This window comes from Alexandromys fortis, unplaced genomic scaffold (assembly GCF_014885135.2).
Source record: "Alexandromys fortis isolate MF-2015 unplaced genomic scaffold, M_Fortis_MF-2015_v1.1 scaffold_353, whole genome shotgun sequence".
In the NCBI taxonomy this organism is placed as follows: Eukaryota; Metazoa; Chordata; class Mammalia; order Rodentia; family Cricetidae; genus Alexandromys; species Alexandromys fortis.
The window spans coordinates 508337-580425 of record NW_026068254.1 but is presented as its reverse complement, the minus strand read 5'-3'; the positions used below and the strand labels follow the sequence as shown (position 1 = coordinate 580425).

The 72089-nt window shown below is 34.9% G+C and overlaps 5 protein-coding genes and 1 pseudogene across 5 annotated transcripts; all 6 read left to right on the top strand.

The window, feature by feature from the left end:
* Positions 1-12977: 12977 nt before the first annotated feature.
* LOC126494222 (taste receptor type 2 member 113-like) lies at positions 12978-13898 on the top strand. The gene has a single exon (XM_050131481.1). It carries the CDS (start codon positions 12978-12980, stop codon positions 13896-13898), a length of 921 nt encoding a protein of 306 aa, XP_049987438.1.
* A 9984-nt stretch (positions 13899-23882) lies between these two features.
* On the top strand, positions 23883-24803 carry LOC126494221 (taste receptor type 2 member 113-like). Its single transcript, XM_050131480.1, has one exon. The coding sequence runs from the start codon at positions 23883-23885 to the stop codon at positions 24801-24803; it is 921 nt and encodes a 306-aa protein (XP_049987437.1).
* A 15616-nt stretch (positions 24804-40419) lies between these two features.
* LOC126494220 (taste receptor type 2 member 125-like) lies at positions 40420-41337 on the top strand. The gene has a single exon (XM_050131479.1). The coding sequence runs from the start codon at positions 40420-40422 to the stop codon at positions 41335-41337; it is 918 nt and encodes a 305-aa protein (XP_049987436.1).
* Positions 41338-55575: 14238 nt separating this feature from the next.
* On the top strand, positions 55576-56514 carry LOC126494219 (taste receptor type 2 member 125-like). The gene has a single exon (XM_050131478.1). It carries the CDS (start codon positions 55576-55578, stop codon positions 56512-56514), a length of 939 nt encoding a protein of 312 aa, XP_049987435.1.
* Positions 56515-62917: 6403 nt separating this feature from the next.
* Positions 62918-63854, top strand: LOC126494218 (taste receptor type 2 member 125-like; annotated as a pseudogene).
* Positions 63855-68687: 4833 nt separating this feature from the next.
* LOC126494217 (taste receptor type 2 member 125-like) lies at positions 68688-69626 on the top strand. The gene has a single exon (XM_050131476.1). The coding sequence runs from the start codon at positions 68688-68690 to the stop codon at positions 69624-69626; it is 939 nt and encodes a 312-aa protein (XP_049987433.1).
* Positions 69627-72089: the final 2463 nt, after the last annotated feature.

Below are 72089 nucleotides of genomic sequence, written 5' to 3'. Positions count from 1 at the left end.
TATGTTTTTGGGGCTGTGGGAATGTTAACCTGGGTATTCCATTGCTATATAGGTAATGACTACACAAATTTATTGCATTTTTAGCTATATATGGCCTTAGTTTTCCTATTTGCCCTTCTGGAACTATGCATTCTACCTATCTTGTGCTTTGTTTTACCTGAGACAGGGTCCCAATTCCCAGAAACTGAACATCTACCTCTTGAAGAGGCCAATTCGGATGCCAAGATTCTGGAGTAATAATACATCTGCACCTGTGTCTAATAAGCCTTCAACAAAAATGCCATTTATATAAACTCTTAGCTTTGGTTTTCGATGATTTATAGAAGTCTGCCAAAATATACGTTTCCTTTGTCCTTCTGGTGTTTTTGACTCATCCTCCACATTTAACCCATCATTCAGACCAGTATTGCTTTTTACAGCAGGCATTGGACTTTTTAGTTTTCTTGGCAAGACATGTTCTCCACAGTAACTGGGAATGATTGGATTACATTTGTCATGGGGGCCTGCAAGAGACCCCCCACAGTGTTTCCCGATGATATCAGGTTTCCTTGTCTATCTGTCATTGACCTACATTCATTGGTCCAATGTTGACTTTTGTCACACCTCCTACAGAAACCTGAAGGCTGAGTCCTCATATTTTCTGCCATTTCCAGAGGAGGCATTCCTAGACATTTATATATATATATATATATATATATATATATATATATATATGACTATAGAGGAGATATTCCTAGAAATATCTAGGAATCAGTTGTCTACAATCCCTTTTCAGATGTCCCATTCTACTACAATGCTACAATGAAAACATTTGGTATTTTGATGTCTTCTCTTACCATTGGAAATTTCTTCTCCAACCTATGCTTCAGTACCATATACAAGTGTCTCAGTGCTCATTGTATGCAAAACTCATTCATCCATGGGTGCTGATCTGTTCTTTAACAGCCCAAGGATCTGTTTGCACTCAATGTTGGCATTTTCATAAGCCAAAGATTCAATTATCATACATCTAGCTTCTGGGTCAGTTACCCCTATTTGTACAGCCCTAGTTAGTCTTTCCAAATGTCACTAAAAGGTTCTCTCTGACTTTGTTTAACCCTAAGATATGATTGAACTTCTTTCTAGGTTCCTGAATCCTGTCCTAAACCTTTAAAGCTTCTGTGGTACATAGGGATAAGGTGTGGTCAACACAAAAAGCTTGATCTTCAGGATCAGAGTCTGTCCCTCACCTAGAATTTGATCCAGGGGAAACTCAAGTCCTTTTGCTTTTTCTTGTTGCTTTAAATTTCTTGCTTCCTTTTTTGAAAAGCACTTCCAAAGCATATGTGGTCCACTTTATAAGACTGCTGAGATTAACTGAGTGTAATATTTAGGCATGGCTTTGCTACTCAAAGACCACATTTTGACCATTTCCCTAACAAAGGACAAATGCAGTCCATAAGTTATAATTGTTTGTTTAATTTCTTTTTGATCAGTCATATGTATGGGCTCCCATGTACATTCCTTGACAACAATAGAATATTTGGAGTCAGAAACCTTTTCTGATTTTATTACTGCAAAGGCAGTCAGAACTCTGGGGAAGCTATCCCAGTTTTACATACCTATGAGGTTAAAATTTTGCCTTTTTACCTTTTTTTCCTGGTCATCAATATCAATAATTTCCTCAATCTTTTCAAATCTGTTTACCACAGCATTTTGTGTCATCTGGAACTCCTGTCCAGTGTTCTGCTCTAATCCCCTCATTGAGGACTCCAAGGCATGATGTCTGTCCAGTAGAAATAATGTGTCATCCTTGGACATAATCTTTATGTCAGGCATATTACCTTTCTGGAGAGATATTCTATTAATCAATCCATTTGTCATACCTCTTTGACAGAGTCTGATTAAGACATTCAACAATGCAAATTATCTCAAATAATATTTCAGCACCTACTGTCATTGATTAGGTTTCATGTGCCAAATCAGCTGTTTCCTTCTCTAGAGTGCTGACTCTTCCTTTAAATAAATTACTTTCAGTCTGCACCATTTTCAAAAGTATCTCAGTTGACTGAATTTTGTTAGTTGAATTGGTCATATCCTTCTTCAGGTTTTCAACTTCTTTCCCGAGAAGTGTGGTTTTAGGCTGAAAAGACTATACCAATTCTAAAAATGTCTAATTCCTACCCCTATTTTCAAACCATATTTTTATGAAATTGAGTACAAGACTACTCCCCAGAAACAAAAATAGTGATATAGAAGAAACATCATATAAATTTTGTTAAAGCTCACACATGGTTTAAGTAAAGAGGCTATTGAAACCTTGGATGGTTAAATTCTTTGACATACTGCCTCTTTAAATTAGCAACCTACAAAACTAACCCAGTGGGGCATAGCAGTGCATGTGAATTCATGTGGCTGATCTAAATTCTGAGGTTAGAACAAAATGCTGAAAGAAAAATTACAGACTGTATGCTCTGGAGCTGTCTAGAACAATGGAATAGGCAAATGCAAACAAATTGTTAGAATGCTGCACAACAGCTGACTCAGATGGGGGAAGCTCACAAATGTCTGTGGTGTACCCTGGTGGGAGGCAAATGGTAGGTTCCATGGATACGTGAAGCCAATCCAAGGCTTGTAAAGAGAAACGAAGTGAGACTGATCCGTAGAAAAGCCTCTGCACAAGATTCTATATGAACTACTGGCTCCACACACATGCTCACATGCTGTGGCTAGCTTGAGAGAATGGTCGTGCCAAGTTGGGCACACACTGATCTAGCAGTAGGCAGTAGAGCCGGGGATTGTAAAACCAACTTTGGATGACAGATGATACCATAAAACAACCCCATACCAGTTCAGAATTGTTGATTATAAAAAGGGTTATTTATTTAAGGGGAAAAACTTAAAGATCACCATCGTAAACAGCAGTCCTCTGAGTGCAAGCAGAAAACAGAGTCTAGCAGCCAAAATGGGAGCCAGAAGCAAGAGAGCAGGGTCACAGTTCCTGCTTATTTTTAAACTATAAAAGACCACACCTAAGTGGGCTGGTATCTTAAAGGCTATTGGCCGAAGGAGCAGAATGTGCTCCCACAGCAAATATGTATTACTCTCATTGGCTAATAAAGAGCTGGCTGGCCTATAACTGGGCAGAAAAAGACCGAGCTGGAGAGCCAGACTAGGAGGAAAATGGGAGGAAGAAGGACAGAATCTCAGTAGTCACAAGCCAAACACAAAGGAAGCAGGATGTGTATGAATTGAGTTACCAAGCCATGAGCCACACTGTAGAACGTAGATAACAAATATGGGTTGAGTTGCAAGAGCTAGTTAGTAATATGTTTGAGCTATCTACTGAGGATTTATAATTAATATTGAGTCTCCATGCTGGTTACTTGGGAAGTGGCAGAAGGGAAAGAAAAGTCCATCAATACAAACTCTCTCTCTCTCTCTCTCTCTCTCTCTCTCTCTCTCTCTCTCTCTCTCTCTCTCTCTCTCTCTCTCCCCTCTCTCTTTAACATACACACATATTTAGAGAGAGAGAGTGGGGGGAGCAAATAATTAAGTAAATATAATAAAGAAAAAAGAAAGAATACTGGGAAAGCTTGTGTTGTAATATCATTGTAAGAAAGTACAAATTCTGATGTGGGAGTGTCATATCAATCTGTTGATTTCATTGGCTGAGCAATAAAGAAACTGCTTGGCTGGCCCTGATAGCTTAGAACATAGGTGGGTGGAATAAACAGAATAGGATGCTGGGCGGAAGAGGAAGTGAGGTCAGACTCTGCTCTGCTCCCGGAGAGACCCGACAGCTCTGCTGGAGCAGAGACGCCATGCTCAGCTCTCCCAGGCAGCTGCAACCCACGATGGACTTAGGCTAGAATCTTCCTGATAAGCGCACCTTGGGGTGCTTACACACATCATTAGAAATGGGCTAGTCCAGATGCGAGAATTGGCCTGTAAGGGCTAGAGTTCATGGGCCAAGCAGTTCTTAAATGAATACAGTTTGTGTGTTGTTATTTCGGGCATGAGCTAGCCAAGCGGCTGGGGTGTTGGGGGACGCAGCCCTGCTGCTCATATTTCAACAAAATTCCATTTCTTATAATTTTTACATCTAGCAAATACTGTAATAAATATTATAATAGTGTACAAATTTACCAAAACCTTAAAAATGGGACTGCACATTGAATTAATTTTTAAGTAAAAACAAAATAACTGTTTTTCACAAAGCAGGATAATGTCTACTCCATAGTCAGAAAGCCCTGAACAAAATCATAAACTTGTCTTTTTTTGTATAGTTTTCAAATTGGTACAAATAATTTATGATTTCTTTTCAGTAAGGGTGTAGGGCTCTAATGAGAATATAATTCCTTTCTGTGAGCATACAGGAGACCATACACGACTCCAATGACTCTATAGCTATGTTACAGCTTCCCAAAGACTAAAATCTTAGTATGTTGATGTACAACAGTCAGAATAGATTTAGATTTAAGATCAGGTGATGGTCAAACACAGTTCTTTCTTTCATAGTAACTGTTTTTATCCAGTTTCTTTACTTTCTCCAATTACCTTGTCACTAGAAGTTTAGCTGTCAATATCACAAATAAATTTTTAAATATAGATATAAATATACAGATACTTGGTTAATAGATATGTATATACTTGCAAAGATGTTATATAGTTCAATCAATCAGAAATGTTTGTATCTATATTTTTACATTGCAAAGATTTTAATTGCTTTTTACTTTTGAGATAACACTATAATCTCTTTTCTACTTTAAATCTTTCTTATGTGTCTATCCTTGTTCTTCCTCAAATTCAGATAATCTAACCTAAATTTCTTTAGTCATTGTTACATACATGATATATGTATACATTCCTAACTTATAGAAATATAGTTTTATCAATCAGTATAATAAAACTATTATATATATAATCAATATGAAGTGTGTATATGATTTTAGGGCACACTAATTACTATTAGGAAGACTGTTTTTACTCACTCAGAGAATTCTTTAGTTGCCTATAATTCTTTTTCTTTATTTTTATTGAGCTCTACATTTTCGCTGCGGTCCCCATGCTCCAAGTTTACTCAGGAATCTTGTCTTTTTCTACTTCCCATGTGAAATAGATGTATGTTTGTCTCTTGTAAGGTCCTCATTGTTGTCTAGGTTCTCTGAGATTGTGATTTGTGGACTGGTTTTCTTTGCTTTATGTTTAAAAACCACTTGTGTGTGAGTACATATGATAATTGTCTTTCTGTGTCTGAATTACCTCACTCAAAATGATGTTTTCTAGCTCCAACCATTTGCCTACAAAATTCAAGATGTGTTTTTTTCTACTATATAGTACTCCATTATGTAAATGTACCACATTTGCCTATAATTCTTTATCTAAACTTAGGTCTCTGTGAAATTTTCTCCTTCTGTCTTAGGGTATCTATTGTTGTTGTCTTTATTCAGGTTTGTTTTATGAGACATGTCATTGATACTTTATGGTGTAACTTCAGTGACTGAGGAACAAATCACTATTTTGCTTTTGATGCAAATTTTAGAAATTATTCTTGGAGGCTCTCTTACTTATATGGAAAAGATTTTTGCTCTTAGCAGCTGTTCTTTGGGTGGAACTGAAAGTAAGCGTTTAGAAACTTACAAATGGTAAGTATAGTGGCAAGCTCAGGGAATGCCTTGTGCCAAAGGATGCACAATCATACCACAAGGGTGCTTGCTTAACTATGTTCATAGCATCATTATTCATAGTAGCTAGAAACTGGAAACAACCTAGATGCCTCTCAACTAAAAAATGGATAAATAAAATGTGATATATTTACACAGTGAAATATTACTCAGCTGTAAAAACAATGACATGATAAAATTTCTAGGCAGATGGATGTAATGAGAAAAGTCATCCTGAGTGAGGTAACCCAGACCCAGAAAGACAAACGTGGTATGTACTCACTCATAAGTGGATTCGAGAGGTAAAGCAAAGTATAACGAGATCACAATTCAGAGCTCCAGAGAAGATATCTATATTTAACTTCCATTTGCTTGATACACAAATGCCTACCATTTCACTTAAAGTTTCTATGTGTCTTTATCAATGAGGTGCATTTCTTATAGACAATAGTCAGGTATAACAGCGAAGGCATGGGTTGCTAATATGCCTGTCAATGGGGGAATGTTGGAAAAATTTTGCAATTATATATCAGGCCTATGGATAAAATGATGCTCTTTGTAGGGAAATCAATAGAACTTGAAAACATCATGTTAAGAAAAATAAACCGGACTCCAAAAAATAAAATCAAATTTATTCTTTCATATTCATAATTTAGATTTAAAAGTAAAGGACATAGAAGTAGAAGGGAGGCTATGTAGGTGGTAAGATAGGATCAGTTTCATAAAGGAGAGGTTTAAGAGGAGGTGATGAGTGATGAAACCATGCAAGAAAAGTAATATGCATGTATAAAGTTGCTATAACGAAATCCAGTAATATACAAAGCTAAACTGTAAAACAATGAAAGAGATTATTTGCATGTTTTTGAGGCACGTCTTTATTTGTATGGTTCAACTGAGATTTGAGCTTTCTTTTCATAACATCATGTAAAATTGCAAACAAGTGAAGGGCCCATTTACAAAACTGAATTGATATGAAACATTTTGTGGTACATGTTATTTTTCCTGGGAGAATATGAATCTTTTCACTCAAGATAGTTTAGCTATAACATATCAAACAAAAAGTTCAACCCAAGGTAGTACTGTTGAACCAACAACTTCAATCAAGTTTATTTATGGGGATACAGATAACTGATCAAAAAAGAGATCTCTCTCCACAGCAATAGTTAACCACATATGTAAATGCATGTTTAGAGAGGCTATCTTATATGCCATCTTATATTCTGCTTTATACACAAGTTCATGAGTAGTCTCATATGCTACCATGTGATGCTCCAGGGAGTTCTACCTTTCTAAGAGGGAATGTTAGTGTGTCCAGTCTTCTCAGATCTTGTGTGGGTAATCACAGATGGCCATGGCCCTTTTATACCTATAACACAACCTTCCATTATACCCTACCCTTCTTCTGGCTCTTATATTCCTCCTCATATCTGCATACCCTCATCTACAATGTTCTGTGAGCTGTGAAGGTCACATAAATGTTAAATTATGTTCTCATATGTAGTGTTTATCATTAAGTACTATGCAATAACAATGATAACATACTAGCATTTTAACTGTTTATGTGTCTTCATACAGTAGACAACAATAATGTATTATAAAACATATGTTTTGGAAAACAGTTTGTGAGATACAACATACACAGTTAGCAAAATAATATAAGTAGCTTCACCACAGATACTTATGTCCTTTCCAGTAACAGGGTTTCTATTTTGTCCTGGTGCACCAGATAATTTTCTTTTTGGTGTGATAAATTGCCTGGACAAAAGGAACTTAAGGAAGAAACCTTTATTTTAACGCTCAGACTATCATGAAGGAAAAGTTCTGGGTGAAGGCACTTGAAGTCATTTTTTTTTATTGCATCTATCATAACAAAGGAAACAGTGATGAATATTTTTGCTCATTTTAATTTCTCCTGTATAAATATAATCAGGGATCATTTCACTGAATGGTGTCACCCACAATGAGCAGGTTTTCCTACCTCAATGACTCTAATGAAGATGATTCTCTACAAGCATGCCCAGAAGTCCTTGAATGTGATTAGATTAATCACCACAGTAGGTATTTATCTTTTTTATCTTTATATGATAAAAAACCCTCACATTTTAAATCTATTTAGCTATTTCTTTGAACCTATGCTTATTACATGGCTTACTTATTATAACTGGTACTGAAATAATTATATACATATATACATAATATATTATATGTATTATATAATATATGCAGAATAAAAGATGGATACATGATTGATTATATGGAAATACAATTTAAAATTTTGCTGAGAAATTTTGTATTGATAGACATACCCTTTAGTCAAGATTAAACAGAATCCCTTAAGCACAGGAAGAGAATGACAAGTGACATTAGGCTGGTCTTTTTGTTTTTGTTGTTTCTTTTCTTCTTTTTATTTTCAGACATAATGAATTTACTAGAAAGCACTGTGTCCATCACAATAATGATAGCATTTCTTTTAAGAAACTCTGTTTAATGCAGTGGAGAAAGGAGTACAATAACTATGACTTCAGTGTTTTATATGTTTCTACAGAGGCAAGGGATTGATTACCCATACTTCTTTTCTGTTTAGAACATGATGTTCCATTTATTTATTTTAGGTTATTGTGGTTTTAAACCACATCAAGACCTCTGATTTGTCAACCATATCCTTCATTATAAATTTTTAAAAGTGTTTCAAACTAAACACATGAAAAACTCTCTATTCTTTATTTCAAATATAAAATAATGACAAATAGCAGAAATTTTTACATATAATTCATGAATCAATATGTAAACAATGTAATATAATGAATGAACTCTATATGATAATTACTGGGATTTTCTAACGATCTGGTGTCTTAAAATCTCATGCAAAATGTAACAATGAGAAGACTATCATAGCAGAATCATCACAAGCAACTGATAGTCTATGAGGCAAATTACAAACAAACCAAATTCACTTATGAACATAGATGCAAAAATTCTCAATAAAATACCTGTAACCTGAATCCAAAAACACATCAAAAAGATCACCCACTATCATCAAGTAGGCTTCACCCAGGAGATATAGAGATGATGCAATACATGTAAATGGATAAATATAATCCACCTTGTGAACAGACTGAAAAAACACATGATAATTTCATTAGAAACAGAATAATCCTTTGACTAAACATAACACCCTCCATGATAAGAGTCCTGGAGAGACTAAGACTAAGGATATAAGGGATAAACATCAACATAATAAAGGTAATTTTTTAGCAATCCCACTCTGACATCATCAACCTAAACAGGGAGTAATTAAAAGCACCAAAATCAGACAAAAGACGAGTATAGTATATCATCCATTCTTTCTATACATATTCCATATAATACTTAAGGTCTTAGGAAAATAAGACAACTGCAAAAAAAATGTTGCAAATAGAAAAGAGATAAATTAAAGCATCCTTATGTGCACATGATACATACAGGACTCTAAAATATCTACCAGGATGCTTCTACAATTGATAAACACATTCAGAAGAAGTAGCATGGTATAAAATAAACACACAATGATCAGCAGTCTTCCTCTATGCAAACAACAAGCAGACTGAAAAAGAAACCAGGGAAATAATACCTTTCCCAATGTTCTTAAAATTAAAACATCTTGGAGGTAGTTCTAACTGAACTTTGGATATTGAAGATGTATCATAATAAAGGGGCCATCATACTAAAAACAATCTTCTCATCATAATCCTTAACAAAATGTCAACACAATTTTTTTTACAGAAATTGAAAAGAAATTTCACATCTTCATATGGAAACACAAAACAATCAAGAGTAGTAAAAAAACCTGGATAATCAAAAAGATTCTGTAGGAATATCTATCCCCTATCACAAATTGTACTACAAAGCTATAGTAATAAAAACAGCATGGTATTGGCATAAAAACAAACATATTGATGATCAATGGTGTCAAAATGAAGTTCTACTCCTAAGTTACCACACATATAAATGTCTGATCTTTTATAAAGATACCACAAAAATACACTTGAAAAAAGGCAGCATTTTCAACAAATTGTGCTGGTCACACTGAATAGCAGTACATAGAAGAATACAGATAGATCCACATCTATCACCCTGCAGAAAATTCATCTATTGGATTAAAGACTTCAATATAAAACAAGAAATATTGAATCTGACATAAATAAAGTGGGAGAATAGTCTTGAATTCACAAGCAAAGAAAAAGACTTTCTGAACAGAACAGCATTAGTACAGACATTAAGATCAATATTAATAAATAGACCTTGTAAAACTGAAAAGCTTCTGTGTGGCAAAGGACACCTCATTTGTAAAAAGCACCAGGCTACAGAATGGGAAAAGGTTTTGTCAACTACACATTGTTAGAAGCCTAATATATAAACTGTATGAAGAACTGATAAAACTGAACGTCAAGAAAACAAATAATCAAACTTAAATCTGCAGATTTAAACATAGTTCTTAACAAAGGAAACACAAATGGATGAGAAATACTTACAGAAATAGTCAACATCCTTAGTCAGTAGGGAAATTTAAACCAAAATCACTTCGAGATTTTATCTGACTTGCACCAATCACAACGACAAAGATCAATAAAACAAATGACAACTCACACTGATAAGGATGTCATATAAGGCAAGCATTGATCCATTGCTGGTGGGAAAGCAAACTCGAATAACCACTGTGGAATTCATTGTGGCAGTTCCAGAGGAAGTTGGGAATAAATCAATGCCAAGATCAAGCTATAATATTCTTAGGTATATACCCAAAGGGTTCTATATAGTGCAACAGAAACACTTGCTCATTTATGTTCATTGCTGCTCTATTCATAAAAGACAGAAATTGAAAATAGCTTAGTTGTCTGCCAACAGATAAATAGATTATAAAAATATGGTACATTTATACAATCAATAGGACATTAGTAAATTGCTAAGAAAAATTAAACCATGAAATTCACAGGTAAATAGATTGAGTTATAAAATCATCCAATGTAACCAAGAACCAAAAAGAAAAATATGGTATGAATTCTCTTACACGTGGATGTTAACTTGTAATACTTCAATAAGCATGCCATTAATTGAATAACCATAAAAGTTATTCAGTTATATCTATGAATAACTATAGGTATAAAGTAAGGAACTGGGGATGAATGAAGAATTTTTGAGGAAGAAGAAATAGACTATAGTTAAGGAGATACCAGGAGTCAGGAGGGTGGAATGGGAAGATTAAATGGGGAGGAGGAGAAAGGAGGGAATTTAGGGAGCATCAGCTAAAACTAAGGGACATTTGAAGGGGCATATAGAATCCTACTAGAGTAGATTTTTAACATATACACATGCTATTTAATACATACATTAAATATTATGTATATTTGATAAATATACCATATATTGTGTAGAGTCACCAAATAACTAGGATACAAAGCCCTTGCCACCAAATGAAACCTCCAGTTTCAGTGATGGGTTATGTTTAGTTGAGTTTTGCTTTTGGTCCAGTGGAAATCTGTAAATAACACAGTCGTCATTGCTTTTGAATTCAATGTAATGCTCCTAATTCAGGAACTGACTTTTTAACTTGTTTCCTCGCTGTAATTTTGGTAATTATCCCCACTGGTATTCTTCTCATAATATAGAAGCTTCTTTGCCTAGAAGATGTTGTTAAAGTAGAAGTGTTTGGAGGGCAGAGTGACAGTAGTTGTGGTGGCATGCCTCAGCATGTGTAGCTATTGATGAGTTCCTAAGTCCTGAGTCTTCCCAAGATTCTGTGAGGCTCCCTATGCCAGCTCTTTCCACAGAACCTCACCCCAGTGTAGTTTGCATGTCTCTTGAGCTTTCCTGAGTTCATCATTCTTATTTGACAGGAGTCATATCATACAGAACTGCCTTCCTTTTGGTAAGTTTTAATTTTTATGTGTGTAATAGTTCTTATTTTTGGTATTCCTGAAAGATTTCCAAAGTTTTTCTACTTTACCTTAGTTAAGTATTTGTGGGAATTTTAAAAATAGATTGGATTCATTTACTTTGCACAATATAGTTGCAGGAGGCAAAGGATAGTCAGCCTCACACTCCATGCAGTAGGGCTACCTTATGTCTTAATCAATCAGCTTTGATATTTACAATACATTTTTTCCCTGGTATCTCTGGAAGTAGTGCTGAGTTTGCTTCTTTTTTTTTTCTCAAGTTACCCTTTTCCTATTGAGAAGGAAAAATCCTATGATATTGCTCATTGTCAATTTGTCCTAGAAAGAAAATCATTCTTATCTACTTTGGTTCTTGTAATGATGGTCACAAAATAGATGTTGAGCGTGACGGGTGGTGGATTAATTATGAAAGCCATTCATGTTAATAAAATAATTTGTCTTACTGGTAAAGAGAAAAGAAGGCTAAAAGAGATCCCTTGTAGATGTACTTCTTTGACTTCTTCAAGAGAGGACAAAGACACTTTCCTCATTATCACATGGATAGAGTATACAACTCAAAGTTAAGGAATATTTACATTTAATATTCCATAATTTATATCTGAGGGCCCTGGCTAATCAATATTTAATATAGAGATACTAAGTGTGAGACAGTTATATGTAATGAGCAAAATATCAATCTGAATTTTTACAATAGAGTAACAGAAATTTAACACCAACTAATATGTATTTATGTGGTTTTGTGAGTATACATTCCTTTGTATAAAGTAAAGTGATCAATAAGTATTATTCTCAGTATTAAGCACTTAAGCAGTTTTGGTTTCAGCCAGATTCTTAGATAGCGGTTAATAATTAATATTGGAACAACACACAAATATATGTCATATATCACACACACACAGACACACACACACACACACACACACACATATATATATATTCTTGCGCTGATTCCCTTTTGAAGAGTCTAATGAATCCTTTTGCTTAATTTCCACATACTAGTGCAGATCTTTATTGCTTTCTATATTAATTAGAACATTACTATGATGAGTACTCAATTATTCAGATAATAAAATATTTTTGATAGCAAGCAAAAAGAGTAACTAAATATTGTTATCTGGATGTATGCAGTACAAAAACACAGTGTTTCCTTCAATATCAACAACTAAATCAGATTCCAGAGTCCTACAAGCTAGTTAGTGTTTGGATGAAGTTTCTGTCTGGTTTATTAGTCCAAAATTTTCATGGGGAAACAAGTCGACTGGGTCATTAAGAAATCTAATGGCTTGTTTGTGTATTATTATATCTGTAAGTTTTAAAAGGAATATAATACATATTATGAAGAAACATTGGATGAATATATTAACAAATCCTCATAAATTTGGACATTATTTTGCAGACAATGGTTGCTGTCCTAGAGAGAATATTCGCAATCTTTTTAAGTGTGGAATTCCTTATGGGAATCTTAGGAAATGGATTCATTGCTCTGGTGAACTGCATAGACTGGGTCAAAAGAAGGAAGATTTCTTCAGTGGATCAAATCCTCACTGCTCTGGCAATTTCCAGGATCACTATGACTTTGTTTGTGTTCCTAGATGGGTGGCTATTTGTGCATTCCCCTGCATTACACTTGACTTTAAAAATGTTTCGAACATATTTTATCACTTGGGCAGTCATCAATCATTGTAACTTTTGGCTTACTACAAGCCTAAGCATATTTTATTTTCTCAAGATAGCCAACTTTTCTAACACTATTTTTCTTTACCTAAAGTTTAGAGTTAAAAATGCCGTCTTGGTGACCTTGTTAGTGTCTCTATTTTTCTTGTTCTTAAACATTGTTGTTATGAAAATATACTGTGATATGTGTATTGACGATGTCCAAAGGAATGTATCTCATATTTCCGGATTCTATAACTATGCACAAATTTGCAGATTTCTTTTATTTACCAATCCTATGTTTTCATTTGCACCATTTGTTATGTCCCTGGTAAACTTCCTCCTGCTCATCTTCTCGCTGTGGAGACACCTGAAGAACATGCAGCACAACACTAAAGAATACAGAGATGTCAGCACTGTGGCTCACATCAGAGCCTTGCAGACCATCATTATTTCTGTACTGTTATATACTATTTTCTTTCTCTCATACATAGTGATGGCTTGGAGTTCTGATTCAAAGGGAAAATACCTAATCTTTTTGTCTTTCTGGACTCTGGGAAAAGGTGCTCTTTCTGTTCACCCATTTGTTCTGATTTGGGCAAACAGAAGGTTGAGGTGCGCTTCTCTTTTAGTGCTATTGTGGCTCAGATATAGGTTAAAAACATAGAAGCATAGGGTCCAGACTATCTAGGGAATGCTTTTGCATATTTTAAAGGAAAATCAGGAGACAAGAGATTCTCACTTGAAGAAATTTATATATTATAAATATTTTGCTCTAAGTATTTATGAATTAAACAAATGAACAGAACACAAAGTAACGTTTGCTATAAACCTGTATTGACAAGGATATCAATACATACCACTTAAACACACAAACTCTACTACCATAAAATGGCCAGAGTTAACAGCCAGTGGTCATTAATATCACTTAATATCATTGGACTCAACTCAATCTAGAAAGAGGCACAGGCTAAGAGATTGGATATGAAAACAGGATCCAACATTCTGCTGTTTACAAGAAACACACCTCAAACACAAAGATAGAAATTTACTCAGAATAAAGTTTTATCAAGCAAATGGACCTAAGAAACAAGCAGTTGTGACCATACTAATTTCTAACAAAGTTGACTTCAAACTAAAATCAATCAGAAGAGAAGGAGCGGTAGGGCTGCTGATACCTCTAAAGGTTTGCTATTTGCTGTATGTTCTTGTACAGACTGAATGGCTGGTAACCTTTTCCCATAATACTTCATCATATCCTTCCCACAATTATGAGTTCCTGGAACTACAGGAATGTTAATCTGGGTATTCCCATTGCTGTAGCATGTCACAGCCCCTTAAATTTATTGCAATATTTACTATATATGGCCTTAGTCTTCCTATCTGCCCTTCAGGTCCTATTTATTCAACCCATCTTTTGCTTTGTTTTACATGAGATAGGGTTCCAGTTTCCAGGAATTGAACATCTACCTCTTGAAGAGGCCAATTCGGATGCCAAGATTCTGGAGTAATGATATTTACACCTGCACCTGTGTCTAATAAACCTTCAATAAAAATGTCCTTTATACAGACTTTTAGCTTTGGTCTTTGATCGTTAATAGAAGTCTGCCAAAATATACGTTTACTCTGTCCTACTGGATTTTTTTGACTCCTCTACATGTAATTCATCATTTAGATCAGTATTACTTTTTACAGCAGAAATTGGAGCTTTTAATTTTCTTGGTGAGGCATGTTCTCCACTGTGACTGGGAATGACTGGGCCACTTTTGGCTTGGGGGCCTGCAAGAGGCCCCTCAAGGGGTTTCCTGATGGTATTGGGTTGCCTTGTCTGTCTGTTGTTGACCTGCATTCGTTGGACAAGTGTCAGCCTTTACCACAATTCCTACATATACCTGAAGGCTGAGGTCTCCTATTTTTGTTGTTCCCAGAGGAGATATTATTCCTAGAAATTCTTTGCCTGCAATCCCTTTTCAGATGTTCTAATATACCCACAATTAAAACACCTGGCAGTTTGATGTCTCCTTATTGCTTTGGAAATTGCTTCTCCTACCCAAGATTCCACATTATAGCTAAATGTCTCAACATTCATCGTATGCTGAATCCATTCACCCATAGGTGCTGATCTAGACCTTAAAGGTCCAATTATCTTTTTGCAATCTATATTTGCATTTTCAAAAGCTAGAGATTCAAGAAGTGTTCACCTAGCTTCTGGGTCTGTTACCCTATGTCAAGAGCCTTAATTAATCTTTGCAAAAAGTCAATAAAGGGTTCTCTCTATCCCTGCCTAATCCTGGTATATGATTTGACCCTTTTCCCTGGATCTTGTATCATATTCCAAGCATTTAAAGCTGTTTGGTGACATAGACACAGTATTTCATCGTCATAAAGAGCTTGGACCTGTGGATCAGCATATTCTCCTGCACCAAGAATTTGATCTTGGGAAACCTCTACACCTTTTGCTCTTCCTTGCTGTTCCATATGTTTGGATTCTTCTCTGAAATAAATTCCAAACATCAAGGAAGGTCCATCATCTAAAACTGCAGATACTAACTGAAAGAAATCATGGGGGTGGGGGTAGCTCTGACATTAGAAGCCCAAGTCCTTATCATTTCCTTAACAAATATAGAGTGCAAGCCATAATTAACAACAGCTTGCTTAATTTCTTTTAAATCATTCATTCCTTTTGGCATCCATATAGCTTCTTTGACTCCCTTTGAGGTTCATGCTTTGTCAGAATAAATCACAGGGTATGTCGCTAAAACTCTGGGTAAACCAGTTCTAATAGATGGTGGTGGCATTGTATCCTGTCCTTGTGCCTTCTTACTCTGTTCACCAGCTCCAATAATTTCTTCAATCATTTCAAATTTTTTATCATTGTCTCTCTTAAATCCTGAATCTCCGGACCTGCATAAGTTTCTAGTAAAGATAGTATGGTTCTTAGGAATGTCATATTCTTCCTTAATGATAGAATATTGAAAAGAAAACTGAAACCTAGTAACCAGTAAATTAAGGTATCCCCATAGTCATATAAACCTTGCATGATATAATTCATTGTATTATTAAACAAAGCAGTAGATCCAGAGAAGATAGTCTATTTTTAACTTCCATATGCTTGATACACAAATGTCTACCATTTCACTTATAGTTTCTATGTGTCTTTATCAATGAGGTACATTTCTTATAGACAATAGTCAGTGATAACAGCGACAGTATGGATTGCTAATATCCTGTCAATGGGTGAATGTTGGAAAAATATTGCAATTGTATATCAAGCATAAGAAGAGAGAATATGATGCTTTTTGTAGGGAAATCCATAGATGATGTGGGAGTGTCATATCAATCTGTTATTTCATTGGCTGAGCAATAAAGAAACTGCTTGGCTGGCCCTGATAGGTTAAAGCATAGATGGGAGGAGTAAACAGAATAGAATTCTGGGCGGAAGAGGAAGTGAGGTCAGACTCTGCGCTGCTTCCAGAGGGACCGGACAGCCGCCATGCTCTGCTCTCCCAGGCAGCTGCTACCCACGATGGACTTAGGCTAGAATCTTCCCGGTAAGCGCACCTTGGGGTGCTTACACACATCATTAGAAATGGTCTAGTCCAGGTGCGAGAATTAGTCTGTAAGGGCTAGAGTTCATGGGCCAAGCAGTTCTTAAATAATACAGTTTGTGTGTTGTTATTTCGGGCATAAGCTAGCCAAGCGGCCAGGGTGTTGGGGACGTAGCCCCGCCGCCGCACCTATTTCAACACATAGAACTTGAGAACATCATGTTAAGAAAAATAAAACAGACTCCAAAAATAAAATCAAATGTATTCTTTCATATTCACAATTTAGATTTAAAAATAAAGGGCATAGAAGTAGAAGGGAGGCTATGTAGGTGGTAAGAGAGGATCAGTTTCATGAATGAGGTTTCAGAGGAGGTGATGAGTGATGAACCCAGGCAAGTAAAGTAATATGCATGTATAAACGTGCCATAATGAAATCCAGTATTTTGTATGCTACCATAGTTACCACCTTGATATGATATAAAGAAACTTGATATGATATAAACAAACTTAAATTATTCATTCACAACGACTTTAGTATATTTAGTTAAAATATTTTACTAGCATATATCTATGAAAGATTAGTCCAAATTATGTAAATATACAAAGCTGAATTCCGAAACAATGAAAGAGAATATTTGCATGTTTTCGAGAACATGTCTTTATTTGCATGGTTCAACTGAGATTTGAGCTTTCATTTCATAACATTATGTAAAATTGCTACCAAGTGAAGGGCCCATTTACAAAATCTGAATTGATATGAAAAATTTTGTGGTACATGTTATTTTTCCTGGGAGAATATGAATCTTTTCACTCAAGATAGCTTAGCTATAACATATCAAACAAAAAATTCAACGCAAGGTAGTACTGTTGAGCCAAGAACTTCAATCAAGTTTATTTATGGGGATACAGATAACTGGTCAAAGAAATATATCTCTATAACAATATTTAACCACATATATAAATTCATGTTTAGAGAGGGTATCTTATAAGCCTCATATTCTGCCTTATACATGGGTTCATGAGTAGTCTCATATGCCACCACGTGATGCTCAAGGGCCTTCTACCAATCTAAGAGGGAATGTTAGTGTGTCCAGTCTTCTCAGATCTTGTGTGGGTAATCACAGATGGCCATGGCCCTTTTATACCTATAACACAACCTTCCATTATACCCTACCCTTCTTCTGGCTCTTATATTCCTCCTCATATCTGCATACCCTCATCTACAATGTTCTGTGAGCTGTGAAGGTCACATAAATGTTAAATTATGTTCTCATATGTAGTGTTTATCATTAAGTACTATGCAATAACAATGATAACATACTAGCATTTTAACTGTTTATGTGTCTTCATACAGTAGACAACAATAATGTATTATAAAACATATGTTTTGGAAAACAGTTTGTGAGATACAACATACACAGTTAGCAAAATAATATAAGTAGCTTCACCACAGATACTTATGTCCTTTCCAGTAACAGGGTTTCTATTTTGTCCTGGTGCACCAGATAATTTTCTTTTTGGTGTGATAAATTGCCTGGACAAAAGGAACTTAAGGAAGAAACCTTTATTTTAACGCTCAGACTATCATGAAGGAAAAGTTCTGGGTGAAGGCACTTGAAGTCATTTTTTTTTATTGCATCTATCATAACAAAGGAAACAGTGATGAATATTTTTGCTCATTTTAATTTCTCCTGTATAAATATAATCAGGGATCATTTCACTGAATGGTGTCACCCACAATGAGCAGGTTTTCCTACCTCAATGACTCTAATGAAGATGATTCTCTACAAGCATGCCCAGAAGTCCTTGAATGTGATTAGATTAATCACCACAGTAGGTATTTATCTTTTTTATCTTTATATGATAAAAAACCCTCACATTTTAAATCTATTTAGCTATTTCTTTGAACCTATGCTTATTACATGGCTTACTTATTATAACTGGTACTGAAATAATTATATACATATATACATAATATATTATATGTATTATATAATATATGCAGAATAAAAGATGGATACATGATTGATTATATGGAAATACAATTTAAAATTTTGCTGAGAAATTTTGTATTGATAGACATACCCTTTAGTCAAGATTAAACAGAATCCCTTAAGCACAGGAAGAGAATGACAAGTGACATTAGGCTGGTCTTTTTGTTTTTGTTGTTTCTTTTCTTCTTTTTATTTTCAGACATAATGAATTTACTAGAAAGCACTGTGTCCATCACAATAATGATAGCATTTCTTTTAAGAAACTCTGTTTAATGCAGTGGAGAAAGGAGTACAATAACTATGACTTCAGTGTTTTATATGTTTCTACAGAGGCAAGGGATTGATTACCCATACTTCTTTTCTGTTTAGAACATGATGTTCCATTTATTTATTTTAGGTTATTGTGGTTTTAAACCACATCAAGACCTCTGATTTGTCAACCATATCCTTCATTATAAATTTTTAAAAGTGTTTCAAACTAAACACATGAAAAACTCTCTATTCTTTATTTCAAATATAAAATAATGACAAATAGCAGAAATTTTTACATATAATTCATGAATCAATATGTAAACAATGTAATATAATGAATGAACTCTATATGATAATTACTGGGATTTTCTAACGATCTGGTGTCTTAAAATCTCATGCAAAATGTAACAATGAGAAGACTATCATAGCAGAATCATCACAAGCAACTGATAGTCTATGAGGCAAATTACAAACAAACCAAATTCACTTATGAACATAGATGCAAAAATTCTCAATAAAATACCTGTAACCTGAATCCAAAAACACATCAAAAAGATCACCCACTATCATCAAGTAGGCTTCACCCAGGAGATATAGAGATGATGCAATACATGTAAATGGATAAATATAATCCACCTTGTGAACAGACTGAAAAAACACATGATAATTTCATTAGAAACAGAATAATCCTTTGACTAAACATAACACCCTCCATGATAAGAGTCCTGGAGAGACTAAGACTAAGGATATAAGGGATAAACATCAACATAATAAAGGTAATTTTTTAGCAATCCCACTCTGACATCATCAACCTAAACAGGGAGTAATTAAAAGCACCAAAATCAGACAAAAGACGAGTATAGTATATCATCCATTCTTTCTATACATATTCCATATAATACTTAAGGTCTTAGGAAAATAAGACAACTGCAAAAAAAATGTTGCAAATAGAAAAGAGATAAATTAAAGCATCCTTATGTGCACATGATACATACAGGACTCTAAAATATCTACCAGGATGCTTCTACAATTGATAAACACATTCAGAAGAAGTAGCATGGTATAAAATAAACACACAATGATCAGCAGTCTTCCTCTATGCAAACAACAAGCAGACTGAAAAAGAAACCAGGGAAATAATACCTTTCCCAATGTTCTTAAAATTAAAACATCTTGGAGGTAGTTCTAACTGAACTTTGGATATTGAAGATGTATCATAATAAAGGGGCCATCATACTAAAAACAATCTTCTCATCATAATCCTTAACAAAATGTCAACACAATTTTTTTTACAGAAATTGAAAAGAAATTTCACATCTTCATATGGAAACACAAAACAATCAAGAGTAGTAAAAAAACCTGGATAATCAAAAAGATTCTGTAGGAATATCTATCCCCTATCACAAATTGTACTACAAAGCTATAGTAATAAAAACAGCATGGTATTGGCATAAAAACAAACATATTGATGATCAATGGTGTCAAAATGAAGTTCTACTCCTAAGTTACCACACATATAAATGTCTGATCTTTTATAAAGATACCACAAAAATACACTTGAAAAAAGGCAGCATTTTCAACAAATTGTGCTGGTCACACTGAATAGCAGTACATAGAAGAATACAGATAGATCCACATCTATCACCCTGCAGAAAATTCATCTATTGGATTAAAGACTTCAATATAAAACAAGAAATATTGAATCTGACATAAATAAAGTGGGAGAATAGTCTTGAATTCACAAGCAAAGAAAAAGACTTTCTGAACAGAACAGCATTAGTACAGACATTAAGATCAATATTAATAAATAGACCTTGTAAAACTGAAAAGCTTCTGTGTGGCAAAGGACACCTCATTTGTAAAAAGCACCAGGCTACAGAATGGGAAAAGGTTTTGTCAACTACACATTGTTAGAAGCCTAATATATAAACTGTATGAAGAACTGATAAAACTGAACGTCAAGAAAACAAATAATCAAACTTAAATCTGCAGATTTAAACATAGTTCTTAACAAAGGAAACACAAATGGATGAGAAATACTTACAGAAATAGTCAACATCCTTAGTCAGTAGGGAAATTTAAACCAAAATCACTTCGAGATTTTATCTGACTTGCACCAATCACAACGACAAAGATCAATAAAACAAATGACAACTCACACTGATAAGGATGTCATATAAGGCAAGCATTGATCCATTGCTGGTGGGAAAGCAAACTCGAATAACCACTGTGGAATTCATTGTGGCAGTTCCAGAGGAAGTTGGGAATAAATCAATGCCAAGATCAAGCTATAATATTCTTAGGTATATACCCAAAGGGTTCTATATAGTGCAACAGAAACACTTGCTCATTTATGTTCATTGCTGCTCTATTCATAAAAGACAGAAATTGAAAATAGCTTAGTTGTCTGCCAACAGATAAATAGATTATAAAAATATGGTACATTTATACAATCAATAGGACATTAGTAAATTGCTAAGAAAAATTAAACCATGAAATTCACAGGTAAATAGATTGAGTTATAAAATCATCCAATGTAACCAAGAACCAAAAAGAAAAATATGGTATGAATTCTCTTACACGTGGATGTTAACTTGTAATACTTCAATAAGCATGCCATTAATTGAATAACCATAAAAGTTATTCAGTTATATCTATGAATAACTATAGGTATAAAGTAAGGAACTGGGGATGAATGAAGAATTTTTGAGGAAGAAGAAATAGACTATAGTTAAGGAGATACCAGGAGTCAGGAGGGTGGAATGGGAAGATTAAATGGGGAGGAGGAGAAAGGAGGGAATTTAGGGAGCATCAGCTAAAACTAAGGGACATTTGAAGGGGCATATAGAATCCTACTAGAGTAGATTTTTAACATATACACATGCTATTTAATACATACATTAAATATTATGTATATTTGATAAATATACCATATATTGTGTAGAGTCACCAAATAACTAGGATACAAAGCCCTTGCCACCAAATGAAACCTCCAGTTTCAGTGATGGGTTATGTTTAGTTGAGTTTTGCTTTTGGTCCAGTGGAAATCTGTAAATAACACAGTCGTCATTGCTTTTGAATTCAATGTAATGCTCCTAATTCAGGAACTGACTTTTTAACTTGTTTCCTCGCTGTAATTTTGGTAATTATCCCCACTGGTATTCTTCTCATAATATAGAAGCTTCTTTGCCTAGAAGATGTTGTTAAAGTAGAAGTGTTTGGAGGGCAGAGTGACAGAAGCTGTGGGGGCATGCCTCAGCATGTGTAGCTATTGATGAGTTCCCAAGTCCTGAGTCTTCCCAAGAGTCTGTGAGGCTCCCTATGCCAGCTCTTTCCACAGAACCTCACCCCAGGGTAGTTTGCATGTCTCTTGAGCTTTCCTGAGTTCATCATTCTTATATGACAGGAGTCATATCATACAGAACTGCCTTCCTTTTGGTAAGTTTTAATTTTTATGTGTGTAATAGTTCTTATTTTTGGTATTCCTGAAAGATTTCCAAAGTTTTTCTACTTTACCTTAGTTAAGTATTTGTGGGAATTTAAAAAGTAGATTGGATTTATTTACTTTGCTCAATATTGTTGCAGGAGGCAAAGGATAGTCAGCCTACACTAGGGCTGCCCTATTTCTTTAGCAGTCATCTTTGATATTTACAATACATTTTTTCCCTGGTATCTCTGGAAGTAGTGCTGAGTTTGCTTCTTTTTTTTTTCTCAAGTTACCCTTTTCCTATTGAGAAGGAAAAATCCTATGATATTGCTCATTGTCAATTTGTCCTAGAAAGAAAATCATTCTTATCTACTTTGGTTCTTGTAATGATGGTCACAAAATAGATGTTGAGCGTGACGGGTGGTGGATTAATTATGAAAGCCATTCATGTTAATAAAATAATTTGTCTTACTGGTAAAGAGAAAAGAAGGCTAAAAGAGATCCCTTGTAGATGTACTTCTTTGACTTCTTCAAGAGAGGACAAAGACACTTTCCTCATTATCACATGGATAGAGTATACAACTCAAAGTTAAGGAATATTTACATTTAATATTCCATAATTTATATCTGAGGGCCCTGGCTAATCAATATTTAATATAGAGATACTAAGTGTGAGACAGTTATATGTAATGAGCAAAATATCAATCTGAATTTTTACAATAGAGTAACAGAAATTTAACACCAACTAATATGTATTTATGTGGTTTTGTGAGTATACATTCCTTTGTATAAAGTAAAGTGATCAATAAGTATTATTCTCAGTATTAAGCACTTAAGCAGTTTTGGTTTCAGCCAGATTCTTAGATAGCGGTTAATAATTAATATTGGAACAACACACAAATATATGTCATATATCACACACACACAGACACACACACACACACACACACACACATATATATATATTCTTGCGCTGATTCCCTTTTGAAGAGTCTAATGAATCCTTTTGCTTAATTTCCACATACTAGTGCAGATCTTTATTGCTTTCTATATTAATTAGAACATTACTATGATGAGTACTCAATTATTCAGATAATAAAATATGTTAGAAAGCAAACAAAAAGAGCAACTAAATATTGTTATCTGTATGCTGGCATGCAGTACAAAAACACACTGTTTCCTTCAGTATCAACAACTAAAAAAGATTCCAGAATCCAAGCTAGTTAGTGTTTGGATGAAGTTTCTCTCTGGTCTGTCAGTCCAAGAAATACATGGTAAAACAAGTAGACTGAGTCATTAAGAAATCTTATGTCTTGTTTGTGTGATATTATATCTTTAATTTTTTAAAAAGAATACAATACATATTATGAAGAAACATTGGATGAATATATTAACAAATCCTCAGAAATTTGGACATTATTTTGCAGACAATGGTTGCTGTCCTAGAGAGAATATTCGCAATCTTTTTAAGTGTGGAATTCCTAATGGGAATCTTAGGAAATGGATTCATTGCTCTGGTGAACTGCATAGACTGGGTCAAAAGAAGGAAGATTTCTTCAGTGGATCAAATCCTCACTGCTCTGGCAATTTCCAGGATCACTATGACTTGGCTTGTGTTTTTAGATGGGTGTATATCTGTGCTTTACCCTGCATTATACTTTACTGGAAAAATGCTAAGATTATATTTGATTACTTGGGCAGTAATCAATCATTGTAACCTTTGGCTTACTACAATACTAAGCATATTTTATTTCCTCAAGATAGCCAACTTTTCTAACATTATTTTTCTTTACCTAAAGTTTAGAGTTAAAAATGCCGTCTCGGTGACCTTGTTAGTGTCTCTATTTTTCTTGTTCTTAAACATTGTTGTTATGAAAATAAACTATGATATGTGTATTGATGATGTCCAAAGGAATGTATCTCATAGTTCCAGATTGTATAACTATACACAAATTTGCAGATTTCTTTTTTTTACAAATCCTGTGTTTTCATTCACACCATTTGTTATGTCCCTGGCAACCTTCCTCCTGCTCATCTTCTCCCTGTGGAGACATCTGAAGAACGTGCAGCGTAATGCCAAAGAATACAGAGATGTCAGCACTGTGGCCCACATCAGAGCCTTGCAGACCATCATTATTTCTGTACTGTTATACACTGTTTACTTTCTCTCATATTTAGTGATGGTTTGGAGTTCTGATTCACAGGAAAAATACCTGATCTTTTTGTCTGTCTGGACTTTGGGAAATGGTGCTCTTTCTGCTCACCCATTTGTTCTGATTTGGGCAAACAGAAGGTTGAGGTGGGTTTTTCTTTTTGTGCTATTGCGGCCCAGATATGGATTAAAAACATAGAAGCATAGGAGCCCAGACCATCTAGGCAATGCTTTTTCATATACTTAAGGAAAATCAGGAGACAAGAGATTCTCACATGAAGAAATTTATATATAATAAATGTTTTTCTCTAAGTTTTTGTGAATTAGCAGTTGAACACTTTGGGAACCATGTAACCTTTGTTATAAACCTACATAGACAACGATATCAGTCCACATCACTTAAAAGCTATGTCTGTGGTCAGTTTATATGCTCCAATGTTTCAGAGCTATGATCCACAAACAAAAGAAAACATGAGGCATTTGTCTTTCAGGGTCTAGTTTAACTCATTTAGTATACTATTTCCAGTTCCACCCAATTACTTGTAAGTTTCATGATATAACCTGAAATAACTATGGAAGCTAGGAAAATAGAAAAGGAAAATGGGGGAGGAGCAGTGAAAGAACTCTAGAGAGAGGCTAAGACACAAGAGTTCTGGAGTGAAAATGAAGAACAACGTTGGAGGGACTTTTATTGGTAGGAGGAAAGAGGAATGAGAGATAAATTACACTAAGGATGTTTGAAAACCCATAGAGTAATATCATTAAGTTCTCACAGATAAAAATGTAATGGAGTGTGGAGTTGTATAACATGGGTTGATAATACTGGAATATCCCGATGGCCAGGATAATTCATGCTAGATACTGTCTTCTCAATATGATAGGAAAGCTGAACCTATTAAATCTTGACAATATGGTTGCCTAAACAATACTTGCATAATGACAACAGCACTTGATGTCAATGTAAATGAGGGACATTTCACAAGGCACAACTCCTTGATGAAGAACTTCAGGCAATTGACGCGGCTAAGAGAGGGCAATTAGCTTTTCCAGGAATGAATCTCCTAATTGACTATCTGATCCCAAGTGTTCAAGGTGTGAACACACATGTGTAAGAACACACACACACAAACATGTACACATACATACACATACAGACTTATGAATTAATGAAGTGGTTATATATTTGAGAGTACTGGGTGATAATATGGCAAACTGAAGGAGAAGGATTACTTTTAGTACTCATATAAAATTCTCCAAAAAGTCTTAAAAATTACAATAAATGTCTGTAGTCATAAATATTAGTAATTTTATTTAAGTATTCTTTCAAAAATGATAAAATAAGATACTTGCAATATGTAAACCATGTTGGTATTTATAAAGCAATGTAAAACATCATTATTTAAAAATAAAGCTTATTAAAATATATAAAGTCATTGCATGGATAAAAAAGAGATTAATAAAGTTCCACCCCCATTCAAGGAGTTATTTGCAATTGATTGCTCCTCTGAGGTAGAGTCAATTTCCATAAAATATGTGGACCTTGAGATTCATGCTCCAGTAGATGGTTTTATACAGAAGCATATACAACAGCACAGATTTTATTTAAAACTACATAAATTTTGGAGGGAAAGTGATGAGGGGTAAAGAGACATCAGAAGAGAGGGATGACAGAGTAAATTTGATCAAAACATGTTATATGCGTATATGAAATGCTCAAACAAGAAAAAAAACGAGTGTATAAATTTTAAATATGCAATATGTAGAAAAGTCAAACAAGAAATGAATTACAGGATTAGAAACAAGTTGAAGCCAATATTAGACATCCTTCATGATGAGAACAGAATAAGTTGGAAAAGTCCTATGTAATATTTTTGTAAATTTGTATGTATTTTCTAATTTGAGTGATATATAAATGTTATGAAATTTTCTAGCTGCCTACTTTATACATAAAATTTGAATTTAGCTGAAAAAGACTTAAATCAGTTTATGATTTTTGTTATTTCCATTTTTGTCTCTTTCCTTTCTACCTTCCTCTCCCCCTCTTTCTTTCATGGTGCTGATCATTGATCTCAGAGGCTCACATAAATCTGAAGTAACTGGCATTCTCTCTCTGAACTAACCCTAGGCCAGAACAATATCTATTCCAAAATGATGATTTAATGCTTTTTCTTCAGCAACCTTGATTAATTAGTGACTTTTTAAATTTTATGGTAGCTCATAGTCATATTTTAGTAGGCTAGAAAGTTTTCCATATAGGGTTGGGGTGTGGACCTACTACATCATTTAGCTAAATTGGCATTTTGCCAAACTGTCTTCTAAATATCAATATTTATACCCATAGATTAGTCCCACTGCCAGTCTCTGCCAGAGAAGCTTTTCTTTGCTGTAGGCATTTGTTAATTCAGAGACTCATCTCTGGTCAATGTTCTGAGAACAGGTCATGTCATCCCTTCTAAGGCTTAGGAAACATATGACCAGAACGAGTAGAAGCAATGTAAGAGCTGGATAGTGGGAAAGCATGTTATACACTGTCTTCTGTACATGAACATGGCCTGACTGATGCATCCATTAACTCACAGTCACAGTGGCTACCTGCAGGATTTCTGCACAAGACTAGACCCATGAAGATTCCATGGTGGGCTTTGTAAACCTGTCTTCTCCCTGATAGCTATAGCAAGTGAGCGGTTGCTGAAATGAGGGTGAGTTGTATTCCTCAGAGACATAGCCACTGAAACTTTGCTGGGCCATAACTAGGTAATATCTTAACTCTGGTCCTGAAGGCAACTCCAATTAAGGGAAGAAAGGCAGAAAAAAGGAACAAAAAGTTTGTGAAAGAAGGGATGCAGCAAGAGAGGGAGGAAGATAAGAGAATACTGGGAAGGACTTTCATCAAATATCACCAAGATCCCCCAAAAATGAATATGGTATGTACTTAGTCATTAGTCGACTCTAGCCATAAACAAAGGACATTAAGCCTATCGTTCACAAACCTAGAAAAGCCAAATAACAAGGTGAATCCAAAGAAAATCATATGTAGATCCTCCTGGAAATTAGAAGCTGACAAGATTGCCAGGAAAAAGTTGGGAGCATGGGGGTGAGGGTAGGAGTGGGGATGGGGTTGGGGAAAAGGGAGAGCGAGAGGGAAGGGAGAAGGAAAAGACTGGGAGAGCTTGGGGGAATGGGAGGGTGGAGATGGTGGAAGGGCAGATATAGGAGCAGGGAAAGAGATATCTACATTAAGGCAGCCATTTTAGGGTTGGCAAGACTCTTTCTTGGCTCTAGAGGGGATCCCAGGTGTCCATGAGGATGTCCCCAGCTAGGTCTTTGGGCAGCAAAGGAGAGGGTGCCTGAACTGTCCTTGCCCCACTATCACACTGATGATTATCTCCAATTTCACCATAGAATCTTCATCTGGTGAAGGATGGAGATAGAGACAGAGACCCTCATCAGAGCAACAGACTTACCTCCCAAGGTCCAGTTGAAGGGCAGAAGAAAGAATACAAGCAAGGAAGTCAGGACCGATCATGAGGTGTAGGTCCACCCACTGAGGCAGTTGTGCCTGTTCTAATGGGAGCTAACCAAATCCAGCTGGACCAGGACTGAATGAACCTGTGATCAAACTGGACACTCTGATTGTGGCTGACAATGGATGCTGACTGAGAAGCTATTGATAAAGGCACTGGGACTTGTTTTTACTGCATATACTGGCTTTTTGGGGCCCTAGTCTATTTGGATGCACAGCTTCCTAGGCCTGGGATATAGGGGGGAGGGCCTTGGACTTCCCACAGGGCAGGAATCCCTGCCCTCTCTCAAGGGAGGAGAGGGAGTGGGGAATGGGAGGGGAATAGGAGGAGGGGAGGAAGTGTAAATTTTTGAATGGAAAAATAAAAAAAATATATTAAACTTATATTATATGATAAGAACATAAAAGACTCAATCTTTGGTCCTAAAAAGCATGAAGTTCAATTTAAGAATTTGAACAGAAAGATAGAAAGAGACCTAACATTATCTAAAATCTGTCTGTTTGAATTTGTCAGAGATGTGATGATTTTGCTATAATATTTTCATAATAAACTATATTTAAAATAAAAACATTGTTATGTATAAGATGGTAGCATTTATTTTATAACAATAATAAAAGATACATAAGAAAATTAATGAGTTTCATAGATAATTAAAAATTTTTGAACAGATTAAACTCAAGAAATCAGTTAGTAAATAGAGGCAAGCATTGTCATGTAACCCATGTTCAGTCCTGTTATGTCTTCAGTAACTTCGAGTCTTATAAAGCTTTAGAGAAGAGCAATGTTTTGCTTATGGCTTGTTTTCGCCAACAAATCATCCTAGACTTTTGATGTTGCATTGGCATCAGCTGTGAACTTGAAAAAAATGCAGAATTTTTCAAGAGAGTCATGTCTGCGGTACATTTTCGTTGTGGCTAGTTTATAAAGGATGACCCAGCCTACTGTGGGCAATGCCATCTTAGACAGGTAAGCCTGGGCTATATAAGAAAGGCAGCTGTATGTAAGCCGAGGATCAAGCCAGTCAATAACTTTCCTCCATAATTTCTGCCTCAGTTCCTGATGGCGTTCCTGCCTTGACTTCTCTCAGTGATGTAATGGATTGTGATATGGAAGTTTAAACTAAATAAACCTTTGCCTCCCCAAGTTGTTTTCAGCTATGATATTTTTCACAACAGCAAGAAAGCAAGCTGTATTATGGTACAGCATATTTTTAATTTTTTTCTTTTAGAGATACTTTCATTAAAATATATGTCATAAAATAAGAAGTGGACATATGTAATTTGAATCCACCCCAAAAGTATATTTTAATATTTCTACAGTACAGCGAATGATATGTACATTTTATAATCCTCATTAGTCACATATTTCTAATGTAAAAATGTTGAGGTATTCAAATTATAAAAGGTGAATCTAACACTACATAATGATGGCATAGTGATCTAGAGCCCATCAATAGAGGATTCCTCTAACAATTCAGATGAAATAACCAAAATTCAGAGTGTTTTTCAAGCCACATGTGAATAGTGACTAAAAAAAAAAGACCCATATAATGCACAATTTGAAGCCCAATACTAAATAGTCTCAATTTCTTAAGGCATTGTATAGCTGGCGAGTGTTTTATACAAAGAAATGTAAATACAGTTTTTGTTTGTTTGCAGAATGGAAAAACAGCTGACTTACTAATTAGTGTTAAATTATATTTAATGTTATTTAGTAAATTAATATTAAATGAAATTTGATCGTGCAATGCTAAGATTAAGTTAAATTCTTATAAAATTAAATGTATTAATATTTATAGATACATTTTAAAGTTAAATAATAAATGAAAAATAATATAGTGATACAATAATTATGACCATGATTACCTTTCAAATATAATATTAAATAGCATGTGGCATTTTAACAATGAAGTGCAAACTTATTCCAGGTTCAGTAAAGTTTTAAGTATTTCATAAGATTATATATTAGGCACAAGTAGTAATGTTAGGGAGAAGGAGAACAATAACGAGTACAGCTTAATAAATACACCTAGAACCATTGAGAAACAAATGTACACAATCATTGCAAAGAAACATTTAACTTTTACACAGACATTCTTAATAAATGTTACATAGAATGTATTTTCTTATCATAATTCAATGCTTTATGAAAATCATTATAATAATGATATTTTGTGCCCTCGAAATGGATATTGTACTATAAATAAAATGAAGAAAGCACATTAGTATTAATCTAAAACAGCAATCAAAAGAACATCTACGTTCACATGGATAATTTCCTCCAAATACACAAAATTTCTATTTAGCTTTGGTAAAAGTAAAAGCACTGAAATGATGAATAGCCAAAATATTTAACTCAAAAGTTTAAAAAAAAAATCAAAGCAGTTTAAAACACAATTTTGGAAAATTATTTACTTAGGTTTTGTTTATAAAAATGACATTCAGTTTCCACATGCCTTATCATTTTCACTATTGAAAATATGAATCAATGCTTTGCTGTACAAGAAAACCAAAAGCTGAAGAAGTTAAGAACATTATTTAAAGTCCTATATTTAGACAGTGGCATTCAGCAACATGTTTGTATGAGAAAATTGATTTCTAAACTTGATTTTTAAACTTATAACACTTTTTGTGGGTATATATATATTTTATATTATATACATACTTTTGTAATTGTTGGGGGACTGACTCCAGGCCTCCTCCTGAAATCCATGTCACTCTATGAGTGGGATTTGAGTTCTCCTGTGCTCAAGCTATGTTCAATGTGGCATAGAGTTGCTCCTGTTGTCTGAGGATCAAGATGCAGAATTCTCAGCACTTTCTCTAGCACCATGTCTGCTTGCATGCCACCATTCCACCTGCCATGACAATAATAGACTATAAATGTCTGAGTTGTGAGCTATCTCAATTTAAGGTTTTTCTTTAAAAGGGTTGCCATGGTCTTGGTGTTTCTTCACAGCAATAGAAGGCAAACTTTTAAAATACCTTTTCTATACAAATCTAATATGTTATTGAAATAATTACACTGAGAAGCAAGAATACCCAAGCAACATGTACCCAATTAAATGTCATCAACTTAAGAGACTCTGGCATACTTTCTCTAATTTGGCTTCCATATTCTGGTACCAACCTCCAAGCTTGCTGAGGCCAAATGATGCAAAATTAAGCAAAGCAAAACACAACAAAATCATGAAAAGGAATATGTTCTCATTTGCAAGCATGCAAATGAGAATTCAGCTTTTACTGCAACATCAGTTATGAAAAAATCCAGCTTATAACATTTACATAAGTTATACAGTCTGAAACTATGTTAAATTGTCTTGTTAAAGACAATGTTTTTAATAAAAATAACTTTGAACTCTGACTTTAGCACGTTGTCATGCTTTTCTAATGAACACTGATCAATCAGGTATCAGAATATTTTAGACTGATTAAGAACCACTACCATGCACTATGGGCTTGTCTACCCCTCCCTCAAATATTTAGTAAGCTCTGTATCTTGTTCTGAGCGTAATTTTCACCCAAGTAATTACAGGATTTGTTTTTAGAAATGTTGTATATTCATAGTATTTGGTGATGAGCTTCATTGACTGAGTCCTCAAATGTCTTCTCAGCTGAAATTCTCTCATCTCTTGCTATCTTCAGAATTGGTTTTCTACGTGAATTTTATGAGTTTATTTCTAATTGTGTAGCAATGTGTGTGCTTTTGTGTGGGTATGTGAATGTGAATTCAGGTGCCCAAGGTGACCAGTGGTATCAGATCCGCCTACAGCTGTTATGATATTGAGAGTCATATGGATCCTGAGAAACACACTTCCTTCCTCTGCAAGAGCAGCAAATAGGTTTAACTAGTGAGCCATCTCTCCAGTTTTGCTTTGTGAGATTTAATTAAAAAAATCTTCTTTATTTAGTTATCAAATAACAAGTACTTTTGATTTCCTGGTCAGGGAGTGAATCATTTTGATAGCTAATAGAGCCTGTAATCACTTTGCATCCAAGCATTTTTCTAACAAGCATTCATTTAAGCTGTTTCTAAACATTCCTATAAGGTCTTTCACCTAAGCTTATTAAATAAAAGACATGTAAATATGCATGTCTCAATGTATATATGATATATATGATAAGACTTATAGTAGCACCCATTTATATTTTTCAAATTATATGCTTATTTTTTAGTTATATGTTAGGGTTTTACAGAATTATGACTCCATGTTGCTCATGTAGATATTCAATGTTACTTTCTTTTAATGAATTCTTGGTTTTATTGATATGTATTGAACATTTATAAGCCTATCTTGGTAACTTCTTGTTCTTCTACATTGTAATTTGTGCCTCAGTACATTCTGATTTCATTTTTTAAATCTCCGTCTCTTTGGATGTCAAGCACATCCTATTATAAAGCACATATGAAAGACATATGTCTGAGGTAGATTTAATTTATAATGCATTCTAGTTTCTGGGAATTATTCTTGTTAACATTCTTATCTTGCCTAGAGATGTTTGTCTGCCTAGGGAGTAGAAGTCAAACCCAAGTTGTTTCCCATCTAGACTGAAAGGCATTGTAGTAGGAACTCTCCTCAGGGTGAAAGTACACACTCAATAGAACCTTGTCTGTCTCTTTTATGAACTACATGAAGTTCTGATACTCCAACTCACTGGACTTGCACCACTCATGTCAATATTTGCTTTCGGTTTGCTCTCTCCTCAGTACTCAATTTTAGCACCTAATCTGAGCTGAGCCAGACGGGGGCTCCTTCCTGTGTACTATTGTTATACTTTCCTTCAATTCTTAGAAGTTTCATGTAAAGGTTTAACAAGATGTTCTATTATTCTTACTCAAAATACCTCTCTGAGAGAATTTGTACATTTTCATATTGGATAGCCTGTCTTTAGTAAGGGTTGCTTAGGAAAATGGAGTTGGTATCTAGGATATTAACACTAAAAAGGCCCATCTCTTTCTGTACCATCTGTGAACTTGATGACAGGAAACATTTCCTACCTTTGATAGCATTTACAGCTTCACTTTTTTGATTATTTGTCAAGAATAATTGTGTCCTTCTGTTTACTTCTCATGCAAACCAGAAGCATGACATCTTTTATTTATCTTGTCAGCTCTGTTGTCCACATAGGGCAGATGTTGGTAAGAGGTGAAGCAGGTGGATAAAATCTGAAGGCTTTGGGACTTAAGAGAATATCAGCTCTTTTGGGCAAAGGAGAGACATTGAAGGAGGGTGAGTCTTGCTTAATGTTAAAATAAATTGATTTCTAGAATTTTTCATGTGCCCAGGAAATAAATACTTCATTGTTTACCAAATCTTTTTATTTCAGAGTCAATATTAACTGTAGGTTTTTGAGGCACTGTCTTATCTGCAGTGTTCCTGAACATGAGGTGGATTAATATTAAATACTGAACTAGTGAAAAATTAGAATTATTGTAGATAAAAACAAATATAAATGGACACATATATTTGCATATATACATTCACTTTTAAAAAGCAAAATATTGCATGAATATTATTATCAGAATGTCTCCAGGAGACTACTAGGCAATGATAATAATTTTTATTATGAGATCTGAATAATGTTTGTGCATGTACAATAGATATTATAAATCCTAAATGGTTTTAGAATTTTTATGTATGAACTTATATGTATACATTTTTTCTGAGACGGGGGTTCTCAATATGTAGATCTGGCTGTCATGGAATTCCCTATGTAAATGAAATAGAGTTTCTCTTACAGGTGATGACTGTTATCCTAAATAGCATATTTATAACCATTTTCATAGGGAATTCTAGTACCAGATTGGCTGCAAACTCACAGAAATCTCCCTGCCACCGCCTCTTGAGAGATGAAATTAAATTGTGCATTGCTATACCCCATCCCGTCTGCTCATACTCTTCATGTTAGGTTTGTTTTACTTTTAAAATGTCAGTTTTCCTTGTAAAAAAAACAATAATAAGATCAAAATATGTACTGTAGGGTGGAAAGCACTTGAATGTAAATAATGTATTTTGTTTACATAGTAGCACATGAAAATCAAGCATTTCTTTAACACTAGCTGCAAACAACTCCAGGTTACCATGTGTAAGATATTTTGGTGTAGGAGGTTCTTCTGTTTATGTGTTGGTTTCGTTGGTTAATGAATAAAGAAACAGCCTTGGCTTTTTGATAGGGCAAAACTTAGGTAGGTGGGGAGAAAACAGAACTGAATGCTGGGAGGAAGAAAGGCAGAGTCAGAGAGACACAATGGATCCTCCACCTGAGATGGACGCTGGTTATAATCTTTCCTGGTAAGCCACTGCTGTGTGGCCATATACAGATTAATAGAAATGGGTTAAAGCAAGATGTGAGGGCTAACCAATAAGAGGCTAGAGCTAATGGGCCAAGAAGTAATTTAATTAATACAGTTTCTTTGTGGTTATTTTGGGACTAAGCAAGCCTGGTGGCTGGGATTAACAAGTGGGCCCTCCTCCTACATCTACTATCTAGATGAAGCTCAGATAGAATGTGGCAGAAGGTGCAAGATTTTTATGAGGGAAACTATGAAGTCAGCCATAGGACTATCTCAAATTTTGCATTGGGTGCGTAAAATTTCAAAGAGAGATTCTTTCTGATATTCCATTCATCAAATAGAAATAGCATTTTAGATGAATGCAGCAACAAGTAACAGACAGCCATCTTCTTTTACAGGTGATGGACTCAATCATAAATAGCATATTTACTACCATTTTGACTGTGGAATTCATTATTGGGAGCCTGTTAAATGGTTTCATAGCACTGGTGAATTGTCTGGACTGGGTTCAGAGACGACAGATCTCTCTAGTGGATCAAATCATCACTGCCCTGACAGTCTTCAGAGTTGCTCAGCTCTGGCTTCTAGAAATAAATATTTTGCTTTTTCTTACTTACTCAATCAAAGTGACAGAAACAATACTAAGAGTGACCAATATTGCCTGGGTTGTTGCAAATCATTTTAACCTTTGGCTTTCTACTAAACTCAGCATCTTTTACCTTCTCAAAATAGTCAACTTTTCTAATTCATTTTTTCTTTACCTAAAATGGAGAGTTAGGAAGGTGGTTTCAATGAGCCTGATGTTGTCTCTGGTCCTCTTGTTTTTAAACATCAAAGTCATCAACACCCATATTGATATCTGGATTGATGAGAATGGAAGAAATATGCCTTATAATTTTAGTTTGATGAACTCTAGTTTATTTTTCAAACATATTTTATCCACGAACTCTATCTTTGCCATCATCCCCTTTGCTATGTCACTGGTGGTTTTTTTCCTGCTAATACTATCTTTGTGGAACCATAAGAAGAGGATGCATCACACTGCCAATGGTTCCAGAGATACCAACATCCGAGCCCACATTAAAGCCTTGCAAACTGGGATTGCTTTCCTCTCTCTTTATACCATTTTTTTAATTTCCCTTGCCATCAATATCTTCAGCATTCAATCAAAGGAGAATTATATAATTATATTTTTTAGATTATTTATTGGAATAGCTTTTTCTTCATGTCACTCCTTTATCTTGATTTTGGGAAACAGTAAGCTGAGAAAAGTTTCCCTTTCTGTGATGTTGTGGTTGAGGTGTTGGCCCAAAGATGCAGAGTGCTCCATTCTATATTGAGTTCCTGGATCATCATGCATGTTCTAAAGGAAAGTAAATTCCTAAGAAATTCTTTCATGTTTACCTTTCTTTACCTGATAATCTTTTGTCTACAACGTGATCACATTTATAAAAATACATTTGGAATCAGCATTACACAGGCAAGTTACAGTCTTAGTGCATTTCCAAAAAAAAAAAAAAATGACACACAGAAAAGCACGTCAATGTAACCCACTTCAAAATGAGATCTTTATAAAATATATTATTAATTTTGTCACTATTATAATAATATAAATTGAGGTTCCCCCCCAAAAGCGCAGCTATATCCATATTCTACAAAAGCTGATTTATTTGTTAGAATTTTTGTTTATAATCAGTTGGAGTCTAACAGATCCAGAGTAAAGTTATGCTATTTCTCTGTGTCTGATCTAACATCCTCAAGCCTAACAAGTAAAGTCTCTAGAATATATTCTTAGAAGAACAAAAGCTTTTCCAAGCCAAAGGTAAAAATTTGCCATCAAGTAGCACCTAAAACCTACCTAGACTGTTTCCTCATTAACACTAGCTGGTCTACCTGTAGTCTCTACCAATAATATGATTTATATCTTTCTTTTAATCTGTGATCATTAAAAGCTTCTGCACTACCTCAGTGTTGGAACATACTATGTAAAAATCCAGAAGCCATGTTCCTTGGCTGCAATAATCATATTTGGCTTAATAAACAACTACTTATGCCATATGTGGGTATAGTCATTGTTTCATCCATAATAGTTTTTCGAGATTTTAAATTAACACTCTTAGGAAAGACATATTTTTTATGTGAGGCACAGCTATTAAAATACAAATTTATAATTTTAGATAAACTAAAAGCAACTTAATGAAGATGTACCTAATGTTGGTCATTAAAAATGAAGACTCAATTATGACTTAGAAAGCAGAGATCCTAATACATCTACTGGATATTTTAGGAAGCTTAGACACTAATAAATTTTCATATGACCTTTTCTTAAAATGTGTTTAATGTTAGTTAATTCTCCTTGTATTCCCTTTAGTACCCTTCCCCATCCCCATTTAACCCTTCTTGTAGCACCATTACCCTTCAATCTTTTATACAAGTGCATTCTGAGTCTCCTCCATTAGAACCCCACCATCATAGTTGTTTGCTAATTTTTGAAACCTTAAAATCTGGGTAGGAGTTCTCTGAAAGAAAAACTGTAAAATGTCTCTGGCAAATTAATTTATGTACAGAGTAACTAGTGCTCGCATATGTATGCCTGTGGTATTTTTCTTTTGAAGCAGCTGAAGTTGCAATGTTTTAAAAAAGCTTACTTAGCGGTCTTTGAAGATAATAGCCTGTGCAATCAGCCATTAGCAGAGTGAGATTTTCCTCAAATTTACAGGAAACATCAGGAGGAAAACCATGCGTAGAGCCACATAAAATCCATTAAAAAAATGTAAGAGACTATGCAATTTGAGTACATAGTTTCGGTGATAATTTTTCAGACAGTCAAAGTTTAATTTGTGTATCAGAGTTATTTTGTTTGTCATTTTGATGACCTAGAAGTAAATGTCTTGTCAAACTATTACATCTACCTTATGTTTTAAACTTACTCTCTTGTCTTTTTATAGACAAAACTTGATATCATCTACACATAAGTACAATGTTATATCTTCCTGCCAATTATTTGAGTTATTGGTGTTGATTTATAGCTTTGGGATAAAGTTTATAAAATCATTTATACAGCAAATTCTTTTTGTGTTTTCTGATAAAATATGCTAAAAGTATCTAGTATGTACTGTTATTTCTTCTGTTAAATTAAAATAATGATACAAGCAAATATGTCATATTATGTACTGTGTTTTCCTGTGCCTCATGTGATTCTCACATACATACATGGAGAAAAGAGACTGCTTCCTGACTGTGGACATGTGACTTCTTCAAGCTGTTGCTGTCCTGATTTCTCTGCCATTGAACTGTAAGCCAAAATAAGCCTGTTTTCTGTAACTTCTTTTTTCAGTGTATTTTTTTTTAATTTATTTTCAAGACAGGGTTCTCCATAGCTTTTTGGTTCCTGTCCTGGAACTAGCTCTTGTAGACCAGGCTGGCCTCGAACTCACAGTGTGTTTTTATCACAGAAATGAACCAAGAAAAAATAAAAATTTTGACAACAACAATGAAAGTAACCCATTATTATGGATTCTACACTCTATATTCAGTTTAAAACTTCATACCATATTTCCATTTGCATACATTTCATTGAAACTGAAGTCATCACAGGCATACTGAAACTTAAAACGCATAAGTCAGAAATCAACTATTGAAAGTATGGAGTAAATAGTATCAAATTATACTCCATAAAACAAAGGAGTCATTCTTCCAAGGGGGAGGAGTATCATTTGGAATTCTTGGCTAAAATCATGACCCCAAACTGAATCAGTTAATATAATTATCAAAAATAAGTGCTATCTTTCACTCCCTCCAAATCATTGTAAATGTTGTTAAGGGTCTTATTTCAAGTTTTCTCTCATAGGCTGAACTGTTTGAACTCCATGCAAAACAATGCAAACGAAAGCCCAACAAACAAAACATGCAGTTGAGTCTCTTTCACATTCTGATTGAGTTAGAGAGAAGGACATGCAATTGAAATTGTCAGGAGAAGGCTCCTAGTCCAATAGAGACTTAAAGATAATAGGGCTTAAATCATAATGGCATGTGCTTTGAGGAAGACCACATAAGCTCAGAGGAAGTGCTTCCTGATCAGACAACCTGACATCAAGCCAGTGAGAGAGCCAGACAAACCAGAAAAGCCAACACGCCAGAAAACCACCCTGTGGGACACTGACCTTGGATTTCTAACCTTCAGAACCGTGAGAAAAATAATTTCTATTGTTTGAGCCCTTTGGTATGTTGTTATAGTTTCCCAACACATTAATATGAAGACAGAAATCTAAAAGGTAAAGAGTAATGTCAAATACACAAACCCTGTTACTAATAAGAAAAAATATTTACATGGTACCTATGGGATTTGATAGTTTCATAAAGGTCTGTGAACATGCTGAGGCTTGTGTTTTAGGTGAGAGGAGACAAGAATGCAATTCAGATGTGATTAGTAGGAGAATTGTCAGATATACTAGCAAGTATGTGCTACTTACAGAATATATAAGAATAGTAAACTCTTTAAGAGAGAGCTGTGGTACATCTCTAAGTTGGTCCATCAATCTAAGATGAAGCAGACAAGGATAAGTGCTGATAACAGGAGAAGTCATAAGCAGGGCCTTTGGATAGGACTCATGGCTTTGACATTTCCCTTTAAGGTTCACATCAGAAATCAACTTTCCAATGCACCTTTTCAATTCTTTCATTTTAAGAATACAATATATCTTTGAACACTGTTTTATAAGCCTACTCCAGGCTCCAGTGAATCGGACTTTGTCAAGAACATCAGTGAATCTCTGCTGCCAGCTCATAGTCATATTACCTGTGTTCACCATACAAACAATATGCCATGAATTGTAAATACCTCAAATGAGTAGAATACAAACTTTACAGATATTCATTTGTCAAATATGTTTTAATTTATTCTAGTTCTGCAGGAAAATTGAAACAATTTAAGGCTGGACTACAACAGTAACATTCCCCATGACTTAGTGTCAAGGCTACATTGTCTTTTATGCTCCTATGGTACATTTTATTCTAGGGTAGGAGATAGAGGTTGAAACATGTCCCCTCAGTTATGCCAAGAACATACAGTATGTCAAAATAAAATGGATGTGCCTGTGTCTCCATCTTAGTGTCTCACTGTTTTATATGACCTTAATAAATGAGCTGCTTCATTCACCTCAGTGACTTCTTCAGGGAGCTACAACAGATTTCTACTACTTTCCATGTACAAAGGACTCATTACCCAAAGTTTAGAAAATATTCACATCTATCACTATATAGTTTAATATGGAAGCACACTGAAACAATTTCTTATGAATTGTAATAAAGTCGGAGCTCAATGTATGATAAATGTTGAATAAATTAAAAAAATATATCAATGAAGTGAAAGATTAATATTTAGATCTCAAATAAGTGTATGTTTATATATTAATATGTACAGATGTTTTCTATTGTGAATTATAAAGTTTTATTTGTAATATTATGTCCTTAAGCAATAATGTTCTACAAGAAGTTATTAGTAGGTAATAATTTGTAGAAGAACTTTGATGATAAGCCCCTAGAGTCTTAATCTGAACTAATGAAAATATCTTCAATATTTAAGATCTCTTGTTTCCTGAGATTCTTGTTACATTCTTCCCATCTTAGAACGTTTTAATTATTTCTTTACATAACTCATAGATTTGATTATTTCTTGTCCACAGAAAGAAAAAAATAGAAAACCAATGCAAATCAACATGTCTTTATTTATATTTCAGTATCTGAGATGACAGTATTTCCTTCATCATCCGTCTACCACAGGACACCCAGAATCTGGATATAACTCAGTGGAACCATGTAAAAAGGCAAACTTTCATAAATACAACTATGATTACCTATATTGGTAAATCTTCATTATTTTTTTATTTGTTATTTTCTTAGGAAAGATGTTTTGAATTTCTTTAAAAACATTTAAAATGAATACATTAACAAATATTCTTCAGTGACTACAGAAATCAGGATATTCTCCTATGGACAATGGATATTGCCATACAGAGCATATGTGCAGCTACGATCATTGCGGAATTCATAATTGGGAGTGCTGCAAATGGACTCATAGTGCTGGTGAACATCACAGACTGGGTCAAGAGGAGGAAGATCTCTTCAGTGGATCAGATCATCACTGCTTTGGCAATCTCCAGAATAAATATGCTGTGGTTTACATTTATTATTACACTAATATCTTCACTCTATCCAGATTTAGAAATGACTGTGAAAATGGTAAGAATAAAAAATAACATCTGGGTTATTGCAAATCATTTTAGTATCTGGCTGGCTACCACCCTCAGCATATTATATTTTCTCAAAATAGCCAATTTTTCTAACTATATTTTTCTTTACCTAAAGTGGAGGTTTAAAAAGGTGGTTTCTGTGACATTGCTGCTGTCTCTGCTCTTTTTGTTTGTAAATATTTTAGCAATGAACATACATATTGATGATTGGACAGAAAAATGCAAAAGAAATCCATCTTACAATTCCACATCAAAGTATTACACACAATTTTACAGACTTATATATTTAATTAACACAATGTTCACATTCATTCCATTCACTGTGTCTCTGATCATTTTTACCCTGCTCATCTTCTCCCTGTGGACACATCTGAAGAACATGCAGCACAACATCAAAGACACCAGAGACCCCAGCACCATGGCCCACATAAATGCCCTGCAAATGATGGTCACCTTTCTCCTTTTCTATGTAGTTTTCTTTATGTCTCTTGCCACACAAGCTTGGGTCTCTCAGTTTCTAGAGAAAAAAAATTTGCTTTTTGCTGCACTTATAATTACTTTTCCTTCAGTCCACTCATGTGTTCTGATTCTGAGAAATAGCAAACTGAGGCAGGCTTCTCTCTTGGTGGTGTGGTGGCTTAGGTGCAGGTCCAAATATGTATAACCCTTTGTCCCCTGGTACACTCTGTTGATGGTTTTTAATAATAAAGAAAGAAATTGCTTTGTTAAAGATTCTTGTTATTAGCTACTTATATTTTCAAGTTTTGTTTTGAACTTATAGAAGCATTTTAGAACAAAAGACTGATCATTCTTTACAATTCTACATTTTACCAAAATAGAGCCTTGCTACAATCATATCAGGAGAAAAAAATGAAAAGAGTAGATAGAAATATGGAAAGCTGTTATAATTCATTGTATTTAAATATTTAGGAGAAAAAATAATAGGTTCTAATAAATTAAATACATTTTTTCCATTGTGAATGATAGATTCCTATAATGATATTTTATTTTCTAAACAAAACTAGAAACTGACTTTATGTAAATTAAAGGCCTGTTTCTCTTATAAAGTGATATTTATGATAATACCTTCCTAGTACATTTTCTGTATGAATATATTTTATATTATCAGGTTCCAAATGCAGAGACTGAACAAGTAACAACGTTGAAGTCCATGAATGTCTTATCTTAGGACTTCTAACATAAAGTCAGTTCCATGTATCTAAGGAATGTATTTGAGAAAGTAAGGGAGAACACATATAAAGTTCTTTCCACTACTGCCTATCCATAGCACTCAGAAGTACCCTGACCTCTGATACTACCTGGTTTCATGAAAATGTCTTATGTCTTTTTATTGGGCTCAGTGCTTAGAAGGATCACAGCCGTGGGACAAGGGTCTTTTATCCTGTCACTTACATTGTACTATTTTAATAAAATGCTGTTTGGCTAGTAGCCAGGCGGAAAGTGTAGGCAGAATAATCAGGCAGGCAGGAAGTTTAAGTAGGGCGAGGAGAGCAGAAGAATTTGGGGAAGATGAAAAGCTGAGCCTGCAGCTGCAACTCAGATGCAGAGGAAACAAGATGAGAATGCCTTGCTGAAAAAAGGTACCAAGCCATGTTGCCAATGCAGACAAGAATTATAGGCTAATGTAAGTTATAAGAGTTAATAAGAAGCCTGAACTAATAGGCCAGCCAGATTAAGATTAATGTAGACCTCTGTGTGCTTGTTTGGGATTAAATGGCTGTGGTACTGGGCAGGACATAAACCTCTGTCACCAAAATGGTACACAATGTGGACAACTGCATTTACATAAAACTTGAGAAAGCATGGGAAGTAATTCTAGACCAAAAAAAAGAGGAGAGTTAAGCATGGCTTCTTGGAGCAGCATTTTCTCAGGTGGGTTCGGTTTGCTAGAGGCAAGTGCATCTCATTTAACATAGGCTTCCTAACTCAGCTTTAGCTGCAAAAACCTTGCAGATATTTTAAGAAGACCCACCAGGAAACATTTAAATAGAATTTATGGATAGCCATCAGCTTACTTCTTGGTGGTGGTAGGGACTCTGAAATTCCATAGAGCTGTGGCAATAAAGAAGGCTCCAGCCAGTACTTCTGCCATAAGGCTAGACTCTCAGAAAGCTAAGGAATGGGATGGATCCAGCCATCAAAGCCATAGATTTAATCCTAGCCATATCACTTAGCAAATTAAAGATTCACGAGGTCAGAAAAAGAGAGACATACAGTAAAGACAGATTCAAAGATGAAGAAAACCTCTAAATGGTTAACAGTGTGTTTAAAAATATATGCAGGCTTGGGAGAAAAATAAAGGATAAAGTCCTTAAAATGAAAAAAAAAAAAAAAGATAGAGAGTAGTTGGGTGTAGTGGCACAAACTTTTAATACCAACACTTGGGAGGTGGCCAGATCTTTGTTAGTTCAAGGATAACATGGTTTACAGTGTGAGTGCCAGGACAGCCAAAGATATACAGAGCAACCTAGTCTCAAAAAGCCAACAATTAAAAGTAAAAAAAGAAATAAAATTTAAAGAGGAGCCATATAAAGAGGGAGAACATACAGAGAATCTGGATACTGTGTGTTATTACATTCTCTTTTAATTGTTTGAATGCTGAGGTATGAACAACAGCTGCTAAAGATATTTGGTTATATCTGGATTAATCCAACATACATATTTTGAAAATGCCTTGACTGCAAAATTTAAGTCAAAAGATATGTTACTTTGGAGAAGAGGTTTTGTTTTTGTTTCCACAGGAAATGAGAGGCTGTGGATTCATTCTGGGTTCAGAAAAATAAGGTTTGACCAAGGAAGATCCTCAGAAGAATTTCCACTAGGAATGAATGGCACAGATCATCCAACATTTCAGAGAACCTCTATTGGAGTTTCCTCTGAGTTCTACATCCAGAACAGTTTCAAGACTGCTGGCTGAGATGATCAAGCCTCACAGAATATTCCAGTCAGGACTTGACCATAATTCAAAGATTTCTTTTTCTGTCCCCATAAGATTATTAGAGCTCCTAATCAGCAGGAAGTATCCTGTGAAACTATGCCTACATTCCCAAATAGTGGATTATGGATTTTTTCTTTGCTTGGAGTGTTGGTTAGAAGTTGTTGTGGATAATAGTCAGGAAGAAAGCTAAACAAAGGAGATTAGATTCAGAGTTCTTGTTTTGAAAAAAAAAGGTGGCAAAGTGTTATGGGACAATGGTCTTTTATGTTGTTACTTATATTCTATTGTTTTAATAAAATGTTGATTGCCCAGTTGCCAGGCAGAAAGTATAGGTGGGGCAACCAGGTAGTAAGTGGAGGCAGGGCAACCAGAACAGGAGAATTCTGGGAAGAGAAAAGGACAGTCTGCAATCATCACCTGGATTCAGAGGATGCAAGAGGAGAACACCTCACTGATAAAGGTAGCAAGCCACATGGCTAACACAGACAAAAATCATGGGCTAATTTAAGAGGTAAGAAAGAGTTAATGAGAAGCCTGAGCTGATAGGTCAGCAAGTTTATGATTAATGTAGACCTCTGTGTGTTTCTTTTTGGACTGAACAGCTGCAAGAGACAGAAATCTCTATCAACAGATCCTGTCATTAGCTTTGCCTTTGCTGTCAGTATTTTTTCCTGATGCCCAGTGTCCACTGCTGAAGGAAAAAGAGTTGTCTGACATTAATTCAATAGTTGTTTGGCCTCTCTTTCCCTATGGCTAAAGTCAAATATGCATAGTGTTGGCATTACCAAAGCAGACTCATAACAGTTATTAAAAGAATAAATTTTGTTAGAAATAATTTCCTAGAAATAATTCACATGACAGCTTAGAATGTAGAAATGGGAATCTTGGTCTCAGATCTTCCTCACCAGAAACAGGGTTTAATGTGTTTATAAAATGAAGAAGCATTTGTCAGAGCCCGTTTGGGTCCAACACAGATTCTCTAACTCGACTGGAACGGAGTCGTGAGGAATAATCAGACACAACTTACACGGTCATCATGGAAAAGGTCAGAATGTTCCTTTATTGTCCAAACATCTTATATACTCATCCCAAATGAGCGGGAACACACAAAGGCTGTTGCCTAGGCAACCAGGTGCCTGGGCTTTAGTCACATCTGCATCTAGCAGTCAGGTAGGTCCTGAATTAGCATCTCTATAAGATAACCTTCAAATTGCATAAGGAAAGAAACCCTAAACATCCTGACCAGTTTTAGTTAACACCTCTTCTCAGGTAATTCACACTTTAACAAAGAAAGCTAGGAGCAAGGCATCCTGGCTTTTGTTAAGGGCAGACAGCTTGTCTGAGCTATGTATTCAGCTCAAACCGGGGCAATGGCTTTTGTGGCATATCGGAATATGTGCCCACAAGCACTCATCTATAAGGTGAGGAAAGAAAATAAGAAACAGGATGGATGAATAGCTTTTCCTATCATATGTTATCAAGCTTCTTAGCTATTCATTGGATATACGTTCAGAAAGCCAGTAATATTTGCATAATTTGTAGGTGGAACTTGAAGCCTGTGATGTGAAAAATCACACTGGATACTTGAAAAGCCCCGAGTGAGGGGGTGATATTTTAAACTAATAGATATGGGCATGGCTAACTCAAAATTCCTTAAAAACAATGTAAATACTTTATCCATTAGTTACCATGCATTGGAGTGCCACATGTAACATGATTCACACTGTTTACCTATGATATGTCTTAAGTCAACTATGAAGTAAGAGAAGAAAATACAACCATAAGGTTCTCTTTATCTGTTCTACTTCTACCCTCTACAAATATCTCCAGTGGTATATGTAACAACATCTATAGATCCCTGTATTAACAACTACATTTTTTCCCATCTTTGGATAACGTAATAAAGGTGATACATTCGTATCATAAAATGTAGTATGTTTTCTTGTTCCAAACTTTTATGAGGCCCAATGTACACTCTGGCATGTGAGTGATAGGAAACAATGCTGTAGTATGGAATTCTAAGGCAGACAAAATAGAAGGATAATCCAGTTCTCTGAAGGTGTTGACAAACAAAGCAGGCAATGTTAATGCCATCTGGAGACCTATAAGAGATTGGACTCAGTATTGTTTGCCCTCTGTGTGACTTGGGTGTATTCATGCTCTGTACTTATGGTGTATTATTAAGAGCATGTGGCTTTTATAGCATCACAGAAGTATCCTACACATAATTTCATTCTCTCTTCTTGCTATTTTTTTCCTTTTCTCAGAAATAGGCTACTCTGTTGTTGAAGAGGGTGTGGACCTACACTAACACAGCAGGGGTGTCTATAGTCTCCCCTGAGGGTCATGCCAGAAGCATGCACAGTGTCCTTATCATTGAATCCAGTTCATTTTAGCCTAAAGGGGAAGGGTTGATTCACATAAGAGGTAACTACAGAGACATGGAAGACATTAATTCCATACACTTCTTGCTAGAGGTAGAGAATGGGAGCATTTATAAACCAAACAAGAATGGTAGTTTAGGGCATCAGTTTGCCAGATTTTACTCAAGCCACAGAATATCTCCTTTCCTTATTTTTCATATTCAACCCCATGTTGTCTATTCAACAAACATTTTTTTTGTCTTAATCTTGAGTTCTAGTAACTAAGAATTGAGGGATAATCTAGAGTGTAGTCTCACTATTGTCTACTTCTTGACTCACTCATATGTGCTTTTGTACACCAATTTTGGCTGACTTTCTGGGGATATGAATGCTGTTTGACAGAGTCACACACTAAGAAGAGAGACCCTATTTTTGTATTAATGTTATATTCCCAGTAAAGATTCTCAGAAAGTTTTTTTTTTTTTCTGGGGAAAATGGTTGGCCTATACCATTGTAATCAATTTTATCCTTTAGTGGTCTGGTTTCTATAACTCTTACTCATTAACAAAAGAAAAGTAACAAGTTCAGAGTTTTCTTTTTTGCTATATACAGTAACAATTTATTTACAGGCAAGGGAACAACACAAAATCTTAATGATGATGGATCTATGTGTTTCAATTATATATCCAGAAATAAGTAAGCAATTACAAACCTAGTAAATCCACATTGGAATTCATGCTATTCAACAATGTAGGAATCATAAGTCACTCAACTACCTGGGTTTTCTTTGATTCTCATATAATAGTGTCAGTTCACAATCCCTTGTGGAGACATGTTCCTTTCTCTGTTACTGTTAGCTAGAGAATGGTATGCCACATGAACACATACTGAATTTTCTTATGACACATTTGGTGTTCCATGTCAAAGGAACTGAGTTTTTCTTGGCAATACCAGCATTGCCCTAGTACAAAGAGGTGGTTTAGGGATTTGAATACCCATTTCAGAGGTCAACTTCAGTACTTAGTTTCAATGTGTTCTCTAAGCACACATACACTATAATTTATATTTGTCTTTATTCCTCCTGTTTCACTTCTGAAAGTTCTCTTTGTTACATGAAAACAGCTCACCCAGGGAACTCTTCTTTGTCTGAAAGCAAACTTCAGTTTTCTGCAATTCTGTTTCAATTGTTTTCTGTAAAATATTTTTAAAACTACCTTACTTTACCAACTTTCATACTTTAACTGTCTTAGCATATCTTTCTGATATGAGTAATTTTAAGACATTTGGATTCACCTTTTTTTTCCTCACCATAGCTTTTAAGGTCTGAGATATATGTCAACATTTCATGCCCATTTCCTTTTTGTTGCTATCTCTGAAGATCATGGTTCATACATTTTTCTTGCTTAGGTAGTTGGCCTTGAATTACTTCATGTTTGGTCAATTATTTTTCGAATGTGGAAACAATTGTTTTTTAATATGTATCCTGTATCTTAAGCAGAGAACACATCATCTTTTATTGAGCTTGGTTAATTCTCTGTTGGATATCAATAAAATCTGAAGGTCTTTGGAACTGTTCAAGAAATTTGTCTTATTTGTCAAAGAAGAACAAAAGATAAAATATTCTGATGTCAGGCTGAATTCCTTATTCCCAGTGTCTGATCCAAGTGATGACAATAGTTTCCCATCCAAGTAAGAACCAGGCCCAACCCTGCTTAGCTTCCAAGATCAGACAAGATTGGACTCATTCAGGGTGGCATGGCCGTAGACAAGACAATAGTTTTCATGTATAAAGAAAAACTTCTTCCAAGATTTTACTGATTGCATCAGTAATACTGTATTATTAACATGGAAGCTCTGTCTCATCCTTTTTTCTTTTTTGTTTGCATATTTGATTTTTAAAATGTGGTCTTATGTAGTCTAGGATGACCTCAAATTGCCTACATAGCCAAGAATATCCTTGAACTCTTGATCTTCTCACTTCTACTTCCTAGGTACTGGGATTATGAGCATTTACTTTGGTAGATTTGAAAAGCAATGTTTTAATTGTAATTATGATACTAAGAATGTGCTAGATACATGACAAATATTGAATAAATAGATACCATGTACTACGAATTGGAAAATTAAGAAGATTTAGATTCAAATAATTGAGTATGTGATTGTAAATGAAGAATAAGTATTCTTTTCACTTTATAAGAAAAAGTGTTCATCATTGTGTACTTTTAAAGTATTCATCTATTCTATGTTAATTTGTTTATAATTTAGTCTGGAAAAAACATTCTAAATGTGCTACAACTTTAAAAGAAGATATACAAGAATAGGTATTAGCATAATTTTACAAATTCAAGCTATTTAGATGTAAAAATGCTTTAAAGTAGTTAACATAATTTTAGTGACATTCAGAAATTTATTTGAGATTTTTAATTTATTGGATTCTAATAGGAAAAGAGAGAAAATATATGAATATAAGATATAAAAGTATATAACTGGCAGTATATGTAAATAAGATAATTCCAAATATAGGAACATAGGCATAATTTCAGTTAAGAAGTAAGGAACTACAAATAGTTAGAAATCTTCTCTAGAAAATTATCTCAGAAGTACACGATATTTTACTCAAGTTCCTTTATGTGTGCTAAATGCTTAACAATGAAGAACTATTATGAGTAAGTGATTTGCATCTGGAAACATATCTCATGCATCAGGGTTTGTCTTTTTCTTATTGGAAATAGGGTCTTCTCCAATGCATTATGTCCCAACCTCAATTTCTTTTAACTTCATTTCTCTTAGCTCCTCTATTCCCATTCCCCTTACCCCATATCCATTCTCCTTCCTTTTACACTTCAGAAATGAGCAGGCCTCCAAGAGATGACTGCCAAACAAGGTAAGACAAGATAAATAAGGAAAGGTGAAAGCCTTCATATTAAAAGTGAATAAGGCAACCCAATAGAAGGAAAAGCGTCTCAAATGCAGGGAAGACTTACAGATTCACCAGCTTCTACAGTTAGTAGTCTTACAAAAACACCAAGTTAATGGCCATGACATACTCAGAGGGCCTAATGCAGATGCACACAGGCCTGGTGTTTGCCATTTCAGTCTCTGTGAGACCATGTGAGCCTTAATCATTTTATTTGATGGGCCATGCTCTCTTAGAGTTCTCAATCTATGAATCCCACAGTATCCCAGTATCCCAGCTTTTCTTCTATAGTGTTCCTAGATCTACTTGAAGATGGACCCGATGGTAACCTCTCTTTTTCTCTCTCTGTATTATATCTGACCTCTTTGTGTTTGATTATACTTGGTGTGCATGTGTGTATGCGTCTGCAAGTATATAGAAATACAACCACTGAATTCACTTTGATTTTTGTGTGCTTTAGAGCTGACCACCCTGTACTGAACAACCAATAAGGGACTCATCCTAGGCAAGGGTAATTTGCTTTCTCCCAGCATAGCTCTCTTATTTCTAATGAAAACGGAGGCACATCAGTTATCTATGAATGGTGATATACGTATTATATACATATGTTGTATTATAACCTTATATGTACAAAATTTATAAATAAAAAATCAAAGTAAAAATAAAAAGGTATTTAGAAATAGTAAATAATTTCAAAGGAAAAGAACAAAATTCAATCACATAAAAGTTTTTCTAAAAATCATATGCTAGAAAAATGTTGTATTTTACTATTAAGTGTTCAGCATAGAGTTGAGTTGAAAGGGAGGCAGTGGGAAGAATCTTGGAGAAGTTGGAAGGGGGAACAATAATCAGAATATATAAGAAAATATTTTTTCAATTAAAAAAATACTCAAAAATTATACCACCATATCCTTAAACTCAACTCAGAATTTGTACTTAGTTGTTCCATTAATTGCTATTATTTTTGAATGACTGGTTCAGTTACTGGCGATTGCTCTCATTAGAATACAGGCAGGCATCTTTCTTTATGCTGTATTTCCTGGTGGTTGAATGTGCTTCAGTGATGGCCATACTTATGAGTATATAACAATACTAATGAGACTAGATGGGTTCTGTTTGAGAGGCCCTTGGCAGTGCTACCGGGATCTATCCCTGATGCATGAGATGACCTTTTGGAGCCCATTCCCTATGGTGGGATGCCTTGTTCAATCTTGATGCCAAAGAGTGTGGATAGGGGCTTGGTCCTGCCTCAACTTAATGTGCCAGACTTTGTTGATTCTCATGGGAGGCCTTACACTTTTGGAGGAGGGGATGGGGAATGGATTAAGAGGGATATAGGGGAGAAAGAGAGAATTGAGGTTGGTATGTAAAATAAAACAATAAAAATGTAAAAGAGTGCAAAATATTGACTATAGAATAGAGAGTGGGTCTTGGAGGATATGGGAGATGTAGTGAATATGACTGAAATACAATGCATGAAATTCTGTAGGAATTCATTAAAATATGTTTTTAAAGTCACTTGTACAATTTCCTACACATGCATTGTCACTGCAATGGCTAATAATAGGTCTACTTTATAAAGACTGTCACAGACTGATTTGTTTCCACATGATGAAGTCTTAACCATCAGTGTGACTGTACTTGATGGCAAGCATTTAAAAGATAACAGTAAAACTGAATGAAATTATAAATCAAGAGTCTAATCAGAAGAGACCAGTCCTGCTGAGAAGAGGAGATGTTTCAGGAGTCTGTTTACATAGCATAATACTCTGTGGAAATGTGTCCTTCTAGCAACCACTAAGAGAAGCCTCACCAATTCCAAATCTACTGGTTCTTGATTTTCACATATATCCTCTTCAACTAGGAGGAAGTAAAGCTGGATTTTCAAGCTCCTATGAATGAAATCATGCCACAGAAACCCAGACAAACAAACACAGATGTTGACTGAGGTTTCTGTTCTCCCTGGTTCCTGAAGTTGTTAAGTCCCCAAAAGATCACACAGAGGTCTATATTAATTAGAAACTTATTGGCCTAGTATCTCAGGCTTCTTATTAACTCTTATAACTTATATTAGCCCATAATTCTTGTCTGTGTTAGCCATGTGCATTGATACCTTTTTGGCGAGGCAGTCACATCTTGCTTGCTCTGTGTCTTCCTTCCTCTCTGTCTGGGAGAAGACTGCAGACTAAAACTTCCCTCTTCACAGAATTATTTTTGCTCCACCTCTACTTCTTGCCTGGTCATGCTGCCTATACTTCTTGCCTGGCTACTGGCCAATCAGCGTTTATTTAATATACAAGTACAGGGTACAACCATTGTCCCACAGCACACAGAAAGAAAAATTTAGGATAAGTAGTAATGTTGAGAAAATGAAATAATAAAGAAGGATAAAATGTACAAACCTTACCTCTGTATAAGTAATCAAAAATGTAATCTTATTACTTAAATTAAATTATATTTATGGTTCTAAATGAAATCAACTATGCCATCAAATGTATGAATTTTTAATTGATTATAATATTCTTTAATAATACTCATTAATAAACCAAAAATATCTGCATAATACCCAATGGAAAGTTGAATCCTTAAAGACAATGATAAAATTGACAGAAACTTCATCTAATTTGAAAAGAAAACAAAAAATGATTCAGAAGAAACTGTGAGACATATAAAAAATTATTTGTTACAATTAATAGTCAAGGGTTGGAAAGTTGGCTCAGTAGTTAATACCAGGTACTACTAATGCAGAGGAGTCAAACATGATTTTCAGTACTCACATCAGACAGTTCACAATTTCCAATAATTCCAGCTTCAGTGGACATGCTGTCTTTTATTTCTTTTTGTACCTGCACACTTTATATATGTTGACACTGTCAAAGGAAAAGATTAGCTCTTCTGATTCTAGGAAAACTAATACTAGAAGTAAGCTCTGAAGCAGCTACATGAAAAGTTTGAAGAGAACTTAAATATCAAAGGAAAGTATAAATAAATAAATAAATAATAAAAATTATTATAGCCACAAATAAGATATTGCTCAATGCACACACACACACAATTTTAGATGACATATTTTCCTCTATTTTTAGTTTTCATTTCTTATATATCCTTTGAGAGTTCTGAATTTCAAAGAAGGTGAATCTAATTAATCATAATCTATTTCTACCCAAGTTCAACACTTTTACATACCCACCCTCCTTTGTGTCCATTTTTTTCTTCCTAAACTAATAAAGAATCATTTGTGCTGCTGTACATTCTTATATATGAGGTCTTACCTTAGAACATTATCAAGTTATCAGGGGCGTTACTCCTAAGGAAAACCATTTCTCTCTCCCCTACAAGTTAACAGTTTTCATTACCTATATGACTAGGAGAGGATTGTGTGCCTAAATGATCTCTCTGATGGGGCTTGGTCTGGCATGAGCTTACACAGGTTTTGAATTGCTATGAGTTCATTTGAGTAGTTGCCCTGCTGAATGTAGATATTTACTTAAAGTTGTCTACTACCTTTTGCACTTTTGTTTTTGTCTACTCTCTCTTCCAAAATGATGGTAACTTTGACATAGAAAACTTAAAGAAAGATTTTTTTTTTTGGCTCACTGATTCAGAACATTGTCTATAGTTTTCTGTCTCTATATAGTTGCTTTGGTCCCAAGCTAAGGTAAACTCTCTGTATATCAAGACTACATGGCAGAAATAGCCCCTTTCTTCTTAGCAATCAAGAAGGAGAAAGAGACAGAAAGGGACTGGAGACATGATATATGCATGCATGCTCTCATCTTCTCATTCCTTCCAATCACCCAAGACCCACCTTCCATAGTGTCTCCCACTTTTCTAATTATATATTCAATTATCATTATATCAGAGGACTGATGCCTTAATTAAGTTAGAACCTTCCCAAAACAATCACTATCCATAAGCCTATAAGCTTGAATCTAAGTCTTTCATACATAAGAGTTTAGATCATCACTTAAGAAAGTAAGTTCTGATTCCTATAATAATATTTTCAGTGCAATCCAATCAGAGGGATAATCTCAATCATACCAGGTATTGACCAAAGAAACAGAGGCTGTTCATGGGATAAGAGGACTTGCACATGCTATTGCCTACTTGTCTACTTCCTGTGTGACTCAATTGTACCCATGATCTGTAATAGCAGCTGGGTTTATGAGGATAAAACTGTCACAAGTTCTCCAGCTCTTGTAAACAGAAGAAATATTCACCCAATTTAACACTAAGACAGAGTAATTTTCTGTAGAAGAGAAAGTGTGGCCCACACTAACCCAGCAGTGGGTGGTCATCTCTTCTCCAATGAGTCATGCAAGAGCATGCACAATGTACCTGTTCCTGAATTCAGTTCAGTATTCTACCCCTCTGGTCTTCTGTATTGCCTTGATGCCAAGAAATGGCCCAGAGCTCTGACTTTCCTTCCTCTTTAATTTAATGAAGTAACATCAATTGTTAATCAACCATGTTTAACATGTTCACATGCCCTCTTTCCCTAAGATAATTCTGATATATCATCCATCCACATCTTTCCAATTTCATCTGACAAATTCAAAAGTGGTAACTTGTTATTAATGCAATTAGTCTTCATTTTATGATGCATTTCTGAGAAGAGAAGTGCTTGCTTGAACAAAAGTTTCAGTCATCCTTCTTTATTATTACTAGAAATAGAGTAAACTGATATATCGCACAATCAAGTAACATAGGGTAAGGCACACTCTGAACTTCTGTTCTACTGTGAGTAATGCAGAGCAGGTCACAGCCCATTCTCATCAAAAACTATCATCAAAGAAAAATAATTTAAAAATTTTCGGAAGTGGTATCTTTATCATACCCCCATTAAATTAAATCGTATGGGTTCCTGTTAAATGAATGGTGATGACCATGTATTTACATTGCCCCATCCAGATACTGAAAATTTGTGAGTGTGAGTTTATAATTACAGCTGTAATTCTCTAAGGAGAGAGAAATAAAACCTTTCAATTATGTGAACTCAGTATTGCCATCATATGAAATGTGAATTTCAGCGTTAAGATGAACTATGCTACTTTCTAAATAGGTATAAATTAGAACTTACAAGGAAGTGATTAAAGGCCCAGTAATCTCTGAAGAACTAATTTTAAACTTCAGTTTTCAGATGAAGTGTTGATGTCAGTCTCACCTTGTCTGGAAGGCAACCTTTCTCAAGGAGTTGTCTTTCAGGTAGAATGTAAGGTGTGTAAAGTATAGGAATGGGTACTGCAATACTACTCACTGCCCCCTGGATTCACAAGTTTGTCTCTTTCCTACATTTGTACAATCACACATCCACAGTTACTTATATATTTATTTGTCTATTTTGCCTTTCTTCTTTCTTACATGGAAAAAGCAAAGCCAGGAGCCTTTCAGTCCATAAGTTGATACTCCAATGATGATTCTGAAATTTCCAAATATATTTCATACAGCATGACAGTTCATGCTGATTTTCTTTATACATTATTCCTTCAGAGACCTCAAAGTGTACGGACTTTATACACAGCAATTTCCTAGATCCTTTCTGATATCACATGAAGTTGATGATGCATCTTTTGTTTGGTAGATGTTCCTGAATTGTTTTATTATTTTCATTGGTTCTCTTCAGCTTTTCCAGAAAAATGGCATTATGCTGTTTAATTTCTTTCTCTAGCGGAGAGTATAGCATCAGTTGTTAGTTGATTATAGATTCAATCATGGTGAAATGTAAAGAAATTCAAAAATCTCAAAGTCGTTGATGTTCACAAGAAATTTGCTCTATTGCATGAATAACAGGCAAAGGGAGAGGAGCATTCTTACTGTGAGCTCACTCTAGTGACGGCTTCAGAGGTTCAGATAGATTTGTACTAGTTTTCATATGCAAAGGAAAAATTTACCTACGTTTATTGAATCACTATATTTAGTTCCTTTTGTTCTCTTGGAAGTATTTTAAAACATTTTGACTATCTTGATACAAAGAATAAGATATAAGAGTAAGAAATGTTGATTAAGTGCAAAGTCTGCCATATTGAAGTGGAAAATTTTAGATAGAAATAAATGTGAAGTTTGTATGTGTGTACGTATGTGTGTGTTTGCTAGAATAATTGATGAAGTAGTTATCCTCATTACTAAATATTCAAAGACTAATGGTCTACATCAAGTTATTAGATAACTTATAGTTTGGACAGTAAGAGCATATGTCTCTCTGGAGTCCTAATTTGAAGTGTTGAAATATCATATCATTGCTACTTTAAAATAACTTCTACTGGTTTGAATTACAGTGTCCTCCTGCAATGCTCAGAGGTTTTTGAATGGTCCTTTTCCAGACCTCAAGTTATCAGATTAAAATATGAAAGATAAATCCATGTATATAATGCAAATAAATGTATATGAATTTGCATGTTGGCATATGAAACTTCAGCATGGCTTTTATCATCTGTTAAAAAGACTCTGGGCTGCTATGGAACAAAACATCTGGATGGAGCTCAACCGCCCTGAAAATACAATGCTTTCATGAACCCAACTGAACCTGTTTTCTTATTTCTTTATTATTGCATATGAAAACTAAAAGAGTGAATATGATGTATATTTTTTAAAAAAAAAATAGAGACAAAGCATTAATACAAAATTTTCAGTGACTTTAGTACATAGAACATTCACTTACAGACAATGAATGCTGCTGTACAAGTGATATCTGTGACAATACTCAATGTGGAGTTCATAACTGGGAATTTGGGGAATGGATTCATAGCACTGGTAAACATCATGGACTGGGTCAAGAGAAGAAAGATCTCTTCAGTGGATCAGATCCTCACTGCTCTGGCCATCTCCAGAATCACCCTGCTGTGGTCACTGTACATTATGGCATCAACATTTTCATTGTATCCAGATGCAGAAGTGACTATGAAAACAGTAAGGCTGACTAATCTTACCTGGGTAATTTCTAACCATTTTAGCATCTGGCTAGCTACCATTCTCAGCATCCTTTATTTTCTCAAGATAGCTAATTTTTCTAACTCTATTTTCCTCTACCTAAGGTGGAGATTTACAAAGGTGGTTTCAGGGGCATTGCTGGTTTCCCTGTTCTTCTTGTTTCTAAATATTTTAGAGGCAGAAATACAAATAGATATGTGGATGGATCAGGTCAAAGCAAGTTTATCTTTCAGCTACAAATTAAAGAATTTTACACACATTCCCAAGATTCTTGCTTCAACAAACACTATGTTTACATTAATACCTTTCACTGTGTCCATGACAATGTTTTTTCTGCTCATCTTCTCCCTGTGGAAACATTTGAAGAAGATAAAGTACATTGCCAAAAGCTCCAGAGATGTCAGCACCACAGCTCACATCACAGTCTTGAAAACTGTGGTTGCCTTCCTCTTGCTGTATGTTATTTTCACTTTTTCTCTTTTTGTACACCTTTGGAGTTATGAGTTTGAAGAAAAGTTTTTTTTCAAATATTTTTGTCCTGTTGGTGTTATTGCCTTCCCATCACTCCATTCTTATGTCCTGATTGTGGGAAACAGTAAGCTGAGGCAGACCTCTTGTCTGGTACTGTCACTGTTAAGGTACAAGACCCAAGGATGCGGACCCTTGGGTCTCTGACAAAATATCGAGGAGATAATTTTGCATACTTTCAATGAGGATTATAATTTCACAGGAAATTATTCTTTATCTTAAATGCACATGTTGCAAATATACTTGCGTTTTGTGTACCATTATGGAAGAAATAACTGCTAGACAAACAGAAAACAACTTTGATAGGAATGGGAATATGAAACATAGACATGTAAGAATATTTTAACTAACATAGTTTTAATGGTGGTAAATTCTTTGAGATTTTAAAATGATTAATTTATATAATAGAAACATAGCTTTTTTTCTATATAAATAGCTCATTGTTTTTTTTTTTGTTGTTGTTGTTTTGTTTTTGTTTTATTTTACTGTCTTAGCATGAAGACTGGAGGTCAGCTACCTAACAACCAACTAAAGCTAGGTATATCCCAACACTCAGGGATCTAACACAGACAGAGCCTGAGGATCACAAACTATTGAGTCTAGGTGAAACAACAAATTCCAATTTTAAATGGAAGCCCTATATCAAGAAAATAAGTTTAATTTATAGAAGCAGACATCCAGTGTATACCCATAAACACTCAGACATGACAGGTACAGCCAAAAACACTCGCATACATATTCATGACATACCTACATGTAAATAATGATATAATAATATTACAAGTAAATGTAAACACCTATGAAACAGTAAAAATAAAATAGATAAATTTTATACACATAAAAGTATTTAAAATCTAGAAAAATTGTTTAATTTCTCATGGAGTTTTCTATATAGACTTACAAATCAAGTAGTATATTGGTTTTCTCAGAATCATGGTGACATTTTACTTAATTTCTCTATGAGTGTTAGTTTCATAATAAAAAACAATGGGTTGTGTATACCATTGTTTGGAATATATAATTTACATTTGGAAACAAGTCACTATTTTAACAGAAACTAGACATTAGAAAATAGAAATTTGATGTGTTTAACACATACTAGCAGATGATGTCATGTATGTGGCAGTAACTCAAGTATTTATGCATATTACAGGGCTCAGCAGTACAATGTCAGTTCATATGGAGAGATTGAGGTCTCTAATGTAGCAAAAGTCTAGGACCTAGTAATCCATATATAGTAATTGTAGATCGTATTTGTTTTCTGAACTGGTAGTCAGGTGCTTTATCAAAGTGACACATGAATTTTCTATGTCAAGTTCACTGTTTCTTGTTCATATAATCTACATTCAATTATAATCATTATTTTTTTTCTTCTTTTCTGTGGGAACTTCTTCAGCTAAAAGTCTTTAAGACACTGGCCCACTTTGGTTGTGTTCTCATATACTATAAATGCAGACAAAAATTGTGTGTGGGCCTCTTGGCTGCTGGATTCAATTCAAATTCCCAGTGCATGCAGAGTACTGCAGATCACCAGTCTTCCTGTGAGTTTACCCCCAAATAAATAAACCTTTGTTATACTATATTCTAGGCTATTGTGCAATTCTTTTGTACACCAACAAATCTGTACACATGTGGCCTTAGTCCACAGCATTGCCGGGGCCCTGCTCAGACCCTCATGACCTCCTCCCTCTCCATGCTATTGAACTACACCTCATAGTTGAAGTACCCCTATGGGCATGTGCACAAGGTTTGGCTCGGTTGGCCTTCCAGCGACTTGGGAATTATATGATTGACTATGTTCGAGGAGCTTGGTTCCACCTACTAAGTGGCTGAGTTACTGCTACCCACAGCTTTTTGCTGCAACTTCTATGTTGCTTCTCCGGCTTCTGCCAGGCCCGCTTTGATCAGGTGGAGCTCTGACTGCAGGAGTAGGGGTTCTAATCCTGAACATGGAACATAGGCTTACTTTCCCAGTTCATATAAACAAATACCTGGCCTAGGCTCAGGCCAATAACCTCATGGTTACATGCCTGTAAGTTTTCTGGGTTCCTTGATATACTCCCAACTCAAATCTTCTCTGTATGTGAGTGTGCGGCTCTAAAGTAATTAACTAAATCTGTTAGTAATTCTAAGTCTTTAGTAATTCAGGTACTGATCTCGGAGCTGTTTTACAAGTGTCATAAGCTGTGTCACAAGTGCGACACCTGCTGGCCAATCAAGATTATTATACCTACAATAATTTTCTGAAAATTCTGAGGTAAGTTAATTTGATTAATGAGTAAATAAATAAAGTGGAAAATTGTAAACCAACCCCAAGGTAATGGCATACATTATCACTGTCTAGGAATTTAACAAACTTTTTTTTGTTTCTACTGTGGATGGAATTTTGCAAGAGTTATATGAGTTACTTTATACATTTATTTTGGGGGGCATAGTGGCTATTAGCTTTGTTCTTTATATTATATCCTTAAACAAAGAGTTTGATTACAGAGTCAGACATGAGAAACTTTTAGGAGGCATACAGTCTTTACCTAGGAGGATTCACAGTATTTAAAATGATAACCTTAATTTGACAGGCCAAATTCAATCCATGTCAATAGGTTATGTAACCTTACAAAAGAGTACTGATAGATTATCTGAAAGGATTTATAGTGCTGATATTGACAATCAAATTCTGTTAAAGTTATGATAAGCTATTAGTTAGAACATCCCTCCAGGAAGGCAATCTACACACCATCCAAATAATCTCGAAGATGAGAAGATATCATTAGTGGAAAAATTTAAAACCTTTGAATCATACGTGCAGAATGAGATTCAGAAATTAATTGATTTGATGGAGTCATTAGAATTATTCACAGGTCAAGAGATTCAGGCTGTACAAAGCACAATGATAAAAAGATTTGAATTGATTGAGGAACTTGTCAAAACTGATAAGCAAGGAGAGGAGATACACGCAAAGGATTTAGCATCACAAGTATCTCTCAGAGTCAGAGATGACTTACCAAGAGGTTTAGCAACTTATCCTGTTATTACCTCTGAAAGCCATCAAATACTCAACACCCAAACAGTTACACAAAATGTAAATGGAAACCTATAGGCATAAAAGATCTAAAAGAATATAAGTGGGCAATAGTATCTTATGACATGCATTTACCATTTATTAGGGAGATAGTAAAGACATGCAGTTTAATCAATAGGCTTACTCCATATGAGTGATTTAAAATAGTCTCATCAGTGCTAGAATACAGGCCTCAACAACAGAGGACGTGCTATTGGAGAGAGGAAGCTAAAGCCCTGGAACATCAAGGTAGAGTCCAAGGATTTGAGGCTTCCCAAAATCTAATACTTAGTGAGGGCCATTATGCTCATCTATAGAGTCAACCTATTTTCAAGGAATGAATCTTGTCCCTATGCTATACAGCAGCCTTGAATTCTTATGACAGGAATCAAGAACTAGGAAAAAAATTGAATCATATACTAAGGCATACATGACCTAAGAGAACCCTTTAGAGACTTTTTTACAAAGATTAACTAAAGCCATACATATAGGGGTGACAGATATAGAAGCAAGACAAGTAATTATTGAACCTCTGGCTTTTGAAGTCACATCTGTCCTTAAACAAATAAGTTTGATAAGTTCACAGACTCACTTTCCCTGAGTTAATTCTGACATATCCATCCATCCATAGCTTCCTGATTCCGTCTGAAAAGTTCAAAAGTGGTAACTTTTTATTAATGCAATTTATCTTCATTTTATGACACATTGCTGAATAAAAGTGTTTGCTTGCTAACACAAAAGTTTCAGTCATCCTTCTTCAATATTATAGGAAATAGAGTAAACCAATATATTGCACAATCAAGTAAATTAGGGTAAGGTACACTCCAACTTCTGTTCTATCAGGAGTAATGCAGAGCTCATTCTCATCAACTACTATCATCAAATAAAAATAATTGGTAATTTTTAGGAAGTGGTGTCCTTTTCATACACCAATTAAGTTAGGTCATATAGTATATATTGAATGAATGTTGATAACTGTGTATTTATATTGCCACATTTAAGTACTGAAAATATGTGTTTGAGATTATAATTACAGCTATAATGCTCTAAGTAGAACAAGATCTAAAAGCTTTCAATTATGTGAACTCAGTATTGTTAACATATGAAATGTGAATGCAACATTAAGATGAAATATGGTACTTTCTAAATATGTGTAAATTAGAAATTACAAGGAAATGAGTAAATAACCAATAATCTCTGACATTTGGGATAAAGTGTTGACATCAGTCTCACCTCATCTGGAAGATCACCTTCCTCAATGAGCTGTTGTTCAGGCAGAACATAAGGTGTGTTTAACCAATATAAGGTACAGGAACAGGTGGAACAATACTACTCACAGTCCCTGGATTCATGATTTTGTCACTTTGCTAAGACTGTACAATTACACATCTACAGTTACTTATATTTTTGTCTATTTTGCCTTCCCTCTTTCTTTCATGGAAGAAGCCAAGCCAGGGGACTTATTAGTCTCTAAGATGATGCTATAATTATGCTTCTGAAATTTCAAAACTATGTCTTATACTGGTCTACCTTACTTTCCAGACAGTTGATGTTGATTTTTTTTTGTTCATTGTTTCTTCAGAGATTACAACAGCAACAACCTAGATTCTTTCTGACATCACATGGAGTTGATGATTCATCTTTGGATTGGTAGATGTTCCTGAATTATTTCATTTCTTTGTGTTCTCTTCAGCTACTACAAAGCAGGGGCATTATGCTGTTTATTTTTTTATTTCAATTAGAAAGTTTGGAATCAGTTGTTAGTGCCACCGGACCGTCCCTCTGGGAGACTGCTATCCACGGGAGAACAGGGATGAAGGATAGGATAGTCAGGATACGACGCAAGGGAATGACAGACAGACACACTGGTAGTGAGAATCTGCTGCAATTTTACTTCTGCAAAGCTTCAGTTTATGTACAAAACAGATCAAAGAACTTGGCAGGCTCACTGCATCACCCCATTCAGGGTTCCAGACATAAATCAAGGCTAAGCATAATCAAAATAGAACTCCTTCTACGTGCTCAAGATGTTGGCAAGGACTTTTAGTTTTGTCTCTTAGAATTCTGTCTCACACCATTAACCACATTTTACCGTGGGGGACTAGTTCTCAGAGTCCTGGGTCTAGCTTTTATCTATGTAGTCTTTTATTCTTCTGTTTTTCATTATTAATAAAGTTTCCAAGGCTCGTGTGGCGTGGGGCATGCTTCAGTTCCTCAAGGACTGCTTTAAAGAACGGTGGGGCCAAGTCAAGGACATACTTTGATTTCTTGGTAAGTGGTCAGCTGAAAACAGGAAAGATAAGAAATACAGAGAAAGATCATGCAGGGTGCCAGGAGGGCTCGCTCTCAAGGCTATCTCCAGATACGAGATCTGCCTACGGCATCAGGTCCTATCTTGACCACTGATTGCCAGGGGACCACCTGGGGCTTCGCTCCAGGAAGCTCTAACCCCAATCCTTCAGCAGGCAAAAGCCAGCGCAGAGGCTTTTTGTCACTACACGGCAGTCACTGCTGTGGACGTGGCATGTTAGTTTATTATAAAGCCAATAATGGTGGTATGTAAAGAAAGACAAAAATCTCAAAGTCAATAACACAAGAATTAGCCCTATAGAGTAAAGGACCGGTAGAGGGTGAGGAGCACTCTTACTGTTTGCCTACGCCACCTCACCCTAGTGACTAATTCAGTATTTCAGATAGATTTATACAAATTTTCATGTCAAAGAAAAACTTAACCTAACTAAGTTCATTGAATCACTATATTTAGTACCATTTTTTTTTCACTTGGGACTATATTAAAACATCCTAACTATCTTAATACAAAGAATGAGCTACAAAAATAAGAAATGTTGACTAAGTATAAAGTCTTTCATATTGAAGGGGGAAATTATTTACATAGAAATAAATATGAGACGTGTGTGTGTGTATGTGTTTGCCAGAATAATTGATGAAGTAGTTATACACATTACTAATTATACAAGGACTAATGATCTATATCAAGTTATTAGATAACTTTTAGTTTGGACAATATGCAAATATGTCTCTGGAATCCTAATTTGAAATGTTGATATATTGTCTTTACTTAAGAAATAACTTGTGTTGGTTTAGATTCCATTTTCCTCTCCTGCATGACTTAGAGTTTTTGCATGGTACTTTTCCATACCTCAAGTTATCAGATTAAAACATGAAAGGTAAATCCATGTAATAATGCAAATAAATATACATGAATTTGAATGCTAGCATATGAAACTGCAGCATGTCATTTATCATCAGTTAAAAGACTCTAGTCTGCTATTGAACAAAACATCTGGATGGAGCTCAAACCTAATTTAGAAAATTCATTGGTTTTATGAAGCCAACTGATTCTGTTTGTTTGTTCTTTTATTATTGCATCTGATAACTAAAATGAGTGTATATATTGTAGATACATAGCATTTAAAAAGATTGCATTAATACCAATTCTTCAGTGACTTTATGACACGGAACATAAGGACAATGAGAGATGCTTCACAAGGGATATCTGCAACTATACTCAATGTGGAGTTCATAACTGCGAATTTTTGGAATGGATTCATAACAGTGGTGAACATCATGGACTGGGGCAAAAGAAGAAAGATCTCTTCAGCGGATCAGATCCTGACTGCTCTAGCCATCTCCAGAATCAGTGTGCTGTGGTCACTGTACTTAATGAAATCAACATTTTCAATTTGCTCACCCTTAAAAGTGACTATGAAAACAGTAAGACTTACAAATATTATCTGGATAATTTCAAACCATTTTAGTATCTGGATGGCCACCATTCTTAGCATTCTTTATTTTCTCAAGGTAGCCAGTTTTTCTAGTTCTATTTTCCTCTACCTAAGGTGGAGACTTACACAGGTGTTTCTAGTGGCATTGCTGGTTTCTCTGTTCCTCTTGTTTCTAAATATTTTATTTTCAAACATACTAATAGATACATGGATGGATAAGTTCAATACAAATGTATCTTACAGCTACAAATTTATAAAAAATGCACACATTACACGGCATCTTGTATTAACAAATACTGTGTTCCCATTAAAATCTTTCACTGTGTCCACGACAGTTTTCTCTGCTCATCTTCTCTCTGTGGAAACATTTGAAGAAGATAAAGCACATTGCCAAAAGCTCCTGAGACACCAGCATCACAGCTCACATCAAAGCCTTGAAGATTGTGGTTGCCTTCCTCCTGCAGTATGTAATTTTTATGTTCTCTCTTTCTGTACAACTTTAGAGTCATAGGTTTGAAGAAAACATTTCTTTCAAATATTTCTACTCTGTTGGTGTAATTGCTTTTCCATAACTCCATTTGTGTGTTGTGATTATGGGAAACAGTAAACTGAGGCAAACCTTTCTTCTTGTATTGTCAGTGTTGAGGTGCAAGATCCCAGGAGGTGTACCTGTGAGTATCTGACACAGTAGGTGGGGGATAATTTTGCATAATTTCAATGAGGATTACTTCATAGGAAATTATTCTTCAATTTAATGTACATATTGTAAATATACTTGAATCATGTAAGAAGTAAGTGCTATAAAAACTGAAAACTGCTTTGAGAAGAATGAGAATATGAAACATCTACATATTAGAATATTTTAAATAATAGAATTTCAATAGCTTATTCAATACATTATTTTATACTTTAAAATGATTAATTTATAATATAGAAATATAACTCCTGTCTAGAGAATTAGTTCATTATGAAACTTTTTAATTTACTTTTACTGTTTAAGAATGAAGACTTGAGGACAGTTCCCTAGCACCCAACTAAAGGATAGACATAGCCCAGCATTTAGGGATCAAACACAGGCAGATCCTGAGGATCACTGGCTCATCAGTCTAGCCGAAAAAAAAAAACTGCAGTTTTTAATAATAGACCCTATATCAAAAAATAAGGTTTAATTCATAGAAGCAGATATCAAGTTTATACCTCTAAACACACATATATACATCTGCATGACACTCNAATATAATAGCAAGTAATATACATGCCTGTGAAAGTATAAAAGTAAAATTGATAAATTTTTATAAATCAAATTATTTCAAAATTAAAAAAAATTGCTCTTTTCTCATAGACTTTTCTATGTAGACTTACAAATTATAGTTTTTATATCTTCTCAGAATCATGGTGGCATTTTGTTCAAATAATTCTTTGGGTGTTACATTCACAATGAAAATCAATGGGTCATGTCTAACATTATTGGGAATATATATTTACATTTGGAAGTAACCATTTACTTGAGTAAACAGGAATTGCAAGCAAGCAACTCCCGAAATGTTCAAAAAATGACAGAGACAACTGGCTTCCTGGCCAATTACCCAAAGTTTCATTTGCAATGTTGGGGCAACAAATTTTGACTAAGGCCTAGAATAACTGACAGACCATTTTCAGAGGCAAGAAAAATTTCAAAACTCTTTTACCCTTTTTTTTTTTTTAAATATTTGACGGTCTTTTTTTCTTGTTATCTTGCTTGTCCAGTACAGACACCATGCATTTTGTCAGTAGTTGATGCACGGGCAGTTCTTTTCCCAAAGGCTGGTTTTGCCAGGAAGAAAACAAGCTCCAAATGTAGTGTCTTTGGTGCCCAATATTCTTTTGGGAATAGATCGGTGTTCCCAGGAGCAGTCATGTCTCACATCAAAAGAACCCTATGTAATTTAAATGACATATTTTACGCTTCTTTGAAGTGGTGGAAAATTACTTATCTATGGAGAATACAGTTTTTATGTATCTAAATAATCTGATTAGTTCAGGCACCTTCTCCTCAGCTACCCAAGGAACAAGCTGGGGACATCTCCTTGGATACCGGGGAACCCCTCTAGAGTCAAGCCTCTTGCCAACCCTAAAATGGCTCCCTTAATTAATATATATACTTCGCTGCTCCCATATCCACCCTTCCTCCATCCCAACCATCCCATTCACTCAAGCTCTCCCTATCTTCCCCTTCTCCCTTCTCTCTCCCCATCTCCCCTTACCTCCACTCCACCCCCACCCCCAAGCTCCCAATTTTTGTCTGGCAATTTTGTCTACTTCCAATATCCAGGAGGATAACTATATGTTTTTCCTTGGGTTCACCTTCTTATTTAGCTTCTCTAGGATCACGAATTATAGGCTCAATGTCCTTTATGGCTAGAATCCACTTATGGCCCTATCCTGTAGCCACAGTGATGAATATCTTGCATATCACCATAGAACCTTCATCAGGTGATGGATGGAGATAGAGACAGAGACCCACATTGGAGCACTGGACTGAGCTCCCAAGGTCCAAATGAGGAGCAGAAGGAGAGAGAACATGAGCAAGGAAGTCATTACCGCGACGGGTGTGCCCACCCACTGAGATGGTGGGGCTGATCTAATGAGAGCTCACCAAGGCCAGCTGGACTGGGACTGATGGAGCATGTGATCAAACCAGATTCTCTGAATGTGGCTGACTATGAGGGCTGACTGAGAAGCCAAGGACGATGGCACTGGGTTTTGATTCTCCTGCATGTACTGGCTTTGTGGGAGCCTAGTCCGTTTTGGATGTTGCCTTCCTAGATCTGGATGGAGGGGCGGGGAGGACCTTGGACTGTTCTTTGGACTGGAGAGGAAGGGGGAGGGAGAGGGGGAGGGAAATGAGAGGAGATGGAAATTTTTAATAAAAAAAGAAAAGAAAGAATCTATAAGTATGGCAAACATGGATGACTTTGACCTATAATTCTCAATACCTATATAGCTTAAAGAGGAAGGCTTTGTATTAGAATGCTAAACACTCTTTAAAAAATTGTGAAGCAAATGAGGACAATGACCTTAAATGAAAACAGTGTATAATATCTTGATTGGATGTAGAAATATATAATGCAATATGGTAAAAATATACTAAAATCGTATCAATATACAAAATATCTTAAGCAGAGGTAGAAACATACATGCATGCAATATGACAAAATAACTTTGCATAGGTGTACAAATATTGTAAACAGAAATAGAAGCATATTCAATAGAAATATATAATTTTAGTTTCTATCAATACACAAGAATCTATACCAAGTCAATTGTCTACAAATAATAGCTCACATGTATTTGTCCTATTACACACTATTATTATTAATGTGAGTAAAACCACACTAATCTACCTATTATCCCATCCAGTTGCCTTTTTTGAGTATAATAAAGGGTCCTTTATTTAGGGGTAGACTGCTAGATCAACAGTCCTCTGCATGAGTGAGGAATAGGAACTGAATCCAGCAGCCAAGAGAGATACGCATGTTTGTACATCTGTTTTATAGTACACAAGGACATGCTCAAAGTGGTCTAGCATCTCAAAGGCCATTGACTGAAGGCATTCCCCCAGCAATCTTTTTGTCAAGTTCTTCAGGGTAGTGAAGAGCATTAACAATAGCCTGTAGTGTTTAGAGACTTCTATAGCAACTCTTTGGCCAACAACGCAAAAAAGTAACTCATTTCTGGCACTAGAGATTTTATTTGATACGATGAATATAATGTGTAGTTGGGTCATAATATGGCAAGTAAACTTAAATTCATACACACACACACACACAGACCATTTACTTTAGTCGTTTTTCAAAGGGCATTTCAAAAGACCTTCATGTATATATCCCAATAAATATCATACTTTAACTTGTCTTCTCATTCCCCTTCCCATTTTATCTTTCTATGCTAATTTCATTCTTTACCACTTTATAACATTAGAAGATACCCTACTATATCCAGATCCCTTAGTAGATAATATATATCATATATATAATACATAATATTGCACATTATATTTTAAAGCACTATATGATATAATATATAAATATATGTGTATGCTTATATGTAACAATAATGATTAATATGAGGTCATGAATTTGTAAAGCTGGACATTCATTGTGTGGACTTAGATTGGAAGATGGAAGAGTCACAATGTTGCAACACAGCACTTATATATGTATACTCAAAAACTTAGCATAAACAAGGAACCTACACCCACACACACACATACACCCATACACATTCCCACTCACCCCTTTCTACGTTAGAACAGTACTCTCTTGAAAACAGCACAGCTTTCCAAAATGAGCTACAAAAAATGTAGTTAAATGTTTTGTTGAGAATCCAATCTGCAGGCTACTAATTTGCCACATAGTTTCTTGTTGAAATTTGTGTGTGAGCTACTTCCTGATTAGACCCTGTACCAACTAAATGCAGGAATAAGAACAACTCAATAAAAGGTGTGTGTGTGTGTGTGTGTGTGTGTGTGTGTGTGTGTTAGATATATACAGGACATTATGCTTAGTGGTAGAAGGCATAAACCTGTATAGGGATGACAAAATTAATGAAATCTTTGGATTAAAGGAATTTGATAGTCCAATGGAAAAAGACAAAGTATTAAAATTTAAATAAAATGGCAAGAATGATATGTTTGTCTTTTACTAAATTTTCTTGTGATTGCACATTGCAATCCAAAAGTAAGTAGGATGTGAGTTTATCACATCCCTAAGTTAACAGCACTGCTATGCACTAACAAAGGTTCTTTAGGATATTTCATATAAAACTGGATGCTTTCACAATAGCTTTAAAAACTTGAAAGGACCTAGAAAAAGCATAAAACATCATATGTTATTGAGAAAGTAATTAAATTATATTAATGAGCACAAAATTAAAATAGAAATATATCAACACATATACATTTCTTCTGTAGACAATGCTCATTTTTGAAGGTAGAATCATCATTTCAAATAAATTACTTTAAATCATAATAGATTTCATGGATATATTTAAAATTCCTGGGTATATTTGTCACATGAAGAATAATTAAAAACATAGTAAATTAATTAAGAAATAATTATGCTTGTTTGGATTACCGTTTCCTCCTGCATGATGTGGAGTTTTTGAATGGTTTTTTTTTCAGACTGCAATTTATCAGATTAAAACATGAGAGGTAAATCCATGTAGATAACGCAAATAAATGTATATGAATTTGCATGTTAGCATATGAAACTTCAGCATGTCCTTTATGATCAGTTAAAAAGGCTCTGGGACTGCTATGGAACAAAGCATCTGGAAGGAGCTTAACCCGACTTAGAAAATGCAGTGTTTTCAAGAAGCCAACTGAGCCTGTTTATTTGTTTATTATTACATACAAACCCTAAAATGAGTGTATATGCTGTGTATTTTTTAAAAATTGTTGAGGCATGACATTCAAAATGATTGCATTAACATCTATTCTTCAGAGAATTTAAGAAACTAAACATTCTCATCAGACAATGAGTACTGCTGCACGGGTGATATTTGCAACAATGCTCAATGTGGAGTTCTTAACTGGGAATTTGGGGAATGGATTCATAGCACTGATGAACATTATGGACTGGGTCAAGAGAAGAAAGATCTCTTCAGTGGATCAGATCCTCATTGCTCTGGCCATCTCCAGGATCATTGTGATGTGGACAGCATACATAATTGTATCAATATTTTCAATGTACCATGATTCAGAAGTGACTATGAAAAGCGTAAGAATTAGTAATCTTATCTGGGTAATTTCAAACCATTTAAGCATCTGGCTGGCCACCATTCTCAGCATCTTTTATTTTCTCAAGATAGCCAATTTTTCTTACTCTATTTTCCTCTACCTAAGGTGGAGACTTACAAAGGTGGTTTCAGTGGCATTGCTGATTTCTCTGTTCCTCTTGTTTGTAAATATTTTAGTTACCAACATAGACATACATATTTGGATGGATCATTTGAAAGCAAATGTATCTTACAGCTATAAATTAAAGAATTTTACAGAAATACCTAGACTTCTTGTATTAACAAATATCATGTTCACATTAATACCTTTCACTGTGTCCACAACAATGTTTTTTCTGCTCATCTTCTCCCTGTGGAAACATCTGAAGAAGATAAAGCACATTGCCAAAAGCTCCCGAGATGTCAGTACCACAGCTCACATCACAGCCTTGAAAACTGTGTTTGCCTTCCTCCTGCTGTATGTAATTTTTACTTTCTCTCTTTTTACACAACTTTGGAGCTATGACTTTAAAGAGAAAAAAATTTTCCAATATTTTTATGCTGTTGGTATAATTTCTTTTCCATCACTTCATTCGTGTGTCCTCATTATGGGAAACAGCAAGCTGAGGCAGACCTCTCTCCTGGTACTGTCCGTGTTATGGTGCAAAATCCAAAGATGTGTACACTTGTGTCTCTAACATACTAGTGGGGAAATAATTTTGCATAATTTCAATAATGATTGCTTCATAAAAAATTACTCTTCATTTCAATCTGTATATTGTAAATATACTTGCGTTCTGTAAGAAGTAAGTGCTATAGAATCAGTAAACAATTTTGAGAAGAATGAGAATATGAGACATCTATATGTAAGAATATTTTAGTAATAAAATTTCAATGACTGTAAACTATTTGAGATTTTAAAATGATTAATTAATAATATAGAATACAAATATTGTCTATGAAAATAGTTCATTTGTAATGCTTTTTATTTTAGCTGTTTAAGCAGGAAAATCTGAGGTCAATATGTTGGCCTCATATTGAAATGTAATGAAATAATTTTAATGACTTTGTATTGCAGAAGTAGGAGTAATTTCAGAGTCCAGAGTACTAACTGTTAGATCATGGAACCAGACAGAATATTCCTTAGTGCTTCAGTGGGAAGTAAAATATTAGCTTCATCTAACATAAATTCTTTAAAATTATCTTCACAGTGAATCAATTTAGATTTTTTTTCTCAAGAAATATGTTACAATTCTCAAATGTATACTATTGTTTATTTAATTATTTATATTAATGAGCCTAGATGGGTTCTGTTTGAGCAGCCCCTAGCAGTGAGACCAGGATCTATCCCTATTCATGAGCTAGCTTTTTTAAGCCCATTCCCTATGGTGGGATGTGCAGGCTGAAAAATGAAGGTCCATTTCCACCTTGTCTGATGGTCACAGAGTTTGGAGATTGACAAGCATAGTTGTACATCACAACTAAAGATGTGATTGCTTGGTTCTTTTGAAATTAAGATAAGTCCACACCATTCAGATAGATGGTCAGGACATGCAAACATATTTCTGATTCTTCTTTTGTAACTATGAGGTCACCTTGGGAGGGGTGGTCTTCAGCATCAGTGACTTGATCTAGAGACCTTTGCTATCTAGACAACAGAATGCTAATGATTGATGTCTCAGAGTGATAAAGTGATTGACTGTGAGTGTTATCCTTTGTATAATGTTGATAAAGCCTTTTGTTACCTCCCTCTCCCTTGGCTTATGTTTGGCTGTGAAAAAATAAATGTGTGTGGATTTCAGTAATCACTGGAATACCCTCCTGGTATTATTTTATGTTTTCTGTCTTGTTTTTTTTTTGTGTGTCTTTATATTCTTTACTTATAATTCTTCAATACCCGCACACCTATCCTGGCAAGAGGTGATTTTGTTCATGCCAGTCCTAGACAGTGAGATGTCTTTATCAATCTTCATGTAGGAAGGTAAGGTTGGTCCTTCCTCAACTTAATGTCCCAGGATTGTTGATTCCCATGAAAAGCCTTTCCCTTTCTGAGGAGTGGGTGGGGGGTAGGTTAGGAGGGAGTTAGAGAGGAGTGAAAAGAGGGGAGAGAGAGGTAACTGTGGTTGTTATGTAAAATGAATAAAAAATAAAAAATGTAAAAGAATTAAAAAATTGGGATTGAGTAGAGAATGGTTTTTGGAAGACCTAAGAGATGGGGTGACTATGATTTAAAGACAATGTTTGAAGTTCTCTAGAAATTCATTAAAATACGTTTTTAAAGTGACTTGTACAATTTCCTACACAAGCATTTTCCCTGCAATAGCTAGTAATGGGCCTGCTTTAGAAAGACAGTCACAGACTGATTTGTTTCCAAATGCTGAAGTCTTAACCCTCAGTGTGGCTGTATTTGATGATAACCATTTAAAGGCTATCAGTAAAATTAAATGAGGTTATACATCAAGGTTCTAATCAGAAGAGACTAGTACTCCTAGAAGAGCAGAGGCTTCAGAAGTATGTTGACAAAGCATAATGCTCTGTGGAAATGTGTCCTTCTACCATCTACTAGAAAAAGCCTCACAACATCCAAATCTGTGGCCTCTTGATTTTCATGTATATCCTCTTGAACTATGAAGAAGCAAAGCTTGATTCTCAAGCTAATATGAATGGAATTATGCCACAGAAACTTATAGTAACTAAGAGAGAGAAAAATTTAGGATAAGGAGTAATGCTGAGGAAATTAAAGAAAGAAAGAAAAAAATGTACAAATCTTAGCACTGTATGAGTCACCAATAATGTGATCTTAGTACCTATATTAGGTTTCATTTAAGATTCTAAGTAAAATTAATAATACTATACATATATTTCATGTTTAATCAAACATGAAATTTTAATTGATTATAATATTCTTTAATAATGCTTATTAACAAAAAATCTGCATATTACCCAATAGAAAAGTTGATTCATTCAAGATAATGATAAAATAGACAGAGACTTTGCCTAATTTGAAAATTAAACCTGACATAATCTAAAAATGATTCAGAAGAAAATGTCAGAGATGTGAACAAGTGTTTGTTACAGTTAATATTCAAGACTTGGAGAGATGGCTCAGTAGTTAACACCAAATATTGCTAATGCAGAGGAGTCAAATTTTATTTTCAGTA

Excerpts from the sequence above, each read along its gene's own strand:
- LOC126494217 (XM_050131476.1), top strand. The coding sequence starts at position 68,688 with ATGAGTACTGCTGCACGGGTGATATTTGCAACAATGCTCAATGTGGAG.
- LOC126494221 (XM_050131480.1), top strand. The coding sequence starts at position 23,883 with ATGGTTGCTGTCCTAGAGAGAATATTCGCAATCTTTTTAAGTGTGGAA.
- LOC126494219 (XM_050131478.1), top strand. The coding sequence starts at position 55,576 with ATGAATGCTGCTGTACAAGTGATATCTGTGACAATACTCAATGTGGAG.
- LOC126494222 (XM_050131481.1), top strand. The coding sequence starts at position 12,978 with ATGGTTGCTGTCCTAGAGAGAATATTCGCAATCTTTTTAAGTGTGGAA.
- LOC126494220 (XM_050131479.1), top strand. The coding sequence starts at position 40,420 with ATGGATATTGCCATACAGAGCATATGTGCAGCTACGATCATTGCGGAA.